The following is a 72,089-nucleotide window of genomic DNA, read 5'->3' on the forward strand; positions in this document are numbered from 1 at the left end:
CATTTTTACTATAACTTGAGTTGTGAATATCCTATGAGTCTCATTTTAGCGGTAATACCCACATTGTCAATACTATCAAGTTCAAAAAACATGGTGCCAGATTGCTGGGGGTACAATGAGGCTGGCAACCAACTTGATTTTCAAAATGGCTGCCATTTTTACCTTTTTTACTATAACTGGAGTTGTGAATATTCTGTGAGTCTCGTTTTAGTGGTAATATCCACATTGTCAATACCAACAAGTTCAAAAACATGGTGATAGATTGCTAGGAGAACAGTGACATTAACAAATCTGGAATTTCAAAATGGCTGCCATTTATGGTCTATTGATAACAATGACTCTGACTCTGAATGTCATATAAAGTTCTTCACCTGTCATGAGAAATGCTCACATATTTGTAAATTACTAATGAATTGAAAATGCATTTTACTTTCACTTTGCAACTTTCAGTCCACTTGTACACTTCTCTAATACTGATTGAACTTGCTTTGTAATACATCAAGGATTAAACAGTATTATGGTTATTAACCCCATACATACACATAGGGACGCATTCTTTTTCTCACATTCATTTGACTCAATAAGAACAGCCACAAAATTTGGTACAGTTAAAGTCTATTATTCCTTCGGCACTTGCAGCAATTATTGTCACATTTTGACTAAAAATTCCACACTTCAACAAATGGGTCACTGCAGGCAAAGTTGTCATCACTGGTAGGAATTTTCCATCAACAACATCCCAACTCTGGACTTGGAACAACATCATTGTCCAAATCATTGTCCATTGTCTCATGATGTCTGGTACAAGTGAAGCTTTCGATTTGGCGGCAGCCTCTTCAAGAGCCACCACCTAACATCTGCTACATTTGTTAAATCTGTGCGAGGCAAATTAAAACTTGTAACTAAATGCTTCAATGGCAGACAAGACTGCATCGGATGGTCTCTCTGCTACACCAAGCTGTGAAAGTGCATACACTACCATCATCTGAATCAAGTTCTTTCAGCGTCTGCCAAAACTGCAGCTTTGCCTTGCCAGCAAATCTCCAAGTATTGTCTGCCCCAATAGTGCGTGGAATCCAAAGAGAGAGATGCTGCCTTCCCGACACTCAAACCATTGTAGGCATTACCCTACGGTTTTCTGCAACTGTTACAAAAGATGTATCTTTACAAAGATTTGGATAGCATAAATGGCTAAGACTAGGACATCTGTATCTGGGGAATAAATCTAGATGGACATGGCTTCATATGCTGAGACATTAATATAATGAAGAATTAGCTTTCTTCTTAGGAACTTGAAAGACCTTCTACATCTCTAATAATAATGCACTTCATCATAGTCACCGACTCACCGTACTTTTGCCAGTGTCGTTCTAGAAAATGGCTTGCTAAGCATGCTAAGTCAGAGCTCGTTTTATTATTTTTAGTATATCTTGCCCTTCTTGTGATTAGAGATAAACTATACTGTCGATGACTGCAACACATTTGGCAGCAGAGGTATCAGCTTGTTTGGCATAATTGTTTTTATACTAGTTTGCCCACACAAGTTCTTCCTGGTTGCTCCTGAATTTGCTCGTTTGGGAACAGAAGCAGAGACAGTTGCTGGTATAACCACACAGATAAGACAGTTTAATACTGGTATAACCACACATATAAAGCAAAAACACACAATGAACACATAAAAGCAACGGCCAAGCTTCAGGAAGAGAATGTTGCTGACCTTGTTTGCAGATGAGTGTGACAAAGTGATCAACTTCGTTACAAAAGTCCAATAAGATGTCAAATGAACCACAGAGATCGAAAAAGAAACATTTGCCCAATTTCTTCAAGACAGAATCACAACAGGAAGTGTGAATTTGTAGGCTCCAATGAAATGCTTCAGCTCAAGATGTGGTCATCAGCTGGGATGAAAGTGAAAGTCAATATTGGCGATCAGTTGGTATAACTCGGAGAGAATTGGGCATTATTTGATCGCTTGCTGATTGTCTCGAGAGCACGAGATATTGACTTCAGAGAGCGGTTGACACCAATGAGTGTTCAGTTGTACCAAGATATTTGTTTGCAGCTGTTGGTTACTTTCTTCATGCTACATTCAAGACTAGCTTAATGTCATTAATCCTTGAAGGAGTACCAAATACAATACACTGCCTGAGGTAATGGATGGTGAGACTGCTGCAAAATCAAAATGTGTTGCAGTCATCGCATCGAGGGTATATGGCAGGCGTTGAAAGAACGGTACTGGCAAAAGTACACTGTATGATGAAGATCATTTGGTGTTCGATCGAATTGACATCGGTGAGTCTCTGAAAACACTGTCAACAAGTAGTACGACTAGCCAATACCAAGTTTAACAATACATCATTTGCCAAGACGTACATGCTGATATGCTTGCCCATGTGAAGCCCGGATGTGAAGACTATAGATGAACTACATGTATACATATATATATATAGGTAACAAAATCCTTTCTAAAGGCAAATGGCAAGTGTATTGTTATTACTTGGCGAGACCCAGCAAAAAGAAAAGGCAGACATAAAGCCAATTTTACATTGTATTAATACCACAGCAAATGGTGTCATGTCTCTCAAGGTTTATTCGACAGATATCCTCGTCCTAACCCAAAAGTCTGTAAAGATATATCTTTTGTGACAGTAGTTGCAGAAAACGTATATAATCCGTTTGCGCCCATCTACAATATGCCTTAGTGCTGGGAAGGGAGCGTCTCTTTCTGGATTCCACGCACTATCGGAGGCAGACATCACTGCTGCATATGCTCGCAAGTCAAAACTGCCAGCAGCATAATTTCAGCTGTAATTTTGGCAGGCATTGAAAGAACTTGACTCATAATAGTGTATGCATTTTCACAGCTAGGTGTAGGATAAAGACCATCTGATGCAGCAATGTCTGCTATTGAAGCATTTAGTTACAAGTTGTATTTGCCTCACACAAATGTAGCAGATGTTAGGTGGTGGCTCTTGTAGAAGAGACAGGCGCACTCAGAGGGTCTGCCGCCATCTAAATACCAGCTATCATGAGAACGCAAAACCAGACGATGATTTGGTACAATAATGTTGTTCCAAATCCAGAGTTACCATGACCCGCAGCATTATGGCTGGGATGATTTCTGGAAATTCTGCAGTAATGACCACATGACAACTATCGCTGCAAGTGTCGAAGAAATGGACTGAACTGTACCGAACTATATGGCTGTTCTATTGAGTCAGATGAATATGAGAATAAGAAAATATGTATCTATGAGATGATAAAGATGATAGTTGTAATGAACTATAATGTGTATAATAAGACTTAATAAGACTTACTTATAAAACAAGTTCAGTATTAAGGAAGTGTTCAAGCGGAGTAAATTACACAAATGACTGAAAGACATGCCCTTTCAGTTCAGTAATAATTTACAAGCATTTGAGCAATTCTCATGAAAGGTGAAGAACTAAATACAACATTCAGAGCCAGAGTCATTGTTGAAAATAGACCATAAATGGCCGCCATTTTGAAATTCCAAATGCCTGTTTATCTCATTGTACCCCTAGCAATATGGCACCATGTTTTTTGAACTTGTTGGTATTGACAATGTGGGTATTACCACTAAAATGAGACTCGTGGGATATTCACAACTCCAGTTATAGTAAAAAAAAGGTTAAAATGGCAGCCATTTTGAAAATCAAGATGGCTGCCAGTCTCATTGTACCCCAGCAACTGGCAGCATGTTTCTTGAACTTGCTGGTATTGACAATGTCGGTATTACAGCTAAAATGAGACTCACAGGATATTCACAACTCAAGTTTAGTAAAAAATGTTTAAATGGCAGCCATTTTGAAAATCAAGATGGCTGCCAGTTTTATTGTTCCCCTAGCAAGCTGGCACCACGTTTATTGGACTCCTAGGTATTGGAAATGTGGGTATTGCCACCAAAATTAGCCTCATAGGATATTCGCAACTCAGGTTATAGTAAAAATAAATATAAAAACGGCGGCCATTTTGGAAATCAAGATGGCCGCCCTCTGCCACACCTCAGATTTTTCCATCAAGACTTTTCTTGCTCTTTGGGACCTATGTAAGGTATCTAGATAGGTGGGATGTTTTAATCATTCAAATCCCACGGCTGAGTGACCACAGTCTCCCGGACTATTTGGCAAAACAGTATAATGTTTTTTTAACTAAAAATAGTTCAGCATTTTTCTGGAATCATGCATAACTCTCAGAATTCTATCCATGTCATCAGACCCCTAAATCGCCAAGATTTGAAAAATATAGACCCCAATATACTCAACTTGGACTACAGCAACCCTGTTCAAGTTGCACATACATACTGTAATTATTAAACCTTTTAATAACCCTAAGACTGACCCAGGTTTTTTGCTATCGGAAGTCACAGATGATCCGAAAAAGTCAAGAAGAAGAATTTTTGACTTGGCACCCCCGGGATTCGAACCTTTGACCCCCGCATGCCAACCACATGATCGTGGACCGGGAGCTACACGGGTTATTGCTGCCTGGCCAACAATTTCGTGAGCATTTGACACTTAGGGTGATTGCATCATCGCAGACCCTGGGATGCATGCATGCGCAGAATTTTTCATCATGGTATTCTGTGGTATTTTCGGGTGTAAGGGTTTAGGGAACGTATAGCAACATTTGCACAGTAATTTTGTGGGACTGGGTTAAGAGCACAACAGACATATCATATTGCATTCTGAATACCATGCAAATGTTGCTATTCGATCCCTTAATTTGATGGATGATTTCACCTAAAACCGTACATAATCAAAACTACATCATAATCATTTGTTTGAAATTACAACATAATCAAACCATTAATATAATTATATATTTTAGTTAATTACAACATTAAGTCCAATGGACTTATTCTATTTGCCATACTCCCGTACTGTGGAAGATTTAAGAAAAGTGTACCACAGAGGGAGTATGTTCAAACAGAAGCTGACAGAGTTGGCTTGCGTTGATTATCTTGAAACCCACACTCACCCAGCAGATGGGTATAAAACCTACATGTATATAGGGTCCACAACTTATAAGTTCCCCCCTAAATACTTTTTAAAATAAATCGACAAATATTTGACGAAATGCAAATATGTAAAAAGATATGTGTATCCTTATTTGTTTTACACATATGGACCAAATTATAGCGTCACACGTCATTGCGTTCAGTCACAATGGTTCATTATGTAAAAATGAAACTGTTTTAAACAGTGTTAAAAGTTGCATCTGAGTCCATAGGAGTCGACTTTCAAACAATACATTAGGCCAGGCCTATTCATGTGTTTGTTAAAGAAAACCTGACTGCTATATGACTCAGGTGCAACTTTTAAAACAGTCTCTTTTCTTACACAATTAACCATTGTGACTGAACGCAATGATGTGTGACGCTATAAATTGGTCCACAGGGGTAAAACAAATAGGGCTATACATATCTGTTTACATTTTTACATTTCGTAAAATATATTTCGACTTATTTTAAAAAGTATTAGGGGGAACTTATAAGTGGACCCTATACCTTCCACAACTAGAACAAGTATTTCAAATATTACAAAGTTACTCAATTATCTATTCTATTTGAAACTCATACTCCCAATTTCAAAATCTTCCAAAGGGGGAGTGTGCATTTCAAATGGAATACTATAAAGTAGCCCAATCTGGACCAGTCAACAAGTTAATGAAAAATAAAACTATACATCTCAAAAAAAGTAAGTAACCCCCCTTAAATAATGACCATTATTCAAAAACGGATGATTGTATTACAAATCTGTAAAATGCGTTGGAAGCAGAATTTATTTCTGCACATTTTGACACCTCATTTGCAGCAATTGACTAAATATTGACGTCACAGCGTACATTTAAATCAATGTAACCCAAGATTTCAAAGTTGCAGTAAATTACATTGATTTTGTATTCAGTGTAATGGAAGGCAATCTGTGTAATGATATCTGAGTGTTTTTGTATTGTAAAAATTGGTATGTAAGTGCAACTTTCAAATCTGGACCTCACTTCATTAAATTGACCGGTGTTTTATTGTTTTCTGGGCTATCGTATCAAATGAGGTGTCAAAATACGTAAAACAATAAGATATTGGTCACTGAAAACATGACATTTTTTAAAACAGCAGCAAATGCTGCACCTGCATTATTATTAGATTTCTGTAGTCTACAACTATACACAAAGGAAATAAACATCTCAAAAAAAGTAACTAACCCCCTTAAATAATGGCCATTATTCAAAAAGGGGCTATTGTATTACAAATTTGTAAAATGCGTTGGAAGCAGAATTTATTTCTGCTCATTTTGACACCTCATTTGATACGATAGCCCAGAAAACAATAAAACACCAGTCAATTTATAATGTAGTGAAGTCCAGATTTGTAAGTTTTTTGCACTTACATACAAATTTTTACAATACAAAAACACTCAGATCTACTCATTACAGAGATTTCCTTCCATTACACTGAATGCAAAATCAATAGAATTTACTGCAACTTTCAAATCTTGGGCTACATTGATTTAAATGTACGCCAGACGCAATATTTAGTCAATTGCTACAAATGAGGTGTCAAAATGTGCAGAAATAAATTCTGCTTCCAACGCATTTTACAGATTTGTAATACAATCACCTGTTTTTGAATAATGGTCATTATTTAAGGGGGGTTAGTTACTTTTTTTGAGATGTTTATATTTGCGCGTTGTTATTTTCATGGTAGCTGCTTGAAACATGAAAAGCGCAAAAAATTAATGTAACGTGAAAATTTCCATTTTTACAGTACGTAGCTCAATATCATGCAATGCATCATGGGTAGACCCAAGGGGGTGCTCAGTACAAATGACCATATAAGGGGATGTGGTGTATATGTGGTAACATTTGCAGGCCTCTGGTATAAGACTCTGGTAAAATAGCCTGTTTTCCATGTCAAAAATTGATCTTTTTTACAATTTTGTGGAAAAAAATACCAAAATTTCACCTACATGTAACTGGAGTCCAAAATTAAAAAAAAAATGGAATTGTGTTCAATAAAACACATTTCTTTTTCTGCACAAGGGCACTGTCCTATATATATATATATAGCATTGGTTGAATAATTCTGGAATATTCTTTACACTGTTATACTTTGCTGTACGTTTTACATAATAAAGTGCAACATTTACATAATAATTGGACACAAGAAGCAAGCTATATAATTGTATAACAAGAAAATAAAATACATAGATATAGTTTAGCATTCATTATAAGATTGTACAGATATTATTTACACAATAATAAAAGAAACATGTCCTGTGGCCTGTTGAGGCCTAAAATAGTTGGCACACTTGCTTAAATGTATGTTATACCAATAGTATGAAGGCAAATAGGTGAAATGTCTGTTAAGTACACTCTCCCCTAAAATTGGGGATATAAGGATTTTGGGTTACAACAAGACCACTTTGAGACAATCGAAATCAAGAAGAATAGGCAAACAAAATAAGTTATGAACCTAGGCTAATACCAGTGCCTCAGCCTGCAATGATCATACAGATTGAGCAGATCAGAACTGTTTGATTCACATGTCCAATTATAGTCAGTTGGGATTAGATCAGATTTGCATAAAGATCCGGTGCTCAGATCAGAATTCATCAAATATTACATTCACTGCCCAAACTTATGTTGATGATGACACAGGCAAGCAGCGCTTTTGTCACTAGCCCGTCGAGGCCTCTATAGTCGAGCCAAATCACATCCTCCATCATGTCATCAACAGAGATCAGAAACTGCCTGTCTTAACTCCAGACACCCCTTTGCTCCCAAGGAACTTACATCATCGATATCCCACCCACCCAACGAGACCACTGGATCAGAGAAGTGGCTTCCAATACCAAGTCTCCTATACTCATACATAACAAGTGATCCAACAGCAAGATGTCCTGGCTTTGACCTCCCCCATCAACCATGGGTGTGACTACGCCACATTTGCACATGGATTGGATGCTTCAAGGCTAACATGTGGAAATGGGGCCTGTCTGACAGCCCACCTTATGAGTGTGGAGCAGAACACCAGACAGCCAATCATATCATCTCTGAATGCACCCTCTACAGACTGCCAAATAGGGTAACTGCACTGAAGTTGATGCAGAAACAAGGGACTGGCTGTTCAGAAAGCATCCTGAGATCTAAATATCTCCTACTTATTAGGTTTCACACACAAGAAGATGACGCATCAATACAAGATATGACAAATGTCAAACTTGTTCACCTTCTCATCAAAATTGGACAAATAGGCCATTGTGCTATTCCAGCTGAAATCCATACTCCCCCTATGGAAGACATGAGCTTAATCTCCCACACAGGGGGTGTAGATTTTAAATGAATACATCCATTCAGGTAACCCCATTGTAATTCACACTCCCTGTGTGGAAGATTAAGGTCATGTTTTCCATAGGGGGTGTATGGATTTCAACTGGAATGGTCCATAATAGACAACTCATTCTATCAGGATCCAACTAAGAACTTGATTCAAAATGCAGTCACGTTGTAGCGTTCCGGGGTAGCGTTATCACTTGGTGTTTGTGACCGCAGACTTGCAAGGTGTTAAACACTAAATATATATGTTATAATATTTCATTGTCAAGTGTGTGCATTGTGTGGAATAGTTATGATGTACTGAGATGAGATCTCATTCTACAGTCATGGACAAAAGTTTGGAATATTTTTATTTTTTTGCATAGTTCTGTTTTTAAGTGCAGATTTCTTACCATCAATGACCCGTTAGCCATGCAAAATGGATCACGGGTATCTGGCAAGGTCTTAGGTACCATTCCATATCACACAATACGTAATATAGGACAATGGCTTCTTATGCCTGACCAATGAACCATCGGGCTTCCTTTTCGCAGTTATTTTAGCGATATGATTCATAAGGTTACATTGGCTTTTGCATTACCGTGTGAAGAAAGCAGCTTTACTTTGTTGCATCTGTCTGTTGTATACGATATTTCTGATCATGGGGTGCGAGTTGAGTGCAGACTTATACGCCCGCGTCATTGACTTACGTAATCATGGCTACAAACAGAAGGATATTGGTGTTGCCTTAGGAATTACATAAGGTGCAGTTTCTAAAATTTTGAAGAGACGTCGAGAGACCGGAACTACTACACCTAGACCAAGGTCAGGTCGGCCCCGAAAGACAACCGCCAGGGAAGACCGATCTCTCCTGAGACTTTTTTCGCAATGGCCGCATCGAAGCCTGGATCTCGGCTACAAACAGAATGGCTGAGGTCCATAAACGCGCCAATAGACTGGTTAGTGCAGGTTTTCGCGCAAGACGACCAATAAGAAAGCCAATACTTCTGAAAAGACATCGGCATGCGCGCTTACTTTGATCACAGAGACATAGGAATTTTACAGTAGGCCACTGGCGTAATGTGATCTTCACTGACGAGGCCCGGTTCCTCCTCTACAGACAAGGTGGCCGATTCAAGGTCTGAAGACAGGTTGGTCAGGCCCTACTTGAGGATTGTATCCTGCCTAGAGTCCAGGGAGATGGTGGTGGAATCACAGTATGGAGAGCCTTTCACAGTAGTTCGAAATCACACCTCTACATACTAGAAGGACACATGAGCCAGGACCAATACCTGCATGTTATACAGTTATGCTTCTGTTTGCAAGAAGAGACTACAGGAACAATTTCGTGATCCAAGATGACAGCACCACGACGGACAGAGCCCTCCATGCGAAGGAATTCCTTGAAAATGAGAATGTTGGACGCCTGGACTGGTCACCTTTGAGCCCGGATATGAACACTATAAAGAACTTATGGGCAGAAGTATCCCGCAGGTTAGGAAACATGGACAACCAACCAATCACCCTGCAGGAACTTAGGTACGCTCTCAATGCTTGCTGGCGAGATATTCCACAAGGAACCTTGGAAAACCTGATCGAAGGAATGTCACGTCGCGTACATGACCTTGAGCTGGCAAGAGGTCGACACACCAAATATTGAGCTGTGTTTTCTCAAGCAAGAGACTTATCTGAACAAGTCATAGTGAGAGTTTAAATTTTTGTTTAAACAATAAAGTTGGCTAGTGTCTTTAATTTCATTTTTTGATACTAAGAGACCGCCAAAAAGTGTTGCGATTGTGTGATCCTTCCATTGTAATGCGCTTCATCAGGTAATTCTTTGTTTAATTGACCAACTGTGTGATATAAACATCAACGGACATTTGTATCTTTCGATTAAATTCAACTAAGCACTATTTCAGAACAATAAACCTGTTCCTAATATGATTGAAAACTGCATTTGATACAAAAATAAAAATATTCCAAACTTTTGTCCATGACTGTATCATGATCCAACTAAGAACTTGATTCAAAATGCCGTCGACATAACATTACTGATTATTTATCTGTTGGTCTCTGCATTGGAAACATGATAATCCCATGACTTCATGACATGAAAATCATTATACACCACACAGACCTCTACCACAAATCCTGGGCCCCACCCCTTGTATTTTGAGGTGGTGGATATCATGCTTGCTTCAAAAACAAGTTTAATAATTCACCTGTCGGATGCAGTTTGACAACTGAACCTTTGTTTGTGCTGGCATACAGCTTTGTAGGCTTTCCAGTGACAACAGATTTACAGTACTGGACCTAATGCTAAACTCTTCCAGATATTGACTCAAAGTCACAGGGTTTCCATGCAATTCACCAGTCAGTTTAATGCCATCAAGTGACACTGTTGTCAGTGCAGGCATGCAGCTTAGTAGGCTTACAAGTGGCATTATATCTACAGTGCATAGCTTTGAGCCTGATGACATCACAAACTCTTTCAGTGACTGACTCAATATCACAGGGTTGTCATGCAATCCACCAGTCAGTTGAATAATGCCACAAAATGACACTGTTGTCAGTGCAGGCATGCAGCTTAGTAGGCGTACAAGTGGCATCATATCTACAGTGCATATCTCTGTGTCTATCTCGAGATCTGTACCTGATGTCATCCTAAACACATTCAGTGACTGACTCAATATCACAGGGTTGCCATGCAATTCACCAGTCAGTTGAATGCATCCAAGTGACACGGTTGTCAGTGCAGGCATGCAGCTTAGTAGGCTTACAAGTGACATCATATCTACAGTGCATATCTTTGAGTAATACATCACAAACATGTAAAGGGACTGACACGATACCACAGGGTTGTCATGCAATTTACCAGTCAGTTGAATGCCACCAAGTACCACTGTTGTCAGTGCAGGCATGCAGCTTAGTAGGCTTACAAGTGGCATTATATCTACAGTGCATATCTTTGATTGTGATAAACACAACATAAACTTTTTCAGTGACTGACTCAATACCACAGGGTTGCCATGCAATTCACCAGTCAGTTGAATTTTTACAAGTGACACTGTTGTCAGTGCAGGCATGCAACTTAGTAGGCTTATAAGTGACATGACATTGTATTCCACAACACCATCTAAGCTTAACATTTCCAACTCATTGAGTGTACATACATGTAAATGCACAGGTTGTTCATTTGTTAGTGTTTCCATTTTATGCCTCTCTATGTTAATCCTTGCTCTCTGCAGTGATGACATACCACCCAATACTTGCATCATGGTTTGTACACTTAGAAAATCAAGCAGGATATAAATTGATTTGATTTGTCCTAGCCATGTGTTTCTTGCATTTTGGCTAGTACAGCTAACAAAATGATGAATCGCTGCCATCATTTCTGCCCGAATTACCGTGGTATCTTTGCACATGTTTGATGATTGCAATTGACTGTGGTACTCCATATTTGCACCAAAAGATAACTCAGTTTCATAGATTAACATGACAGGTAGTTCCCATTCATATCTAGTATCGTATGGTTTCTTCAGGTATATCACGTGGGTAAGGATAGGTGCAGCAGCTTGCGCATTCAAACCACAAGTAAACCTTAACAGATATTCCATCTCATCAACATTTCCCCTGTTTATTTGTCCGAGAAAAGAATCAAACTCTTCTAGATTTGTATCATATAAGCCAGACAGATAAACAGCAGCACAATATTCTTGAAATGTTTTGTGAATAAAGCTTGCTGAGCAGTCATCTACTCGTTTGCCTTCTGTACGTACTAACAAACCTATTTCAATAGCCTTCTCCACAACATCAGCATCATTGAACATCTCTTCCTGTATCTGCATATGATTTGCAAATAATTCAACCAAGGCAGTTTTGCCTATTGTCTGAAGTACATGCTGCATTTCGCACCTAAGGCCTTCATCTTTATCATCAAATGGTTTGTTGAGGTACTTGGTCACTGCTTGTTTGTACAAACCTGTTAAGCTCTGGAAATTAATAGGCCTACCATGTGGCTCATGAGTATCTTCCCACAAAAGACACATCATGACAAGAAGTACTGGAAAAGAAGACAGGGCCTGAAGCAAAGGTGTTTCTTGCAACTTTTGGGTCAGTGATGGGGTCAAATGTGGATTAGATTTCTGAAAGAATCTGGCAATGTACAAAAATGCATTTTCCTTTGAAAATCCGGAGACTTGTACTTGGGTATATCCTTTATTTCTTCTACAAAAGTGATCTCTCAAATGGGGTCTGGTTGTGACAATCACGAACAAATTATTGAGGTGGGGGCTAGTGAGTGCATGATTTTTAAGTCTTTTTGGCATTTCATCAAATCCATCTAAAAGAACAAGGCATTTATTTTCCAAATAAACCAATGCCTGATCAATATCATCTGTTGATGCACCAGGTAAGAGCTGTCTTTTAATTGCCTCAGCAAGTGATTGGTTGCTTTGAAAATTGCGGATATCTAACACAAATACTAACTCAAACTCAAGTAACTCCCTTACAGTTAAAGCATCTCCTTCATTCTTGGCCCAATCATATGCTATTCTACTGATCAGTGTAGTTTTCCCTTTACCTGCTTCTCCAAATAACAATATATGATTCTCATCTGCTAAAGTAAACAATTCTTTATAAGATTCCAGTTTTCTTTTCTTTGTATTTTTGTCATCATTGCATGAGTAAAATGTGGGTAAATCTGACTCTACATCTGAACCTGGTAATAAACAGGAATCTGGAAGTGTGTTGTTACCTTTGTCTGATGTTTCCCCCCGTTCTTGTAAATATTCAAGTTCATCCATATTTGCAATGTCCTTGTTCCTCATTCCAAACCTTATTTCACTTTTCTCACAGAGATAGTGCTTCGTCAGTTGTCTCCATTTTTGTATCTTTCCTACAAACGTAATAAAATATAAAGACAAATTCAGCATTTATTGGTTTTGCTTTTTGTTTTGTGAAATATTTGACAAAGCAAGTTCATTAAAAAAATATTTTGAGGTGGATATCATGCTTGCTTCAAGTCCACACCACTTGTATTTTGAGGTGGATATCATGCTTGCTTCAAGTCCACACCACTTGTATTTTGAGGTGGATATCATGATTGCTTCAAGTCCACACCACTTGCATTTTGAGGTGGATATCATGCTTGCTTCAAGCCCCTACCCCTCAGCCCTCGAATTAAGGATCTGAAGGGGCACGGCAACTTTTTTAGGGCAAGTTGAAAATTGCCTTGGATTTTCACTGAAAAGGCAAGGCAGAACGGCAGTTTGTAATATTTCAAGAGGGCATCATGGCAACTGTTGAAAATTTGAGAAGGGCATCGAGGCAATTTCTCAAAAGTGAAGAAAACACACACAAACATAGATAGATGATTTTATAATGAAAGGGGCAGGGCTTGGGCACAGACGGCAACTTCATCAGAGGGCACGGCAAGTGACTGCCTTGGGCAAAGGACATATTTTTGAGGGCATTACGGCAGTGGGGATGGGCACCCATGGCAAAATGCCATGCATGGGTTCCGTGGGTTACTTCGAGGGCTGCTACCCCTTGTATTTCAAGGTGGATATCATGCTTGCTTCAAGCCCCCACCCCTTGTATTTTGAGGTGGATATCATGCTTGCTTCAAGCCCCCACCCCTTGTATTTCAAGGTGGATATCATGCTTGCTTCAAGCCCCCACCCCTTGTATTTTGAGGTGGATATCATGCTTGCTTCAAAAACAAGTTTAATAATTCACCTGTCAGTTGCAATTAGACAACTGACACTTTGTCTGTGTTGGCATACAACTTTGTAGGCTTTCCAGTGACTGTGGATTTACAGTGCTGTCAGTAATGCTAAACTCTTTCAGAAATTGACTTAAAATCACAGGGTTGCCATCCAATTCACCAGTCAGTTGAATGCCATCAAGTAACACGGTTGTCAGTGCAGGCATGCAGCTTAGTAGGCTTACAAGTGGCATTATAGCTATAGTACATACATTTGACTTTGATGACGCCTCATTGTCAAACACGTTCGGTAACTGACTAATCATGTAGCCTACTACGTACATATTTGCAGTGCATTTCTTTGAGCCTGATGACATCCCAAACTCATCCAGTGACTGACTCAATATCACAGGGTTGCCATGCAATCCACCAATCAGTTGAATTTTTGAAAGTGACACTTTTTTCAGTGCAGGCATACAGCTTAGTAGCCTTACAAGTGCCATCACATTGTATTCCACAACACCATATGAGCCCGCCAGAGTGAACTCATTGAGTGTACATACATGTAAAGGCTCAGGTTGTTCCTTTGTTGGTGTTTCCATTTTATGTCTCTCTATGTATATGCTTGCTCTCTGCAGTGACGACATACTACCCAGTACTTGCATCATGGTCTGTACACTTCGAAAATCACACCAGATTATAATTGATTTGAATTGTCCTAACCATGTATTTCTTGCATTTTGGCTAGTACAGTTACCAAAATGATGAATCGCTGCCATCATTTCTTCCCTGTATACCCACACTGCATCTTTGCACATGATGTTTGACGATTGTAATTGACGGTGGCATTCTATATTTGCACCAAAGGATAACTCAGTTTCATAGATTAACATGACAAGTAGTTCACATTCATTACTATATAATTGTGAACCAAATGATTTATTCTTCAGGCGTATCACAAGGGCAAGGATAGGTGCAGCAGCTTGTGCATTCAAACCACAACTAAACCTCAACAGATATTCCATTTCATCAACATTTCTCCCATTTATTTGTCCAAGAAAAGAATGAAACTCTTCTCGATTTGTATCATATAAGCCAGACAGGCAAACAGCAGCACAATATTCTTGAAATGTTTTGTGAATAAAGCTTACTGAGCAGTCATTTACTCGTTTGCCTTCTGTACGTACTAACAAACCTATTTCAATAGCCTTCTCCACAACATCAGCATCATTGAACATCTCTTCAGGTATCTGCATATTATTTACAAATAATTCAACCAGGGCAGTTTTGCCTATTGTCTGAAGCACATGCTGAATTTCACACCTAGAAAGGCCTTCATCTTTATCATCAAATGGTTTGTTGAGGTATTTGGTCACTGCTTGTTTGTACAAACCTGTTAAGCTCTGGAAATTAATAGACCTACCATGTGGCTCATGAGCATCTTCCCATAGAAGACACATCATGACAAGAAGTACTGGAAAAGACGACAGGGCCTGAAGCAAAGGTGTTTCTTGCACCTTTTGGATCAGCGATGGAGTCAAATGTGGCTTTTTTGATTTCTGAAAGAATCTGGTAATGTATAGCAACGCACTATCCTCTGAAAATCCAGAGACTTGAACTCGAGTATATCCTTTATTTCTTCTGCAAAAGTGATCTCTCAAATGTGGTCTGGTTGTGACAATCACAAACAATTTATTGAGGAGAGAGCTCTGTGTGAGTGTATGGTTTTTAAGTCTTTTTGGCATTTCATCAAAACCATCTAAAAGAACAAGGCATTTGTTTTCCAAATAAACCAATGCCTGATCAATATCATATGTTGATGCACCAGGTAAGAGCTGTCTTTCAATTGCCTCGGCAAGTGTTTGGTTGCTTTGAAAATTTCGGATATCTAACACAACTACTAACTCAAACTCAAGTAACTCCCTCCCAGCATTTTCTTCTTTCTTGGCCCAATCATATGCAATTCTACTGATCAGTGTGGTTTTCCCTTTACCCGCTTCTCCAAATAACAATATATGATGCTCATCTGGTAAAGTAAACAATTCTTTATAAGATTCAAGTTTTCTTTTCTTTGTATTTTTGTCATCATTGCATGAGTAAAATGTGGGTAAATCTGACTCTACATCTGAACCTGATAATAAATAGGAATCTAAAAGTGTGTTGTTACCTTCGTCTGTTGTATTACCCTGTTCTTGAAAATATTCAAGGCCTACAAATAGTTCATCCATGTTTGCAATGTCAATGTTCCTCATTCCAAACCTTATTTCACTTTTCTCACGGAGATAGTGCTTCTTCAGTTCTTGTCTCCATTTCTGTATCTTTCCTACAAATGTAATAAAATATGAAGATGAATTCAGCATTTATTGGTTTTGGTTTGTTTTCTTTTGTGAAATCCTTTACAAAGCAATATCTCATTAAAACAATGTTATCATACACATAGTTTAAGTCAGGGCTGTCAACTTTTTGGAATTGCTTGGCGTGAGATAGAACAAGATAGAGACACTGTTGAACAGAGGCGTACTGGGACGGAATTATTTTTTGCCGACTACAACGTGCATTACGACACATGCTTATTTGAGCCACAGCATTCAAGAATCTAAAAAAAGGGGGTTGGGGTAGGGACGACAAATTCTTTTTATGATGCGTGAGATTTTACTCATTTGACGGCTCTTTGCATGATATTTACTACCTAGGCGTGAGCTTATACTACCTTGGCGTGAGACTATGAGAAAGTGACTGAATGAATGACCGAAATCACAAGTTTGAGATCAAAGGGGAGACACTCCCTTCACACCATCCTTAAAGGAATTAATTCCAAGTTATGTATACTCACAAACTGATAAAATAAATTATAGAAGTTATTACCATGGGGTGATCTAATGGAAAACTAGTCTACACACACTATAGGCAAATCACATTGGGTTAATCAAATTGAAATCCATACACCCCCTATGGAAGATATGACCTTAATTTTTTACAAAGGGAGTATGTATTTCAAATGGGATTTCCTGAATGGGTGACTCCATTTGAAATATATGCCCCCTGTGTGGGATATTAAGGTCATGTCTTCCATAGGGGGTGTATGGATTTCAACTGGAATAGCCCATTTCTATTTCTAGAAAATAATTTGGATCCACATAAATTACTAGAGTGGGTTCTCCACTTGGATTTGGATAAGAATTTAGGATAGGATTTTGACTGCATCTATTTGAAATTAAACCTACCCGAAAGTCAACTCCCACAGTAAAGGATAGTACACATGTCCAGGGTACATGTAGACCTTGGCTGACCTTGTGGACTTCCTGGTCCAGCCAAATTGACCACATGGGAAGTAATGAGATTAACCCAGTGCAGCTCCCACAGTAAAGGATAGTACATGTGTATTGGGTACATGTAGACCTTGGCTGACCATATGGACTTCGTGGTCCAGCCAAATTGACCACATAGGAAGTAATGAGATTACCTCAGTGCAGCCATTGCAGCTTTGGGAGCTAGTATTATGTAATACTCATTACTCATAATTATCTCCATATATACGTCTAGCCCTTTTCTATTCACAGATTATCCATTGTATTCCTTTTGTTTGAGGTTCGTTGCCTCGACCATTACCTAGAGTAATGGAGGTAGCTAGCTGCCCAGAGACGTTATCAACACAATAGCTCAAGATAACGGTCTCGGGCAGCGAGCTAAACAAAAGGAATACCATGGGCATTCTAGAAACACTATGGAAAGGATCACAACATACATGTAGAATCTGAGTTGGTTACTGGTCTCAGATAGAATTTTGGAAAAAAATGCATTTACAGCTTGATTTAAATGCAAATGTTACATGGCAAGAGAAAATTATAGAGGGCTCCTGCAGTCCGTATAACAGTAATTCATATAACACCACTGGTGCTCAGTTAGATTTATGCAAATTAAATTTTAATTAGCATAACAAAGTAAATATTCATAAATAAAAAGTAACCGTTTCGTTGAATGTAAACTCAGTACATGTATATAAACTTGCCATTGGTTTTTAGAAGGGAATCTGCCTTTATCCTTGCCCAACCCAAAACGCTCAACGGTCCATGCAAATCAGCTGCTAGGCAAGAACCCCGGGATAGTACCCGACCAGGGGAGCTTGCAAACTAACCTCGGTACTCATTACAAGTCAAGAGGCTGGGGTGCAAAGCCTTACTGTGACCTACCCATAATGGGGAGCACCATTGGACACAACGTTACTAGGTCTTTCAAATATCTGCTTATACTCACATTTTTCTAAGATATAAATTTCATGGTGTTGAAACAGATTGTAGTCCAAACTCTATATAATTTGCATTATTCATTAATCATTTGAATAACAATGGTCACGGGTGAATAAACTCCAGCGGATTAAAGCAAGTGAATAACCTACCAAACCACTTCAAATACAATTGTCAATTGAGATCAATTATGTATTGATTTGATTAAATCTCTTGCATTTGTCATTAAATAGACTCATACGCAGGACACATGGGAAGAATATTACACTATCTCGAGGTGTTTTTATTTTGGGAAAAAACCCACAACTTTTACAAAATAATACATCAGTTTTTTCCATTTTGTTTTTTGGAAAATTAATACACTTTTACAACAAATTCATTTATTTTTGCTACGCCAGATATGTAAGATAAACGGTTCAAAACAGACCATCACCATAGATAATCGGTGTTGTCTTGTTGAGGTATGGTTCGCATGTTAGTCGCTCGTCTCGCCTTCCGAGCGACTAACATGCTCACCATACCTCAACAAGACACCGATTATCTATGGTAATGGTCTGTTTCTCACCCTTTATCTACTACATATTTGGCACTCTTCCTGGATGGTATGTCAATATCTTGTTCTCAGTTTTCATATAAACCCTGAATTAAACTTGATTGTAGTTCATTAAGGGGGTACTACACCCCTGGCCAATTTTGTGCCTATTTTTGCATTTTTCTCAAAAATTATAGCGCATTGGTGACAAGCAAGATATGTATATTCAGGAACTCAAGGCAAGTAGTTATTGATTTATTGATTAAATATATTGGGTTTCCCTCATTTTTGACTGTAATTCCACAACTGTTGTCTGTGCTGAAATAAAATTTCCAGTGCAGTAGTTGTAGCCCTTGCCCCTATAATATACTTATCTTACTTGTCATCAATGCTCTATAATTTTTGAGAAAAATGCAAAAATAGGCACAAAATTGGGCAGGGGTGTAGTATCCCCTTAAAGCATGCCAAAAAAAGCTACTGTTTTAGAACCAACAATCACTCAACTTTATATCCTGTTACATTACCTTGTATAATTACATCTGCATTCTCCTCTTGCACACCAAGCAATCTAGCAGACAACTGTTCCAATCCTGTAATGTCAGAATAAAAAAAGAAAAGAAATAGTGCCAATAATAGCAGATCAGTCATTAGGGGTGTAAATCCAGTGAGGCAGGGGAACATGCCCCCCCCCCACATATACACACTTTTTTGACCAAAACTTCTTTTTAGTCAGTTTTTGGCAAATTAGGCAAAAGTCTTGCCCCAAGCAAATTTATGCAAAACCTAGCAGAATTTGAAGACTGCCAATTATCACCCCTAAACCAAGCACCAAGTCACATCACTATGCCTTACCAGTTCAGAGAAATTGTATTTGCAACTCCAGATGGACAAACAGAAGGAGAGAAATTTATGCAAATTAGCTATCAAATTAGCATATTTTGTGACAAAAATCTACTAATAAGGGTAAATAATGTTTTAGATGGCTTTGTCAGCTGTAAAAATATATTCATATCTTACACATAAGGAAACATACATAACAATCATCCAAAATAAAATTTTTTTTAAAAAGTGAGTAAAAATGTCATTTTTGGACTAGTTTGTCACTTGCTGTTGTCTACCTTTGTTAAATTTGTTTACAGCTGCTCGGCAACTGTTGTTACATCAGTGTAGTCTCTATCGCACACTCCGCGCAAAATGTGAAGAACGAACGGTATCAAATTGCTGGCTGAGGAGTCTATGTGTAATGTTGTCCCAGTCCCAGTCAGCTTGGGGTCCTTCATAATTTTATTGACGAAAGAGCACAAGCCACCAGCCTGGTGGAACCAACCAAGACTAACCAACCAACTCGACCTATTGCCAACTCGGCCCAAAACACACAGCCCTATAATACTTCGCGACTGGCAATCCTGACAAATAATGAAGAGTGGCGTAGTCAGGACATTTGTGAGACGGGTGGGGGAGGGAGGGGGAGGCAAGGCAACTCTCAACAGTGATTGTCAAAAATGGTTTAAAAAGCACAAAAAAGGTTACAAATATTAATTTTCAGGGTGGTCAGCATGTTACGAGTCGTACTTGACTCAAGGCCAAAATCACCTTTTACCCGAACTCACACGAATGCACAACACAAATACACTGTTTGATTACGCTAACAAAATTTAAGTCTTTAATTGAAAGCATGTTATGATTGGTATAATATATATTTATGACAACAAATGCACATACACAATAATCAAATATAATCACTCTTTATCTATTTAGTACTTAGCCAGCATTCTTCTTCTTGGTGATCATAAAGTTCTAGCAATGTTCTGGACGACTGATGTAATATCCTTATATTCACTTGTCCTGCGAAAATCGGTGAAGTCCATTGTACACTTGCATTTATAAATCCTTGCGTATAAAATCCTCATACGAAAATGGTGCTACTTTCTCCCAAGTACTAAACTCCTTGCGCCGTACTCCAATACTAAACGCCTTGCGCAGTTCTCCAAATCTCTTTACTCCTTGCGCTGCTTTCTCCAAAATTGGTGCTATTTCCACCTTTCACACAATATCTTCAGGAAGCAGGACTGCGATGCAGTTGTCCCTACTTATTGACAGCTGTGTTGCTTCTTTAACCAGACTTCAGCAAATCGGCAGAAGAATATATTTTCCTTTCTTGGAAGAAGTACGTTCTTTGACGTATTCTAGATCTTCTCTGACAACACTGGCAGGCAGTAGTGCATTGACTACTTAAATTAATTCTGGTTCGCAATTTCCTTTCTTTGAAGGAATTGGACTGTAAGCATATTAGCTAGCCCAGATCAACACTACAAACTGTGAATAATAATGTGTTTACATTCTCTTATATATCAAGCCCTGGGAAATCCCAAGTATTACTGCACATGATGTGATCTTGGAAATTCCCAAAGCCTTAATTATAACATTAACCTTTCTCATTACATCACTTCCTTAGGGGCATTCCATGACATCACTTTACAACCTCAGGGGCCTTTCCACAACAAACTGAAAAGGGGAATTCCCAGCTATCCATTTAATTTGCTGAGAGGGGAATCCCTAAAATGTCACCACTCATGTAATTTTGTAAACAAAGATAAATAATCAAATTAAATTATTCAGGGCACATCACAAGCATCCCCACGTAGGGAAAGTGGGGCCTAAGACTTCTCGGGTGGGGAGTGGGGAGCTGGAGTTCTACCAACCAGAATTGCCCTGTGAATCTTCTTTTTAGCGTGCTATTCAGACAAAAACACTGTTGTGCCAATATATACTACACCAATAAAGTATCCTTACACTTGAATAAATAATCACAATTTCCAAACTGCACAATATTGGGGTAAATTTGTTTTTTTAATAGATACACTCTATAATGCTGCACATTATGACAGCTCATTGAATCAAATGTGACTTCAAGAAGCAAAGTTACAAGCATTTGATTAGACGAAGGTCCAGTTTTAAAAGTGACAAACTGGCCTATTTAAAACTCCACAGACTAGACATCTGATTTGAGAGTGGTGAATGGCTAATTTATGCGTTTGGCTTTGATTTAAAACAAAAGGAATAAAATAGAAAACTGAAACAAAAGAACTGACAAATAAAATGAAAGTTATGAAAAGTACAGAGAAGTAAAAACTGAAATAAAACTGCTTTAAATAACGCTTCATTGAAGAAACTGTGTTGTCTCTTTGTTTCGCTTAATATTGGGAATCTGTTTGCGCCTTGTATAGGCCAGTTGTCACTTTTAAAACTGGACCTTAGTCTATTCAATTGCTTGTAACTTTACTTCTTGAGGTCACATTGGATTCAATGTGGTGTCATAATGTGCAGGATTAAATTGTGCATCTATTAAAAAAACAAATTTACTCCAATATTGTTCAGTTTTGAAATTGTGATTACTTTTCCAAGTGTAAGGATACTTTATTGGCGCAGTATAGTTAAACTAAAACACTTATTTAGCTTTTTGTAGAAACACCTTAGAAAATTTATGTCCTGCGCATATTTATTTGTTTGATTTTTGCCTATTGACAACTGACCCTGATAGACGCACTATGGACTAAACAGTAAGGTCCCCATGTCCTTTTAGTACTAAAGGGTCTCGGGCTACTACATAGGCCTAATTACAGTGGCTGGGTCCTATTTTTTCCACAGGGCAGGGGGTGAATTTTTCATAAGAGGCTGTGAAATAATATCTGTCCCCAGTGAGGGAAATTCAAAATGGCCTGCCAAAAATGCCTCATCCCCCCCCTTCAGCCTGCCAGATATTGCTCTGCTTGCTAAAAATTGCTTGCCCCTCCTTCTTGGACTGTCAAAATATTTGCACCTCCCCTCCATGCAAATGCTAAATTTTTGGGAACCCAATTCGTAGACCTAAAACTTAAAAATGGTTTGGATAATGCGAGCGTAGGAAGCAGGAAATTTAGCATATTATGTTTCTGTACTACTTTATACTGTTTTCCTTAGAGCATTTCATTTAAAAGATTCCCCTGGAATGTCTTGCCCCCTTTTCTTTTAATTTGCCAAAAATGTCTTGGCATCATTTTCAACCTGCCAAAAATTGCTTCTCCCTCTTTTGCCCTACCACAATTACTTCAACCCCTGCCCCGAGAGATATTTATTTATTGCACAGCACCTATGGGGTCAGGATTTTTGGTGGAGTGCCAGATTCTCTGACCCACCATCAAATTATATAGCTCAAAATAATTGGAGCAGCACTGGCCAAATGAGAAGCAAATTTTGGAAGGGGGGGGGGGGTAAATATTTTTGGCAAATCAAAAGAGGGCACAACTTTTTTGCCACTAATTTATGGGCTCCTTTTAAACATGAAAAATATCCTACTTGTTACATTCGCATTTATCTAGACCATTTTGGGTTTGCAAATTAATCTCTGAAAACAAAGAAACTGGGTAATGGGAGTGTCATTTGATGAAATGAGGGGATGTATCATATGTGACCCGTTCTGACAAAACCAGGAACAAGTCGCATTTTTGACATTTCATGATTTGAATAAAAATGTAAGCACAGGACAATAAGCTTCAAAATGATACCAAAATTATATACATAGCAAAGCATCAATACTTTTCAAAATATGGATAAGGATTTGAAAGTCCACCCAGTCCCAAGGTCAAATACCATGAAATTAACTCTAAAATTTGCTCTTTTTTTTTATGGGAATGTCATCTTTAAAAGCCTATAACTCAAAAACATGCCTGGCGGCTTGTTCCGGGCTTTGTTGGAGCTGGTCACATATTGTAAAGGATTCTGGAAAGGATAAGATACCTTGTTTGGGTTTTGAGTTGAAAAATAGGACATTTGTTGGTAGGCGAAGAGGGTGGGGAGAATTTTTTTTTGCATACCGAGGGAGGGGGCCCTGGACCAAAACAAGTATATTTAAAGCACTGTACTTTAAATATGTGACCCCTCAGCACAACTGAGCCCGGATGTCGCCAGTGCCACTATATTGAGATATGCTCCATTGAACTTAACAATAAACAATAGGAAACAAAGGATTTATTGACTGTTTTATTGATTTTTCACTACTTAAATGTCAAGTACTATAGACATGATATACATCATTTTAAAGCTAATTTCAAGCAGAATATTTTGGTTGAATATCTCAAAAATGATGATTGGCGACTTCAGGGCTCAGTTGTGCTGAGGGGTCACATATGCTTTCTAAACAACATTCCAATGTGTGACATTTGGAACGATGATAAAGTACCTTTAAAGTACAAATAAAGCACAATGACCAGAAAAGTACATTTAAAGCATACTGAAAAAAGCACATTTAAAGTACTGTACTTTAATTGTACTTTATACCAAACAAGCATAGTTAAAGCACTGTACTTTAAATATGCTTTCTAAACAACATTCCAATGTCACCGCAATGTGTGACATTTGGAACGATGATAAAAGTACCTTTAAAGTACAAATAAAGCACAATGACCAGAAAAGTACATTTAAAGCATACTGAAAAAAGCACATTTAAAGTACTGTACTTTAATTGTACTTTATACCAAACAAGCATAGCTAAAGCACTGTACTTTAATTATACTTTATACCAAAACAAGTATATTCAGTGGCGACGCTGGGGGGGGGGGCAAGGGGGGGGGCAATATTTCTCTTGTCCTCCCAGTTTGCCTCCCCTTCCCACTAGGCAAAATCCCCCAAATCACATACATTTCCACTTTATGCTGCAATTTTGCGCAAAATGTGTTGCTAAAATGTGAGCCCTGACAGTTTTGTGTTTACAAGGTTCCATACCAACGGAACATTGTAGTAAGGTTATAATTATAAGCTTAAGCTTACCACATTTATGGAGCTTATCACAAGTATTGGTAACACAATTATGTTCACAAGTATACATTACCAGTAACTATCTCCTGTAATCAAGCCTGTATTTAGTCCATTAAAGTCCTAGCTTCATTTTATATAAATGAATAGTTTTATACATCCATTGCAATATACAACCTTAGCACAACTGCCACAAAATGGCCGTTGGTATTTTCAAATCTAGAAGAATGTAGTCATGTGACTTATACACTGCAAAATTCCTGGCGGCAGAGTGACTACATCGCACTGGAACTCTAAAGTCACTACCGCCGTCACTCCAGAATAACCTACCCTATGGTGGCCGACAGAGTCACTACAGGAGAGTGACTACATCGGAAACAAGGCAGTAGGGTACTATGCAGCAGTGTCATCACGTAGTGACTACAACTGCTAGCCTCCGATGTATTACCTGCTCGAAGCCGCCCCGGCGACTCATGATGTACACCACCGACTAGATTCCGACAGTGGTCCACATCTTGTAGTCACATCAAAGTGACTTCCGTATCCAGTGCCCCATGCGTCGCCTGCTCGGTGCCCAGTCGGCGAACTTCAAGGTGACTACGCTGCGAAAGGTCGTTGACCGAACCCTGTTATGAGTTCGAACACTCTGGGACGCCAGCGTATATCTACCAAATACTGCGCTGATGATGACAAATACGCGTATCATGCTTGTTTACTGCTTGTATGTACGCTCATGAATGGAATGAGTTGGTTTTATAATTAATTGATTGATGTAGCCTATGCTGTACAGTGCAGTGGGTCTGTGGTTCTACTGCCGTCTTTGTTTTTTTTATCGTGCTTTTGCATTTATTTATTGTTCTCTTTTATAACACTTTTTAAAAAGAATTAAAATTCTTTTCGTGCATGCCTGTTTAATAATCTCATCAACTGTGTGTGTTTTATTTGCAGTTCTTGTTCTTGGTTTATTTGTTTGTTTCATTTCAGACGTTTTTATTTTGTTTATTTGTTTGCTTGTTTTCCCACAAAACTTAGGCCTAGCCTATAGGCCTATCATTGCTTTGTTTACTTCAGTGGTTAGATGACATGTTTTGCTATCAAATTAGGCCTATTTTTTCATATTTTGCATGATAACGTATAGGCCTATTGAAACTTTTTTTATTTAAAACAAATTGTGTTTTTAAATGTTTTAAAAGAGATATTAATTTTCAGCCGAAGTTCGCTAAGTATGCCTATTATAGGCCTAGCATTTTCAATTTATACATTTTGATTTGCCAATACTTTACTTATTTTGAAGCAAGAATTTTTCTGTTATATTTAAAATTGATTATAGGCCTAGCATGCATTTTGTTTTACTTCTTGTCACTTTCTTGAAAGGTCTGCTGCAAATTTATACTTTTACTGCCGTAAGTTTATGCAAAACTTTGGCTTGTGCTATTTTGTTTTTCCGTTTTTCGAAATGGTGCTTTTATAGGCCTATTAGTTTGATTTGTTTTTCATGTTGATTTTTTACGTTATCAAATTATGCCTATAAATCGGTGTCACATCAATATAGGCCTATTGCAGTGTTTGTTTGAAATTGTGTCTTATTTTTTATCATGCAAATATTAATGCTTGTAATGAATTATTATTGTTATAATTATTTATTTATTTTACACATTTAATATTTTAATTCATCAATAGGCCTACATGCTTCTTATAATATTCCTACTTTTAACTTCTTTATTTGCAATTTTTGTCAAGTTGTTTTCTTTCAAGTGTTTCTTTGTTACTTCCATTCTTTGTTTATTGGTTTCTTCCTGTTTATTTATTTCCTATTTTTTTAATTATTTAGTTATTCAAATAACCACCAATTAACAAAAATGTATTTTATTCATCATATTAGTTTATTGAATTATACTTTGTTTACTGATCATGTTCATTTCTTTTACTAACAAATTTATTTTATTCATCTAATATTTCCCTTATTTTTAAAGTCCAGTTTGCAATTTCCCCCACCCTAATCCCCTAAAAAGAGTAAGAAATAAAGAATATTTAATATTTGAATAAATCAAGAGAATATAAAAATATGGCAATAAAAGCAAAACTGCAACCCAAAACGCAGTACTGTGCACCCAGGCCCAGTCGCAGTAGTCACACCGGTGTGACTCTCCTGCTGAAGTAATCAGCAAGAGCGAAGTCACTCTGTAGAAACCTAGGAGGCTGGCTACCCGGCTATTTCGGACCGGCGATATGGAAAACCGAGGTGTAGTTTCCGATGGAGTGACATTGATGTAACATCGGCGTCACACAGATGAGAATCTTGCAGTGTACATGTAAACATCACATGACCACATTAAAGTACATTTAAAGTACACTGAAAAGCACATTTTAAGTACTCTTACTGTCTTACATTGCTGACAATACCACCAGGAAAATCAGTCCAGGTAAAGCATACATAAAGTACTGATAAAGTATATTTAAAGTACACACTGATGTTCAAAATTTGGTTAAGTCCAAAATAAGCACAATTAAAGCATACTCACTGACACTGGGAAAAAACTATGTCCAAATAAAGTATAGTTAAAGCATAAAAATTTCACATATTTATCAAAATATTCATAAAGTATAATTAAAGTTCTATAAAGCACATTTAAAGTACCTTTAAAGTACAATGTTTTTCCAGGATATGAAAAATAAGCACATTTAAAGTACACTTTATATGTTCTTATTACCCATAAAGTATAGTTAAAGTACCCATAAAGTACAGATAAAGTACATTTCTAATGTGCTTTATTTGGTCCAGGGGGTGGAAGTATTGTTTGCCAGGCCATTTAAATTTGCCCAGAGGCCAGATTATGCGGCCAGATTATTATTTCACTTTGCATTCATAGGTATATATTATTTCATTTCTTTTCATGTTTTTTTTCTCATGCATGCATTTCTCTTATGCATTTTTTTCTTATTTAAGATTTGTCTTAGGCCTATTGGTTATTCTACATTTTTATTCATTTATTTATCCCCGCTAGATGAGTAAATGGGAGCGATCACTAAAACAGGAGGAATTACTGAAAAGGTAGAATCATTGAAAAGGTAAATTTTATTTTTCTAAACCTGTTCCTTCTTACATTTCCATTTAGCTTCTTTCTTTCTTTCTTTTCAGTTTCTTCTACATGGGTCTAGTTTGTTCCCATTAAAAAATTGCTATTTAGCTTGGGATTTTCCGTTTCCATGTTATTTATTTATTTAGGCCTAACCACATTCCCATTATTTTCTAAATCTGTCCTTTATTACATTTCCCTTTTAGCTTCTTTTTTATGCTGCTTAGCTTGTGATTTCCCGTTTCCATGTTATTTATTGAATTCTGTTTTCATTATTTTGGCTTCATTTTTCTTATATTTTCTGATTAGTTTTTAATTTTAGCTTTTTTTTTTTCTTTTTCCTGATTAGTTTCTTTCTTTCCTTCTTTATTTTGCTCCCGTTTCTTTTAGTAACCCATATAATACCCGTATCTTTTTTTGTCTTCCCTTTCTTTTCTTTTTTATTCATTTTATTCTTTCTTTCTTTTCAGTTTCTTCTACATAAATCTATTTTGTTCCAATAGATATATGCTGCTTAGCTTGTGATTTCCCGTTCCCATGTTATTTATTTATTGAACCCCGTTCCCATGCATTATTTTATAAATCTACCCTTACTTACATTGTCCTTTTAGCTTTAGGTTTTTTTTTTCTATTATTTTGTTCCCATTTTTCATATTTCCTGCTTATTAAGTTATAGCTTGTGATTTCCGTTTGTATTTAATTCTGTTCTCATTATTTTAGCTTCCTTTTTCATGAATTATTTATTTATTTATTTATTCTTTCATTTTTAGGTTCCTTCCTTCCTCCCGTATCCTTACGATTTTTATCATTTTGGTAAACCCAGTACCCCTTTTTGTCCTACTTTCTTTTCTTTTCTGGCACGGAAAGTTGGCCTGTGCACATGCGTCTTCCTTTTATTTATATAGATTTATTTATTTATTTACTCTAATCCACAACCCTGTACCCATAACCCATCCATAGTAGGCCTACCTTTTCAGTTTTGTACTACATGTACTTTCTTTTCTATTTCTCTGGCACGGAAAGTTGGCCTATGCATATGCGCCCCGTACACCAACGCGCTGCCAGTTAGTTACGGTACTCGCTACCACTGAGTTTTGACAATAAAAAAGCCCGGGAAAAAAAATCCCGGTTTTAACCATATTTGTTGACCGTTTCCAACCAAATAAAGTGCAATGCATTTCCCGTATATATTCCTCAATCTCCGGACGATTCAAAGGCCTAGAATAAATAATGAAATTGTACACTGACTGTCTGCACCCCGGGTCTCCACGCAGGCACTATCACCACTCTAGACTACCAGACCACTGTTTCCTACATGTACGTTACCTTACTGATGACGCAAAGACCTGATTCACGCGTCGTAGCCTTAATTTCTTGGCTGCCAACCTTGATGCAGTGGCGGAAAATGGGGCGCGTAGCTCTGCGTAGGGACGAAAAGCTCGTAAGATCATTATTAAATTATGCGGTGTTGTGCATCTAGATAGCCTGAATCATTTCTTGGCCACCTCGCATCAGTTGGCAGAAAACGGGGCAATGTTGCTCTGCGTATGGTTTTTTAATGGAAATATTATTACGCGGTTCACACTACTGTCCTTATTACCCACAATGCCACTGCGATCGATTTTGCATAGCAACACGACAGTTTTTTATGTTATTCTCTTAGTTACCACTGATTTTTGCAAAAACGAATGTCTGATGGAAAAATGGCAATATGTACCCGATCAATATACCACTATATAAATCAAAGCCGAAAGTCTAGGCAATTCGGAGAACACTCGCGCACAAGATGGGCAACCTTCCTTTTATTTATATAGATTAGGTCTATTATAGGCCTATTGTGTCATACATGTATATTTACATAGGCTTAGTTATTTAATTACATCTATTGTATGGATTTATTTTAATTTTTTTATACTAGAGCGAAAGAGAGAGGGGAGAAGAGGGAGAGACAGGAGGGGGGAGAGAGTGCAGGAGAACGAAAGAGAGGAAGGAAAAGACAGAAAATTGGACACAGTTGTTCGCCATTCACCCTTTGCAAAAAGTGCATTTTTGTTCCTCGTACTTTTCTAGAAACATGTCAGAAGACTTTTGCAAAGTGTACGCAGCAATAAGCCCAATCGCTATTCTAACTTCCGGTTTTTGAGAGCAGTTTTGGGACACTTTGACCTCTGACATATCGGGAAAATTTACGTAATTATTATTAATTTTCTTATTATTGTCACAATTTTGATCATTTAAAATACCAAATAATTAATTTTAAAACATATATATTTTTTATATTTGTTTTAAATATTGTAAAACATTTTAGATTATATTTTGAACGTACAAAAACCCAATATTTCTGAAAGGTCAAAGGACAAAGTGTCCTAAAACTGCAAAAACTGTCCCACAATGCATTACAAACTTCCAATGCCGATTGGGCTTATTAGAACACATGTTTGACTGGCCTATGTACACGCAACACACAACACACATTTTGAGGATAGATACTCATTTTGAGATGACCGTGCGATCGGCAAATAGCGGATCAAATTGGTAATTAGGCCGAATTGGTACTGAAGCAAGTTGACCTCAGTGTTGTGACCTTTTCCTTTTTTTTAAAAATTTTTTGTAGACACCTGCCTTTATTATAGATATCTTATCATTTACCGTTTTGATAAACTCCTTGCTTGGGTTTGGTAGCATTTGAGCAAAATAACTTATTTTTAGCAAAGCCAATGATTTCACAACTACAACCCACCCCACACAATAAAATTTCCTTTTTTGCAACTTGATAACAGTCTTTTTTATATTTTTATGTTTCTGTTCAAGTTGGAGAAAGTGTTAAAAATGAGTAGGCATACTTTTATTTACCTATCCACAGCAATAGTAGGGTAACCCTATGATTATATACCCCATTTAGTACCATACCTTTAAATACACAACCCAAAATTTTCAAGATTACATTTCTAGCAGGGAGGGAGGGGGTCGGCGGAGAAACAAAACCAGGTACCTTTATAGGACGTCATCGATCTTTTGGTTTGTTCCCTAACAAGGTAGTTGCCAGTGGCGTAGATTTCTTTTTGACATTGGGGGGGGATGGGGTTGGAAAAAATTTCTTGAAATAAAGAGAATTCGGCACCTTTTGGGGACAAAATAGGTTCATGGAACAAATGCGTGCGAAGCGGGCGAAAAATTTGCCATTTTGAAGCTAAACTGATGAAATATTGTGCAAAAGTGGAATAAATCTGTGCACAGTGCAAAAAAATTTGGGCTTTGGGGGCTAAAATGGCCAAATATGAGGTGAATTTGATCAGAAACCCATATTTGTGACCCGTTCTGACAAAACCAGGAACAAGTCTCATTTTTGATATTTCATGATTTGAATAAAAATGTAAGAATGGGACAATAAGCTTCAAAATTATACCAAAATTATATACATAACATCAATACTTTTCAAGATATAGATTATTTTGCAAATGATACATTGATATTTTTGTTGAACAGCTATTCGAGTAATGGCTCATTAGTTTCCTGCTTTACACAGGATTGAATAGGGATTATCATAGTTCAACTGTCAATTAATTATTGATTAAATATAAGCCTTTTTTTAGTAAGTACTTCCAAGGATTTGAAAGTCCACTCAGTCCCAAGATCAAATACCATGAAATAAAGAATAGAGGTTATCCGTGTTCTATAAGCTGCATATCCTATTAACGACTGCTATACCTTGTTTAAGACTTTCAAAAGAAGTAATGCATGTGCAACCATGACCGTTTCAAAATAGCCCGCCAAAGTCATGCAGGTAACTCCGAGGTCATGCATTGAACTGGTTTGAATGAGGAATACTACGGAACCAGCGCCTTTTGTTAGAAGACACACATGAATAAAGGTGGATAACCTCTATTCCAAAATTTGATTTTTTTTTTTTTATGGGAATGTCATCTTTAAAGGCCTATAACTCAAAAACGACTTGTTCCGGGTTTTGTTAGAGCTGGTCACATATAGGTTTGTATTGACCACCCCCCTTGGCAAAATATTGGGGGGATTTATTTATCCCCCCATCCTCCCCGGGATCTACGCCTATGGTAGTTGCTAAAGGACTGTTTACATTATAAATTCTTCTGCCCAAGAGAGAAGTGGAGCAGCAACCTGCCGAGATTATATCTGGACTGCTGGATAAGAACCGGTAAATTAATTACTTGCATTTGTTGTAGGATATTAAGGATCATGGATTTTATGTTGATTGGCGAAGTTGATAAAGCATATAGTGCGTAGACTAGGGTTAGAAACAGCTATGCATGGATTTGTCTTCTACTTCATGATGATGATGATGATGATGATGATGATGATGATGATGATGATGATGATGATGATGATGATGATAAAAATGATGATCTTGGTTTGAAGTACTACTTCAAGCTCATCTCTTTATCCTATAATAATAATGTTCGTGTAAAGAAAGTTTAATTATATCTCACCATGGGGTAATTCTTCAGTTCCTACGGCATCATAGCTTTGTAAATGAGATCTAGATCGTGGCACTGATCCACCTACAAAAACAGAAAGGATCAAATCATCTATATAATAATGCATTGTCTATCTGTCTGTCTGTCTATGTGTCTGTCCGCCTATTTTCTCGGAGACTAGGGGTCGCACGTGGGTGCATCTTGACCCGAGATAGAACAAGTTTGTATTGGTTAGTGGATCAAGGTCACCCAATGTCATCTGAGGTCAAATTAGTACAAACTGTCGTATGGGCATGAAACTTGGTGGGTACAGTCACCATCAGCCAGGTAATCACGCCCAGCCGAGAACCGCCAAATGCGGGTAACCGCCTAGTAGTAATGGTCAGTTAAGAAAATTATGAGTAAAATACTGGACTGTTAGAGTCAAAATTCAAAGATCAGTCCATCGTATGCCAATGTCCATAAATGGGTTTGCCCTTTTAAATCTCCGCATACTGCATACTCTTTTAAATATACAAGGGTCATTCAAAAAGTTCTACCTCCATCATCACATCTCTGTTATCTTATGCACCAGAATATTGAAATTGCCCATGGTTATACTCTTAAATCTTTGCTACAAAATAAAAGTTGGTTGATGAAAATGTGATTTTTAGTTGTTTAAGATATGTTGGTTGAAGCAAATACAGATTTAATACATCGGAAACGGTTCAAGACTGAACCCAAATGTTTAGTTAGCATCATATTGTAGCTTTGGATAATGTCCATAAAAGTGTTTTCAAGATATGGTTGTCCAACTGCTTACTCAGGATAAATAATTTGGTCCTATTTGAGCTCCCTGACATGCCCTGGGACTTCAAAACAAAATCAAACATGTTTTACATGAGAAGAAAACATCAAAGGGTTCAACAGACACACAAACTAAGTGTTAGTGAAATTTGCCAGATTTCGACTATAACCATGTTTAGGGGTAATTTGTAATTACGTCCTATTTTAAGCAATGGATGCATCTTGACGCAGAAATAAGATGAACAGTTTGTTAATAACTTTATATATACTTACAAAATACAAAAAACTATGCATAAGACTTATTTGATTTTAACTTATGAACCTGTCAATTAATATGACTTGAACCAACCTACAACAATCAAAGTCAATAACCTATGGAAAGGGTCGATACGAAGGCTATTCTGAACAGTGAACATTACATGTATCGATTTTGTTGTGCAAAAGACAAGATACTCAGTAAAACTGTACTATTTGCAAGCATCAGATAATGATTAAATTATTTGAACAAAAATAAAGCAATTAAATCATTTTCAGAAATAAATCTGTAATGAATTCCACATCGATGTTGGCAACCCACTGAATCAAAATTAGCCTTTCTTTTCAGACCGTTTTCACGTAACATAACATAGATGTGATGATGGAGGTAGAACTTTTTGAATGACCCTCGTATATAACAATTTGGTTCATTGCTTGGTACCACTCAGTCAGTTTTTAGGTTCTACGCAACTTCCTTTTTAATTACCATTATTTACAGTTTTGTTTAAGTTTGTAACATCAATCAATCTTTCTTTCACTATCAATAAACTATTATGTAATGAATATAAATAAAATGTTGTTTATGGTCATACCACTTACCAGATGAATTTTTTCTTTGCTTGTGACACCATTTTATAAAAGCAATAATTCCACTTATCAAGGCAATAACCGTGCCAAGTATGGCAAAGCTGCCAACAACTACACCAAAAATTTCAACTGGACTCAATCCAGTTTCTGGAGTGGAGGTCCTGCTAGGAGCTTCACTGCTAGTGGTGTTGAAGAAGTCTATATACATGAAACAATCATAGAACAATCAACTAAATAAATGATTATTGAATAATAATAATAATAATCTAATAATAATAATGATATTTCAAATACATAATTGCACAAAAGCAAATATAAATATTTAAACTATTTTTAGACTGTAAGTTAAAATTTTGTATAAAATGGAATAATGAAAACACTCGATAAAATAATATCCACAAACACTACACGCCAACCCCGATCAATCATAGCCCCCTGCCAACACCCAACATCATATTGATAGGCATTATTGATATTAAATGTTCGATCTATATTGAACATTGCTCATTATACATAACAGCAAACATTCGAAAATAACAGTAAAAAGACAAAATCAAGTTGAGTGGGTCAAATCCAGGGCCGGATTTACCAATGGGCCAGATGGGCTCGGGCCCCCAAACTTGCCCTGCACATCCGAAAAACACCCATGTTTTTGGCCAAAATAAGGTAAAATTGCAAAATCCTACTAGCCTTTTGTATGTAGCAATTTTTATGTTCATTTTTGGTTAAAATAGGCTGGAATATTTTTCGCGCATATTATTATAATAAAATCTGAACATTATTATGCTTGTCATCATTTAAATTCAATTTAATGCTTCCGTCGCCACTGTCGGTAGTACAATGCATACGTAAACCACAACTTGGCCACTTGATTTGCTTGAGTGCACAATCTACACATGCCTTCCTCACAGTGACTTTGGGGCCTCCAAATTTTGGCCTGGCCCAGGGCCCCAAAAAGGTAAATTCGGCCATGGCCGAGTCATTATAACGCATCCAGAAGTGATAAACACCATCAAGCCTAGACTGAAAACATAAATTGGTCAGTATGACTAACTTAGTAACTTTGCGTTAGTTCAGATGGTGTCCACTTTGACTAACTTAATGTTAGTCAAGCAGGCATGACTAACATGTGTGACTAGCTTTGCCTAGTCATGCAAGCAGTACTAATTTGCTTAACTAACATCAACATTAGTCAAGCAGGCTTGACTAACCAGCTTGACTATATGTAGCTTGGACGTTATTCTGATTATTACTTAACTACTACACAACTACGCATATAGTCTGTAGACGTACATACAAGGCAGTCATTTCAATGTTCAAAGCGGTTGCACAATTTAGTATTGCTTAACTTGAAGCTAGTCAGGCTGTCTTGACTAACCTAAAGTTAGTCATGCCGGCTTGACCAACCAGATCCGGCTTGACTAACCTAAAGCTAGTCAAGCTGTCTTGACTAACCTAAAGCTAGTCATGCCAACTTGACCAACCAGATCCGGCTTGACTAACCTAAAGCTAGTCATGCCGGCTTAACCAACCAGATCCGGCTTGACTAACCTAAAGCTAGTCAAGCCCGCTTCACTAGTCTGTCCGTTACAACTTTACTCAATGTTAAGATCCCTTAACCAAGGACAGACTATAAGAAACATAGTTTAACATTATAAGTGCAATTATTTGAAACAATTTGGATAAAATCATTCAAGAACCTGTGACTAAATTACAGATTCTCTGAAATAATGCTAAGAGTGTACAACTGTCAATAAACAAGACATATATACTTACTAGACATAGTTATGTATCCTGGACACTTTAACTCTCCTGAAATAAATGAGGAAACATATCGGCGTGTTAGTTCTGTTTGAACCCTTAGCATATTTTCAACAACAACAACAAAAAAGGGGAGGGGCAGTAATAAAAAAAATGAATCGCTTTCCTCGTCCAGATTTTACAGCGAAATGCCACTCTATTGGCAATTGTGGTGTAGGCCGAGGGGATACTCCCTTCTCCAATCATACAGTGTCATCGCCCCGATATCTCCATGGCAGAAATCGCCATGATAGTAGATCGAATCCACTTGTTCTTCAACAGCCACGCATGACCATTGTGTTCCGACCTGCTTAATAGTTTTTGAGATGCATAATGGGCCGAGGGACATCCGACAAAGGCTATTGACAATAGCCTGGTGACTGACCTCTGTAGATGTCAGTAAGCCTGGTATGTCATCTGGTATAGACTGCCTCCACCAGTGGTCTACACTGCACCAGTACTATGTTATGTTCCATAAACCAAGTGTTTACGAATGAGGGCAGCTGTAATTTTTTTGTTCTGCACACATAAAATCTGAATTTTTGTCAGTTTTTGATTTCAAAAACGCACGGTTGTTTGTCAATACACACGCTAAAAACTATCATGTTCATTCAACACATATATTCAAGTGCAAGCCTAATACAATTGGCTTCTTACCCTGCAGTTTTAAGAGGGCAGGGCTTATCTCACCTGTGAGTTTATTCTGACGCCACTCGTCTCAGCAGTCAGCACTCCACTCGCAAATTTGCCATTCAATATAGATCGTGAGGTCTATGACAGAGATTTCTGTGAGTAAGAATTTTAACCTGTAAAAGGAGGCAAACACGGAGCTAATTAACTTGAATGCAGCCTGCATGTGGTTTGATCGGAGTGTGGCCCACCTGCGCTGAAAGAATGGTACAGACTACAGAGGAAGCAGTGGTACCTGTGGTGATGTTATATTGAGCATGCAGTGGAAGTTGCATGCATCCTGGGTGTAGGAAGGGGGCAAAGAGAGGGCACACGTACACCAGGCGTCTTGAGGGAGGCACAGCCTTGGGCCAGTGCAGGATTACAGGTTGTCAGTTATGATTTGACCTTTTTAAGTTAAAACCTTGATGTAATGACAAAGTATATTCTGTGGTGTCAAAATATATATACCACAACAACTGCACTAAAATGCTCAATATTATCACTTTAAGGGCACTTTACCGCTTTTGCATGTAGAGATGAGCCAGGAGGATTCACAAGGTATTTCAAGTACTGTAATAAAAAATATTTTGGAGTAAAAACTGTAGTGTAATGAAAAATGTGATCCATCAAAAACAAACTTTTAATTTCAATTGTATATTTAACCTGAGTATGTCAAAAATGGTCTAGAAACATGTACCAAGGTAATTTTCTTAATTTAAATGTTTGCCCTGTATACCTCACGCAGCCAAACGAGTGATTCAGGACTCACCATGCACATGGATATATGCATGCATGCACCGTACAAATACCGGAAGAGCTATCCCCGCAGTGTTTATAAACTGATGTAACTTTTCATCCAGCCCGCCGCGAAGTGTATATTTTGACCGTGTACAGTTTCGAATCGAGCTCGTCAGTGACATAGCGTCCAGCAGAGACAGGGTGCTCTTCAAGATTTTCACGGGGAATCATCACATCAAACTTCACAGGCTATATGGCCTGATATGGTTTAAGATTTTTCAAAATCATCATGGCAAGTTAGCACTGTTCTCAAAATCATCTTGGCAACATCGGAATATTTTTTCCACAAAAACAGCATTGATATACTTACATGTGTCCTCTAGCTCCTTCTGGCTTATGCCATAAATAGTGAAGCTTTGTGTCACCTGAATAACCAAACTGAAGATACTGACATCCTAGTGCCTGTTATCTGGGAAAAAATGATATACAATTGGTTTTAAAATCCAGCATTTGGTATGGATGAGGGCGAGGCATGTGTCACTAACCAAGGGTAGGAGTTATCAAATATTGGAGCATGATCTGATCAAATTCAATTTGACTTTATAGTCGATATATGGCCATGTGTCATAAGTTGGAATCCTAAATAGGGTGGTGCTGTGACACTTTTTTCATCATCATCAGTCGGCTGCGGAGCTTTCTCAAGCTTTCTCAAACTATTGCGATCCTGGGCAAGCGAAACAATTTTGCTTGGCTGCAGCATCCCTTCAGTATCTCCCAGGACATGTAAATAACATGTTAATGCCCACCCAATAAATTATTTTGCCAACCCAGTAAATTAAACTTGCCCATTGCCCAAAAGTGCCCACCCAGTAAATAATTTTGCCCACAATAAATTGGGCAGCATTTAATAAATTATCATAAAACTAGTACCATGGTACATCTCTTGAAATCAACTTGGATGTTGAAAGTGATGTTGAATAATGAAAGTGATACATCTTTTCTTAACATCTGCCAATTAAGTTATTCATTTACCATGTTCGACTGTTCGTAGTAGGAATGAATATTATGTACACATTGGTATAAGAAGCTAACAATTAGTATTATTTTGAGCAATATCCACACAATTAAAACAAACCCAGAAAAATTTCATTGAGCCCATAAATTTGGATTCTTGAACGAGTCATGTTTTTTAATAGACTTGAAACATTATTTGAAACTTAATGCAGATATAAGATATACATTGCTCATTTCAAGTCTTTGAGCATGCACAAAATACATGTACCGTATTCATTCCAATAAGCGCCCAGGGCGCTTAACAAAGTCATTTTGGGTGGGCGCTTATTTTTTACCTGGTTTACCTAATTTTTTTCGTAAGGGGCGTTTATTAGAGACAAATTGACGTAGGTTATAAAAGGGTCCTGAGACGTTCTAGTAGCTTTTCTGATGCAGAAAATGTATTGCAAGTTTACACAGGACTTGTAGTCCTCCAGCTATTTCACTGTATCGACGTCTATCTGTCACTTCAACATTAATAGTAAATTGAAAATACCCTGGGTGGGTGCTTATTGGGGCATGGGCGCTTATTGGAATGAATACGGTAGGTACTTGTAATATAATTATGAAAATAACTTCCTGCAATCAATCTAAACTTTAAATGTTGAAAGAATACATGTAGTTAATTTTTGTTCAATACTGTTTATTTTTTTTACACCATTCAACTGTGATTCTACATCTAAATTGGTCTTATTTTGTGCAATCAACATTGGGGCTTATGTTATTTACTTTGTTAAGAATTGGCAAAATAAACATTTTATTATAGTTGGGGAATAGGTCAACATAATAAGCCAAATCGGCATTAGAAGTTTGCAATGCATTGTGGGACAGTTTTTGCATTTTTAGGACACTTTGTCCTTTGACCTATCAGAAATATTGGTTTTGTGCATACAAATATAATTTTAAAAAGTTTTACTAGAATAAAAACAAATCAAAAAAATATATTTGTTGTATAAATTAATTATTTAAATATTTTTAATGATAACATTTTTACAATAATAGATAAATAAATACTAATTAGAGAAATTTCCCCGATATGTCAGAGGTCAAAGTGTCCTAAAAGTGCTCTCAAAAACCGGAAGTCACAATGGCGATTGGGCTTATTCAGGGTTGGCTATATTGCCATAGTAAATTCATTTACCGGGGGGGGGGGTATCAGGGAATACAACAAAGTCCCAAAATAGACTGAAGATAATTACGTGCAGAAATGTTGACTTTATTTAATGAAGGAATTCAGGCAAAAGAAGGAAAAGTGGAATCTCTAATAATACCAGAATGCTTGTCAAATACTGATTTGGCAATACTTTATATTTTAGAAATACAGTTTTGTTTATGTTTTAACAGCTAGATTTTCATAATTTTTTGTCAAATAATTTCAACACATTTGTGACCATCCACCACAAATTGGTAGTAAAGTCGGCTCTATTTCATTTTCTGTTTATTGCAGATTGTGAAAGAATGCACTTTCAGCTTTAAAATGACACCTCAACCAGCTTCATCAGACATCTGGAAGTGAAGTTATGGTTCATCACAGGTCAAATTCTAATATATTTTACATAGAAATCCATTACTGTTTTTGATTGTATCTCAAAATGGAAAATGCCAACTTTACGACCAGTTTGTGGTGGATGGGCACATTTTAGAAAAAGCCACTCATCCGAATTAAATTTATATTTGTGCATTATCATTCCATCTAATTTTACTGCTTTTTGCATATTGGAGTAATGGTGAGAGATAATTAGGGCTCATATTGAAATACCCTACCACGCTTTCACACAGAAAGAAGGCAGGATTCCCTTCGCTAAGCGCGCGCTCAGGAAAGCTCGGTCATAAAACGGATGCATTATGCATCAGTGATACACCCTGCCTTTTGAAGTGGTCCATGACGAATGGGAAGAAAACAAACTGACTATGGCTCAAGCGCGCTCCTAATTTAAGTGGCTAATTGCAGTGTTATAATCACACAGGATTTTAACAAAAGAAGGCTAGCACAGGAAAGCTGCAGGATGGCGCACACCTTCCTGTGTAAGGGAATTTCAATATGAGCCCTATAGTATAAGATTTTTTAGTAATGTCCAAAGTGAAAGAAATTATAATATGTGGGTTTTCTTGAAAGTTGCTACATGAATATTCTAATATCGGAAATAAGATGCATTTAGGAGAGGGTATAGTAAAGTAAAGCATAAAGCAGACCACACTGGTGCGCACACAATTGTTTGGCTTATAAGGCGGAAAAAATAAAACTCATGACACTGTGTATTAATATATAGAAAGGCGTGCACGCAGTTGGGCACAATGCTTACACTAGTTGTGTGTTAATTGCAGTAATGCGTGACAGACACATGCGTATGTGAATTTACGCGAGTGTGAGTTGGGACTTTATTGATGAAGCACACAGTAACAAAACATGAATAATTTTCACTTTATATTTAAAGCCTCACAAACTTGAGATCCTTCCCCTTGACCCCACTTGGAGAGTAATAAAGCAGAAGCCAGGATTTGCTGTTTCTGTTTTTTAATCAGATTTGTTTTTATTTAAATCAGATTTTTTTAAATTTTTTAAAAAATCAATTGTTTAAATATTTTTTCAAATCCAAGAACTGCTATACGTACACCATGATAAAGTCAAAAGAGACCAGTGGAATGCTAGACATATGCGATATCCTATCAGGTATTTACTTAAAATCAAAACGTGTTTTTACATACATGTAGATGTCAAAATTTCAAAGAAAATATTTGGAAAAACCATGGGGAAAAAAAGCTGTTGAGTTCTGCACCTTGAATTTTTAGCATTTTAGAGATAAAATGACATCATTGAGGTGTTTTAATTGTATCCAAAAGTTGTAGAAAAAAAGTAAACATTTGGTTTAACTTTAAGAAAGCTTACAGTGGAAAGAAGAATCACAGTACACAGTGATATTTGCCCACTACATTCAAAGTAATGCACCATATTGCCTAAGCTCCAAAACTGCAGCACCCATATTTATCAAACAGTCAAATATATTGGAAAATCACTCATGAACTTTCATGTTCATTTTTGTTTTCAGGTTAAAATTAAAAATTATTCAAATGTTTATACTTGGACCATAGTGCTGCATAATGGTGAATCATAGCACAAACAGTTGTTAAATTTTTGTGAAAAGTGTGAAATTTGGCTCAGGAGGAGGGCCAAAAATATTTTGTCCATAGAGGTCATCAAACTTTCGGAAAAAACTCAAAGTTGTTCAAATTGAACTTGCATGACATAAGATATGCTCATCATGATCATAAATGCTCAGGGCTGCCGGCTGCTACAGTCTGTCCACATAGAAGTACAAACCAAATCTTTCTCATCGGGGGTCGATGCTTCGCATTACATGCACAGACGCACTGTGTGTTAAAAAACACGATGCGTAAAGAGCGTGGGGCGCTCGGCAAGTACAAATCGCGCAGCAATCGGTGCACCAAAGAAGCATTTACGCATGCATTGCACTGAAATAATTATTCTCATACCTTCAATTTCCGAGGTCTATCCCTTTGTACTTCAAGTTCTATGTCTGTATGCATGTATGTGGTAGGTATGCCAGGTGAATTTAAATTTGCCATCAAACTGCATCATTTTATATATCAAATTAAAGCCCTTGAGTAAAGAAAGCCAAAACTGAAAACTTTTTTGTCATAGCACTTTCCGTGGCAAAGTTACATCTTTTCAAAGATCGACTGTCTTTAAAAAAGATTCTGATAGCAAAATTCCCCAAAACAGCATTACGGGGTGTTTCTAGATCTTAGTCTCATGATGATAGCAGCTTTTTTTAATGGAACTGCTATCAAAATCCCTCTAAAATTCCATGTGTGAGTGTCTCATCACCATAAAAAATCATATATTTGGGTCAAGTGAAGTATAGAAAACATATTTTTTCTACATTCTACAGGATTTTATGGGTAGACAACCCACCGTATGTACAGTTGTATCGCGCCCATCTTGTCCTCTTGAACCTAGAGGGTTGAGTGCAGACATCAGAACCGGGGATGATCCCCCTTCTCTTTTCGAATAGCTCTGACACTTTAACGTGCACAGGGATGAATCCTCCTGTACACGGGACCAACGGCTTTACGTGACTTCCTAATCACGGAAATCGCACATACACTACCTATATCTGCACGTGCTAGGCAGTGTATGGGGGCGAGAAGAAATTCTTCAATTAAATTCTGAAATTAAATTACTGAACCTAATTGAAGGATTCCCTACCATATAGGAACTTTTTGGGAGGGAAGAGAATTTTCACCTAAGGCAAGCCCAAGGCTCGAACCCTCGTCGATCGTATCTCCCGGCCGGCAGCGCAATGCCTTAACCGCTCGGCCATCTCGCCCTCTATTATGTAGGTTTCCTTGACCGACCTGTTCTTGAAAAAAATTGTAAATATGTATTGTTTGGTCCCCGGTCTAGGCGAATTTCGCTGACTAGCAAATGTGTTATCTAAGGTTTGCCTGGCATGCCTACATTAGGGGTGGTGCAATATGTGTACCCCCGGGGTGGTGAATTCTCAAAATGGTCTGCCAAAAATCGCTTGCCCCCCCTTTGGCATGCCAAAAATCTTCCCCTTTTGACGTGCCAAAAACCTTTGCCCCCCTTTTGGCGTGCCAAAAATCTTTGCCCCCTTACACATGGAAGATTTTGGGGAACCCGAATTTAAAACCTTAAATTGTCTTAGGCCCTTCACAATTAATTCTTAGTTTCCTGTTTCATGGTTGAAAACCAGGGATGAGGCGACTTTTAATTATTAATTATCTTTTATTTTCTTTATTTTAAAATAAGTGGTCGCAACCTATACCAAGCCATTTTGACAAGGAGCATGCATTTAATTATTTTACTACTATGTTTGATTTTATATAAGTAATGGTACAATTAGGTTCTATGTTTATTCATCATTATAGATGATATGATCAAAGTCAGAAAGTAGCAAATGGTAGTCATTAAAAGTTATTTTTAAAGTGAAAATCCAAAATATAAATAAAATAATTAAATATTTTGCAATTCTCTACTTTGGACGCGGGCGGGAAACAGGAAACTAAGAATCAATTGTAATTGGCCTTATCATATAATGCGAGCCCAGCGAGCAGGAAATTTTGCATATTTGAACGTGTTCCTAACGTTTTCCTACGCCTTTTTAGGGCGTAATATAAAATGGTATCCAAAATATCTGTGCCAAAACTTGCTTGTCCTCCCTTTCGACCTGCCAAAAATCGCTTGAACCCCCCTTTGACCTGCCAAAAATGCTTGCCCCCTTTTGGCCTGCCAAAAATCTTTGCCCCCCCTATAATTCACCACCCTGGGGTACACATAATTATTATGACGTGGACAGACTGTAGGTAAGTAAGCTTAAGTTTTGACCGGGTTGAGCTTCATATTATTATTGAATCAGCTTGAAATTCAAGCAGAAAATATATTAAAATCGTACATTATTATTTTCCCTGGTAATTTCTTAATAAAAGCTTACCTTTGTGAAGATAGCAATTGTTTTCACAACCCCTGGAAATACATGTACGCACAAAGGACGTTGGAAAATGGCTGATGGGGAATTCCCATAGTCAAAAGCAAAGGGCTGACATTCCTTTTCTTCAACCGCGAAACATTCCTTATTTTTTAAATGCGAATGTCGTCACTCCAGATGTCACCTGTGAGTAAAATAAATTATGATGTCATCTTTTCGAAATAAACGTGCACTGATTGGTTTATAATTAAGCAAAAAAAAAATTGTTGTGTTGTTGCCCCGGTTGTTTCCATCCAGCGCCCGACACCAAATTCTGAAAAATTAAGGTCGCTTTTTTTTTTTTTTTTTTGAATAATTTTTTTTACATAATTTAGGCCTATATGTTAAAAAAAAAAATCAATATTTTTCAAACAAGGGAATATGTTCAAACATTACAAACTATTATTAATATTAGGGGTGGTGCAATAATTATGTGTAGGCCCCTACCCCTTCCCCCTGAGGTGCAGGCCAAAGGGGGGAGGGGGCAAGCATTTTTATCAGGTCAAAGGTGGGAGAGTGAAGTGATTTTGGCAGGTCGAAGGGGGGAAAACAATCAGGAACAAGTTCAAATATATGATAAGACAATTTAGGGGCTGTGCAACTGGGGGAAGGTAAAATTGAGGGGCAAAGAAAATTTTGGCAAGTCGGAATGGTGGGGGGGGGGGGGACCCCGGGGAACAATTTTTGGCACACATTCATGGGCGCCTTTTTATTTTTATGCTCTAAAAAGGCACATAACTGATAGGCCTATTTTAGATATCTAAATATTAATCTGATAATTTGGACAATTCAGATAAAATTATGTGAGTATACTTTGTGGTAGGAATATATTAAGATATTTTTTCAATTATACTAAATATCTGATAATAATTATTGAGATATTATCAAAAATATGCACTGAAATTATGAAAATGTGTCTTTTTTCACTATAGCGCAAGGCAATTATTGAAATATCCTCCAGAAAACCGTGATCCAAATAATTATCTGAAATATTCTTATTTCTGAAATATCATACTCCATAATGACCTTGATTAATAATATTTTAATTATCTGAAATATCCAAATATCGGAAATCGCAATAGGAACATCAGGCCCGTACGCAGAGGGGTGCAATGCACCCCCACCCCCCAAATTTGGAAAAGTATACAAAAAGTCCCAAAATTTCAGAATTTGCGAGCGTAACAAGCAAAACAATCATGTTTTTTACGCTTTTTTGGACAAAAAAGATCCACATTTTGGGCAGAAAGTCCATTTTTCACAAAATCGCCCCCCTCTTGGAATAAAAGTCCACTTTTTCAAAATCAGCACCCCCCAATGAAATCCTGCGTACGGGCCTGAGGAACATATATTGACCATAATAGCCTCAATAAATATCTGAAACCAAAATTCAAGATATTGCCAATTGGGATAGTCCCAGTAACTGAGAATGTACGACATTTACATTTACATCGGGTATAATTATCTGCTATGTCCAGCTCATTTAAACATCCAAATGATTATGTCTGTGTTCGATCTTCCTAGTTACTAGAACTACAATTGGGATAACTACAATCCCTCACCTAAATCTCCAGCACCCACACCTCATATGACAACTGGGATCATCAAAGCTAAAGCGGTGGGGTGTCAATCCAAATAAAAAGTCCACTTTTTCTGTAAAAACATTGAACTTTGTCACTTTTTGAATAAACATATCACAAAAGGTCAACTTACAGGGCCTGGGATCATAAATACTGATTAATGCCATTTTCAGATACAGGGGAATGGCATAGGTTTTGCCGAAGTTCCTGCTTGGTGGTAAAAAAACCCTTAAAAGTCCCTGATTACTTATTACAGGTAAACACATTGACACCCCTAACCCCACCCCACACATACCCCTACATAAATAAAACAAGCAATTGCAAACAATATACAAAAATAGAGTTTTTATTAATTCAAAGCAACATTTTCTACAAAGTAAGTACCAGTGTAAGTGTAAGCAAAAATAAGATTTTTTATTTTATTATTTCACAGCAACATTTTCTTCATATCACATCATTTGATTAACATTTACAAGCTTATTTATCTTTACACAACATAACTTTAAAACACTAGGGTCCAATTTCTCGAAGCTTGGCTAGTGGTTAAGCTAACTAAGCCAGCAGGCTTCCCTTGCAAGTGAATCCATTTTATTGATTTATACAGGACTAATTGGGCTTAAGCCTGCTGGCTTAGAAAGCCGGACTACTAGCCATGCTTCAAGAAACTGGCCCCGGGTATCTATGTGGGAACTTGACAAGCACATTTGATACAGGTCAATCTAACCAGAGACTTATTACCTGAAGTCTCAGACACATTAAGGCAAAAAATATAGTATGCCTGTAAGCTGCAGCTGAAAAAGTTAATTTTTCCCATTTTTTTGCAAAATATCATGTTTTAAAATCATTTTGTTGGAATATTCCGAAGATATTTTATTATGCTTATAAGAATGTCAAATTTTGGAAGTTTCAAAAATCTTTCGACTGAAAAAAAAACCACATTCCGTATCGGATTTCAAAATCTTCAAGTTTTTAGACATACTATTTATTTATTTTGGCCTAAGGCACAATGTTTTACATGTCATATCATTGTCTGCATCACATACTCATGCTGTCATATCTCAAAAGGCTGCCTCAGAGCTCTGAGGCTGCCTTGTGTGATATTTTTATTATGTCATCTAAGGCGAAAATAATTTTTTTTTTTTTAACCTTCAGTTTTTAAAAAATCCCCTCAAATATTAAATAATGCTTCTTCAATTAGGGACATTTGTCAATTTTGACTTCTGGGTACCTGTTAGACATCAATTAAAGACTAGTCTTTCAATAAAATATTAATTTTAAGTGAAAAACATTGAGAAAAAATTGCACCCCTGATTTTTCAGGATTTAGGGTCGAGGCGGTTGAGGGCAACACAACAATTTGTTTTTGGCCTAATTGTGATGAGATACACTGTGATTAACTTTATATATAAATTTTGAGGTACTATATGTATCATAATAATTACAATCTTATATGTCCATTCATAAAGAAAGAAGCATGCTGAAATATAAAATAATATTATGAACAAATGATGATAAAAATCACACAAGGCAGCCTTCTGAGATATGAGAGTATGTGACGCAGATGATGACATCATGATAACATTATATTTGCAAGAACCATTGTTCAGAAATCTGTCAACATCTAAAAAAATACATCGGTGGCAGCACCAGGAATTATTTTCGGGGGGGGGGGGGGCATGGGGGAAAAGTGATAGGGGAAATCATTTTCACCCAAAATATGACCAATTTTCACTCAAATTAGTCAATATTTCTGTGATTTGTTCCCTGTCAGGGGGGAGGGGCAAAGAACAAATTGGATAGGGGCGGCAAATGCCCCCCATTGTTGCCGTCACTGCATTTTATCAATGTATTTCTATAGGTAGCAAATCATTCATTATATTAAATTAAGCACTCACCTATTTAATTTGCCAACTGTGAGTTGTAACTGCACTAGATGAGTTCTAAGATGGTTATTACCTAGCTCAATCCAAATCCTTTAGTTGGAACTAACTAGCAATTAAAATAAATACAAATTTTTATTCCATTTTTGGAAATAAGGGCCAAAAACATGCATTTTTATGGTGTATTTTGCATACTGTGACAATCAAGCCAGAAGACTTGCACAAAGTCTAATACCAGTCTATGCACTCTAATTTTTAGCAAACACATTTTCTGTTTTAATTTATAACAAACCATTTTAAAATAAAAATATTAAAACACTTGGCCAAGATTTTGCCAGGTAGTTAAAACTAAAGGATTAGGATTGGGCTGGGTTTTTTTTGTTTTGTTTTTTTTGTTGCAAAACAGGATGTTTTTTAAACCAAAAATAGTTCTGCATTTTTCTGGAATCAGGAGTAACTCTCAAATTTCATCCATGTCAGATGCCAAAATTGTTAAGATATGAAAAAAAATATAGACTCCCAATATACTCAACTTGGACTACAGGAATCCTTTTAAGTTGCACATACATGTAATTATTAAAACTTTAATTTGATGGATGATATCACCTAAACATATATTAATCAAACTACCATAATCATACATTTACCACCGGTTTACCAACCTGTTCTGTCATGTGACTCGTCACGTGACATCGCCATCTCGTCATGTGACAACCCAGATCAATAAAACCAATTCTATCAGTGTGAAAAAGACACAGAGTTGTCGTGTCGAAAGCTAACATACGTGAACAATTTTGTTGTGTGTGTCAGTTATAAACTCTTACCAATATCATACATTTAGTTAACATAATAAATCAAACCATCATAATCATACATTTAGTTAATTACAACATTAAAGTCCAATGGACTATTTTATTTGAAATTTGCCATACCCCTGCAGAAGATTTAAGAAAAGTGCATGTACCACAGAGGGAGTTTGTTTACAAACAGTGGCTATAATAGTCTGTCCACATAGAAGTACAAAGTAAATAGCAGTGTTGTAGGTCTCGAGACCAGGTCTCGGTCTCGAGACCATCTCGAGACCTTTTTTGTAGTGTCTCGGTCTCGGATGTCAAGGTCTCGGTCTCGGAACTCAAAAGTCTCGGTCTCGGACCTCAAAGTCTCGGTCTCGAGCGTTTTTGTTCGAGACCTGTCGAGACCTGAAGAAAAAGATATGATTTTCTGTTTTTGTTCATTATTTATTCCTTACCCTAAATTTCAATGAATGTTGAAGAAATTGTTAAGAATAAAGATACAGAAATCATTTTATAAGGTTATAAAAAGTTATAAATGAATCATAAGTGAGCTTGTTCGGATGTGAGCTTCCAATTTCAGTTCATGATTAAACATAGGTGGGCAGGTGGTGGAAGTGAGGATCCCACTTAACTTTTGCAAGGGGAACATTCTCCACAAAAGCAAAATAGATGAACAAATAGTTGCCCTGTGCAGTGTGCATCTTCTTTTCAGCACGAAAAACAAGTGTGTTTTTGGCCCAAATATGGTAAAATTGCTCAATTTTGCGCGCTTCGCGCACTGTTGTTTCCAGCCCTTCACACACTAGCCTAATTTTGCCTCCACTATCGCCAACATTTTTGAAATTTTCCCAAAATTTGGAGAAAACATTGCAAACATTAAGACAAGTGTTAACTGCAGGTCCAAATTTCTTGAACAGTTGGTACAATGATGGGTTCCTTTTCCAATTCTCAGCGGCACACCCCTACCCAAACCAAACTTGAGTATCCCAGGGGATTAAACCAAGGTCTCGGTCTCGGTCTTGGTCTCGGAACTTAGAGGTCTCGGTCTCGGAAGGGGTGGTCTTGGTCTCGGAAGGTTTGGTCTCGGTCTTGGTCTCGATCTCGGACGGGCAGGTCTTGGTCTCGGTCTCGGACATACAGGTCTTGACTACAACACTGGTAAATAGACCTCGGAAACTGGAGGTATGAGAATAATTATTCCAGTGCAATGCTTCTTTGGCGCGCCAGCTGCTGAGCGATTTGTGCACCACGCTCTTCACGCGTTGCGTCGCGCTCGCGTGTTACACAAAGCATCGACCCCCGATGCCACAGATTTGGTTTGTACTTCTAAGTGGACAGATTGTAAGGTTATTATTTTGAAACTCATGCTCAGGCCCGAATGCAGGATTTTATTTGGGGGTGCTGATTTTGAAAAAGTGGACTTTTTTCAAGGGGGGGGCAATTTTGTGAAAAGTGGTCAAGATTTTGACTTTTTTTGTCCAAAAAAGCGTAAAAAACCTTTTGGGGCTTTTTGTATACTTTTCCAGATTTGGGGGAGGGGAGGGGGTGCATCGCACCCTGCTGCGTACAGGCCTGCTCATGCTCCCTCGGTAGATGGATATAATACCTATATCTTCCACCAACTGGAACAAGCATTTCAAATATTACAAAGTTACCCAATTATCTATTCTATTTGAAACCCATACTCCCAAATTCAAATTCTTCCACAGGGGGAGTGTGAATTTCAAATGGAATACTATAAGTAGCCCAATCTGGACCAGTCAACAAGTTAATGAAAAATAAAACTATATTGATACAGGTATTTGGCCAAAAAAAAAAAAGTTTTGTCTAAAAGCTCACAAGTGGTTTGAAAACAAATGCGAAATGCAATTTTTTTTTTTAATTCCCGACTTGGTATTTTTATGCTATTTTGAGAAAAAAAGTCTGATTTCGCCCAATTTTTCTGGAAAAACTATAAAAAAAAATTTGTTTTTAAATTAAAAAAATTTCTGCATTTCTTTTTTCTCAAATCGCGCGATTTTACAAATGCGCGCGCGAGCTTTGAGACAAACCTTTTTTTTTGCCTTTTATCTTGTACATTTTTATCTTAAAAACAATAAGATATTGGCCACTGAAAACATGACATTTTTTTACAACAGCAGCAAATGCTGCACCTGCATGATTATTAGATTTCTGTAGTCTACAACTACACACAAAGGAAATAAACATCTCAAAAAAAGTAACTAACCCCCTTAAATAATGGCCATTATTCAAAAAGGGGCTATTGTATTACAAATTTGTAAAATGCGGTGGAAGCAGAATTTTGTTTCTGCGCATTTCACACCTCATTTGATACCATAGCCCAGAAAACAGTAAAACACCGGTCAATTTAATGTAGTGAGGTCCAGATTTGAAAGTTGCACTTACATACAAATTTTTACAATACAAAAACACTCAGATATCATTACAGAGATTTCCTTCCATTACATTGAATGCAAAATCAATAGAATTTACTGCAACTTTCAAATCTTGGGCTACATTCATTTAAAGGGGCATTTCGTGATCCACAGCCTCATCCCCCCCACTTTTCTCAAAAAAAGTTGAGCTTTTTATATCACTGGAAACCTCTGGCTACATAATGTTTATGTACAAAATATTTCTTGCAGATTAATTCGTTTAACAAATTAAGATATCGTGAAATTTGAATTTCGTTCTGGTGCACCAGAACGAAATTACAACGCATTGTGTATGGAGCAGTGTAATACACATAATCATGCATAACTCGCGAACGCAAAAATCGGAAGCAACTGAAATTTTGGGAATAGGTTTTTTTTGTGGATATCTAATGAAAAATAACATAAATAGAGGATGCTAGGATCACGAAATACTCCTTTAAATGTATGCTGTGACGTCAATATTTAGTCAATTGCTACAAATGAGGTGTCAAAATGTGCAGAAATAAATTCTGCTTCAAATGCATTTTACACATTTGTAATACAATCATCCGTTTTTGAATAATGGTCATTATTTAAGGGGGGTTAGTTACTTTTTTGAGATGTTTATATTTGCGTGTTGTTATTTTCATGGTAGCTGTTTGAAACATGAAAAGCAGCGTGAAATTTTCCATTTTTACAGTAGCTCAATATCATGCAATGCATCATGGGTAGACCCAAGGGGTTACTCAGTACAAATGACCATATAATAGATGTGCTGTAAAAATGGGTCACATTTGCAGGCCTCTGGTATAAGACTCTGGTAAAATAGCCCCCTTTTTCCATGTCAAAAATGTATCTTTTTTTACAATTTTGTGGAAAAAATACCAAAATTTCACCTAAATGTAAATCGAGTCTAAATTTAAAAAAAAAATGGAATTGTGTTCAATTTAGCCCCAAAAAAACTGGGCCTAGGGCATAAATCATGGGTAGAATTTTCTTGTAAATTGGTATCTTGGAGGCACACACTTCCCAAAATAAATTTGAGCACCCCCTGGGGAGACTTGATATTCTGTGCTGTGAAGATATCTTATAACCTTCCCACAATGCATTTCTTCCATGCAGTGGCGGCGCTACAGGGGGGAAGGGGGCATTTTCCCCCCAAATGTTTTTCTTGCTCCCCCAGTTTGCCCCCCCCCCCCACGTTTGAGGCAAAACCCCCAAAATCACATAAATTTCCACTTTTTGCGGCAATTTTGCACACAATTTGCCAAGTTTGGCCCCCTGAAATTCACTTTGCCCCCCAAAAAACCCCCGAAAAAATGTGGCACCGCCACTGCTTCCATGTCAATTTTCTGTACTAGCTGAATTGCCATAGTGCAACATGGTCGATAGTTACAAAAAGTACCTCAATATAAAGAGAATTTATCCAGATCTCGCAAAATATGTTTATTTCTTGACTATCGATCCATGTTTAGCCAGTTTATTCTCAACATGATACCAAAATGGAACCTGTACATGTAACTATAGGAGTGTCATTCGATGTAATGAGATGATGCATCATGTTGTAAAGGATTCTGGGATGGGTAAGATATATTCTCTGCTAATATCTTCGGGCACAAAGTAACTGCTAACACTTGTCTCATACATTATACTCATAGGCTGTTTGTTTTTAACTATTAATTCATCGGTAGCATAAAACATAGTGGCGTAGAGTGATTTTCAAATTTTTCCGTTTCACATAGTGGCGTATATGGTTAGAGTTAGCTATTATCCTATGATAGTTATACCTTGTTAACAGTTAAAGATACAGTTTAATAGTTTGGATTTTAAACTTCAATTACAAATGGAATCGGGCCACTGAGAGATAACAGTGGAGGAGTATCGACTCCGTTACTAGTAGCATATCCTTCAAAAACGTTCTGATCGGAAACATATTTTGTCCTTCACGTACGCCACTATGTGTTGCGACCAACGAATTCATACTTGAAATAAGTAAGCCTGTGATTTTGGGGTAAGTTTGTGCCCGGGTACCCTACATGTAATTTACGGGCGGGCGGGTACCAGGGGTACAAGTATCACCAGGGATCGAGTCAAAGTGGAGTTTTTCAAATGGTCTCCAAACAGTTGTGTGTAGGTAACAATGTTATTTATTGAAAATATATATATTTGTACCTGCAAAATATTCAATGTACACAAGTTAAACAAAAACTTTCTTTCACATTGAACTCTGGCCTCTTGTAATTGGATTTTGTGGCTACTATACAGGGTGTATCAAAATGATTGGTACCCACTAATATCCAGTGAGCATGGGCAAGACTGCCAAATCAAAATGCAGCATAACATCGACCTCATTTATACAGTTATGTAACAAAAGGTCATAAAACTATAAATTGTAATCATTTCACGAAGATCTAATGTTGAATTTGGCAAAAATAGCTAGACGTTTAGACCACAAAGTTGATGGGTACCAATCATTTTGATACAGCCTGTAGAGCAAAGGGGCCAAGTTTATCAACTCACTATGGTGTCATTCAACTTTGTAGCTAAACTTTTCATGCAAACTGGATGCAACGTTCCCGGAACCACCGCTAGGTGGCAGCACACGACAAAAGCTTTGATGGAACAACTTAATTACTTTCATATGGAAAAACCAGGTAATGCTCTGAGATGCCCGAGATATCTATGATGTAGCCACAATTTTGACATTGTAGCGCATGGAATGCCTTAGAATGGTTTCAAAAGGGTTGGAAGCGCTGATAAATATACGAAACAGCATAGATCTGGGCCAAAAAAGTGCATTTAATCGACAGATCTAATAGACCCATGATGTCTGTGTGACGTCACGGGTCAATACATGTACAGGTAGTCGGGTATAGCCCCCTTCATATGGCCAGACGCCACCAACGGCATCTATATCTAGTTCCGAAAAACTCTGGGTCATGGCAAGGCTTTTAAATACGTTACATAATGTCATTCGGGTATACGAGCATCTGGTTTTGTCCCCAGGTAGCACAATTTTCGAGCGAGACTCGATTTCCCAGTATGGGGCCGGTCGAGTGCAGATCCGTCGGAACACGCTTTTCAATACGGAATAAACGCTAACCTCATCATGACATCATCCAAGCAGCAAAGTTCATTTCCCATTGAAAAGGCATTATCCAACGGATCTGCAGTCGACCATTCTGGTATAACTAACATGCTTAAAAATAAGTAACTAAGTTCACATTCACAATAAAGTTTTTGGTAAGAGTTGGAAACAGAATCAAATCTAATTGGTACTTTCGGACCAATCTATCGATCAGCTTATTAAAATGCTCTTAAAATAGGAGGCTCATTTAATAAAGCACATTTCTTTTTCTGCACAAAGAGCACTGTCCTATATAGCATTGGTTGAATAATTCTGGAATATTCTTTACACTGTTATACTTTGCTGTACATTTTCCAGAATAAAGTGCAACATTTACATAATAATTGGACACAGGAACCAAGATATATATATTAACATAGATATAGATTATGTATATGAAATACTTTGTTGTTACATTATAATAGTACTGAAGTTTAGCATGCACCATATAACTAAAGACTGTACAGATATTATTTACACAATAATAAAAGAAACATGTCCTGTGACCTGTTGGGGCCTAAAATCAGCCAAAAAATAGTTGGCACACTTGCTCAAATGTATGTCATACCAAATAGTATGAAGACAAATGGGTGAAATGACTGTTAATGGAAGTGTCCGGCAATCACAACATTATGTCTTATATGTTAGAAAAATAATTATCAAGCACAAATGACATGGTTTTATTTAAAACAAACTCATATTAACGAATAAAAACAACAATCTCTCAACACACGATATTCGAAATTCCCGCGCTGAAATGTTCTAGAGCAATGACGTCATGGTTATTTGTGCTATTTGTCATTGCTCTAGACAATTTCGGCGCGGGAATTTTGAATATCGCGTGTTGAGAGATGGCTGTTTTTAATCGTTTTTATGGTTAATATGAATTTGTTTTAAATACAACCATGTGATTCGTGCTTGATAATTATTTTTCTAACATATTTATAGACATAATGTTGTGATTGTCGGACACTTCCTTTAAATACACTCTCCCCTCAAGAACTTGCAATTGGGGATATAAGAATTTTGGGTTACAACAAGACCACTTTGAGACAATTGAAATCCAGTAGAAATGGAAAACATAGCAAGTTATAAATCTGGGCTAATACCAGTGCATCAGCAGTGATCATAGGGATCAACAGGTAAAAACTAGTTGATTCCCAGGGTCCAATTAATCAGTTGGGATCAGTATGTGTCAATCTAGAGATGATCAGAATTCATCAAATATTACATTCAATGCAGTGGCTTGTCCAGGGGGGGCTTTGGGTGCTGAAGCCCCCGCACTTTGTTAAAAACCATGTAAAATCAGCTGTTTTTTGGCAATTTTAGCCATTAAGCCCCCTGCATAACTCTGCAAGCTCCCTCTGAGCCCCCCTTAGGAAAAGATCCTGGACACGCCGGTACAATGCCCAAACTTATGAACTTTGAATGATGACACAGGCAAGCAGCGACTTTGTCACTCTAGCCCGTATATAGTCCCATAGGGGAAAACCACATCCTCCATCATGTCATCCAGCAGCGACTTTGTCACTCTACCCTGCCAAGCACTGTATAGAGTCAAACCCCATCCTATATCATGTCATCAACAGAGATCAGAAACTGCCTTGTCTTCAATACAGACACCCCTTTGCTCCCTGTGGGAAGGAATGTACATCTGCCCCACACACCCACCCACCAAGACCAAGGCCCACTGCATGGTCAACTATAAGATGTGGTGAGGGATGGCTTTCAATATCAAGTTTCAAATACACACATACATAACTACTGACTCAGCAGCAAGATGTCCCAGTTTAACCTCCCCATCATCCATGGATAAAACTAAACCACCTTTGCACAGGGGTTGGATGCTTCAAGGCTAACATGTGGAAATGGGGCCTGTCTGACAGCCCAGCTTGTGAGTGTGGAAAAGAACACCAGACAGCAGACCATATCATATCTGAATGCCCCCTCTATGGACTACCAAATGGAGCAACTGGTTTCACTGAAGTTGATGCAGAAACAAGGGACTGGCTGTTCAGAAAGCATCCTGAGATCTAAATATCTCCTACTTATTAGGTTTCACACACAAGAAGATGACAAATGACAAACTTGTGCACCTTCTCATCATAAAATTGGGCAAATAATGGGCATTCTATCATGATCCAACTAAGAACTTGATTCAAAATGCAGTCACGATGTAGCGTTATCACTTGGCGTTTGTGACCGCAGACTTGCAAGGTGTTAAACACTAAATTAAAGTTTAACACAGTGCAACAAGTTAAGCTCAATTTACCCTTGCTGAGAAATGGGCCAATCCATGTTATTGTTTACCGGGTCAGATGTCAATCATTGTCATGCAGATAAATTTGTATTGTTTGGCTCGACCCGGGAACCAATGGGAATTGCCGCCTTCTCGGGTTTCGGGCGTGATTAGGTGGTGAATTATTCACTGTTGGTTTTGTAAGTTGGACACGACAACAACAGAAATCTTTGGTTACCGATTCTTAGAAATCAACAGCAACTTCATAAGACATAAACAACTGACTGATTGATGATAAAAAATCAAGCTTTGGGAAGCAATTAAAATGTGCACGTTTACTGCATCAATAACAAGGACACGCTAATTTTTCTACCTTGTTTCTGCTTACTGCACAACAATATAATCATGATTCAGGTTCCGAATTTAATGCTGCGCTATGTATAATTGGTGGCGAGTTCGGCGCTGGCTTACGTGATACAAAAATGTAACTAGAGCGGTTCTCGGCTTTCGCGGTTCTCGGCATTCGCGGTTCTCGGTAGTGTGGGTTGGTCCGTATGTACATGTGACGTTTCTGTTCAGAACCTTGTGTGACCCCCCCTCCAAGACACATCATCCGCCACCGCTGGTTATAACAAGGGCCTTGTAAATGCAACTGGTGAGACAGAGCCTCCCATGACGTTTGTGTTTTCAGTCTGATTTCAGTTCCCTAACAGGTACAAAGTTTACGCATTATCATTAGGCCTACCAAGTATTGTATGTCCTATAATCTCTTATGTATGACATGGATCTTTACCATGATTGTGCAAGCCAAAAAATATCATTTCAATACCCCAAACATGCGTTAAAAAAGACCATGTTTTACACATGCAACCTCAAGTTTAGACATATAATTTAATTTGGCCTAAACCCTCATGCCCGGGACAAATCATGCCGCCACCATTGGTTATGACAAGGGCCTTTTAGGGTGCACACCAGTAAATAACCCCCACTGACTTTCTGTACAGACAGGGGCAGGGAAAACAACTCAGTTCTTCAAAACTTCCCCTTTCTGCAAGCAGAAGGTCAGATGACGACATCCATTGTAAAAATTAATGTATATGGATTTCAGGATTTTTTTTCCAGAAATATTGTAAAAAGTTCAACCTATAACCCATACAGCTAACGCCACCTCACAAACAGCTTGGTGTTTCTGAAATGTAACACATTTTGAAAGTCGTCATAAAAAGTCGGATCCTGCTAAATTTACACAGACAATCTAATTTACAGGCCTAAATGAGGATTAAATATGAATCAGGGCCTAATAGTTGCCTTTTAAGCCTTTTCTAATGTATTACATTAAGTCATATTGCACATTTCCTCGTTTCAAATACTGTTTTTTTTCCTTGCAGGGTGTAGCTAGACTTCTCCGTACTCCACTTGCCAATTGTGCTTCTGGCTATTGCATTTAAGCTTAAAACTCTGATTATTATTTGTGCACAATTGATAGATTTTCACATCTAATCTTTTCAGTCACCGTACTCCCTCTGTTTGTTAGCTTCCCAAGTGGACTACTGACTTTGGATTGCGGATAACTTTTTAACACGGGATTCTATGGAGAGTTAGGCCAATTTCTGGCCTAACTAAAATTGGTCATGATGTAATGTATCATTAAATGAATCTGGCTTGTGATTGGTCCCCCAGATATCGTTATTGATTGAACAAATTCATCAGGATCGGTAGAGTAAACTAGTAAACCAGAGTTCGTAGTATCTGATCCAAGAAAATGCACTTACTGTATGCGTTTCAACAACCACTGTTGTCTTTGTCAACACTTGATGAGGAGTGACTGCAATCTACTGACAACCAACGCTAGAGGATATGTAAAATCAGGCGGTTTTTGGCGATTTTAGCCATTAAGCCCCCCCACCGCATAAATCGGAAAGCCCCTCTGAGCCCCCCTCCTGGAGACGCCATTGCAAAATCAATGGAGAGAAACTATACTACCTTGTTTCTTAATCAAATGTAACGGGGTACATCAGGCAACTATGAGAGCCAAAAAGGCCTCAAATTGAGCAAAGAAAGACATTAATTTTCACGTGCATTTCAACCAAGGCGCTTCATTAGTGGTGTTAAGCCTTAATGTCATATTATCATGACCGTTTTATTTTGTTTTGTGTTAAGGGCTGGGGTATGAACGTTTGGACAGTATATTGTGGGACATTAGAGCACATCAGACATATCGAATTGCATTCTGAATACTAAGAATGTCCTGATATCAAATAATTTTGATTTTTTGAAATTCGCAATGTAATACACATTTTATGACAAATCATTAAAAATTGATATTTTTGATATATAACAGTCCTCGAAGTAAATTTTATAAATTTAATGATACATTCTTTAAGTATATGTAGCTGGGAGGAAAGGCCGACGATCAATTGAAAATTTTGACCTTTCGTATTGAAGATATGGATTTTTTTCCCAAAACAAAACAAAAAAATAGGTCTTTTGGGAAATAAAATCCATTTATAAAATTTACTTCGAGGACTGTTATATATCAAAAATTTGAAAAATATAAAATTTTAATAATTTGTCATAAAATTTGCATTATATCGTGAATTTCAAAAAATGAAAATTATTTGATATGAGAAAGACATTCTTCGTATTCAGAATGCAATTCGATATGTCTGATGTGCTCTCATTTCCCACAAAAAAATACTGTCGAAACGCTCATTCCAGATCCCTTAAGTATATGTCATATTACATGTTTCACATTTGTACGATTTTAAATAATTCTTTATCATGTTTATAGGACATGCTCTGTTATATTTTATATCCTCTTTTCATTCTTGAAAAGATAGATCATGCTTTTTATTTCACCCATTGGGTATTTCTTTATTAATTTGTGTTTATATGGCGATTTCAAGTGGGATAATAACTCCTGGATGACGTAAGCATAATGTTGATATACTACGGGGTCAAAAAATGACCCAAACGGGGTCATTTTTGACCCCAGCATAGTTATCAACTAAACACCATACCACTAACGGGGTCATTTTGACCCCATTGGTCGGGGTCATTGCAATGACTACGTATTTGGGTCAAATAGTAGGCCTAACCCCATTGGGGTCAAAATATTACCACATTTCGGGGTCAAATGAAATGACCCCTTCAAAAGGGTTGCCTTATTGGGTTACTTAATGACCTCATTTCGGGGTCAAATGAAATGACCCATTTGAAAGGGTTGTTTTATAGGGTTACTCAATAACCACATTTAGGGGTTGTTTGGATTTTTTAGTAGGCCTATGGTCATGCTGGTCCCACCAGGACATAAGTGTGTTTCTGCACAGAGAAAGCATTACATAAACAGCAAACTGCAAAATGCGTCTGTGTATCACACTCACACACAGTCAGTCATCGCCTATGACAGTTCACGTATTAAGCTTACATGATATAAGCTTATAACAACTGCAGCCAAGACACCAGCCACGACAGCATGAAATTGGAATGAATCTGCGTGCATAGACAAGGGTCTATGCATCCTTGCAGTCTCACTTTTCAACTAACTTTTCATATTCCATCATGCAGACAAGCACACACGACAATCCGCTGAGCTGCACAATCAGAACAAATATGGCGCTGATGTGACCACGTGAGCCGATGCACCGTGTGTGCAAATAGTTCCGAAATGCAAGTCATTATAAAGTTGACAAATTGGGTAACTTCGGTCAAAAAATTAGTTTTATTTATTAATCAACAAACATTAATTGCAGCTCATGTTTAAACTCATTTATGAATTGAGATTTTCAAAGCGGAAGATTGAAACTGATATCAATGCTAGCGACGGTATCGGCAAAATGACCACTAAGTTTTTGACCACGTTAAATCGTGGCTAAAATGACCTCGTGAATGTGGTCAAATTAAAACAGTACAACCCCCTTGAAGGGTCAAAACAACCCCAAACGTGGTCAATTCAAAATGACCACGGAAAATATAACCCCGTAGTTTTTAGTGTGTAGATTTAAATATCATTATAAATAGGCACTTAATAATAATGATATTGAAATAAATTGATAAATAGATAAATTAATAGATAAATAAATAAAAGATATATAAGCCTAGATAAATAATAAATAAATGATAAACTAGGAGTAAATTGCAAACATTAAATATCTTAGAGCAAATGAGCATTTAATAAGTTTTTGCGACAAATATTTTGCCCCTTCTTGTACGTTTTATCATTATTTTATCTTTTACTAATTCTTTTTGGGACATGCTCGCTTATTTATTTTTATGTGTTCCTCTTATCATTTGTGAAGTATTTCTTTATTTTTGTTTTAGTACAAGTGATCACTGAGTATGTTTAACTGTGGAAATATCGGTAGATAAGGTGTTTTTTTTTTCACTTTTTGAGTATTATTTATAAGTGTATCAATATACATTTCACATGTCATGATTTTTCATTGTTTTATTTTAAAGCAATTCTTTATTGGGGTGCATGCTCTCATATATTAGGTGGTGTTTTTTTTTTTGTTCCTCTTGTCATTCTTGATAGATGGCTGTTTATTTATGTCGCGTGTTAAGTATTTTTTTAATTTTTGGTCGAAGTGTATAATTATCATCAGACTCATGTCACATTTTTATGTATGATTTTGCATTATTTAATTTCAAATTATATAATTTTTTAAACGTACTAACGTAGTTCTTTATTTTTGTTTCTGTGAATATCATCCGAAAAGTAGGCCTTCTGCACATTATGATTTTGCCTTGCTTTATTTAACTCTTTACTGGGGTGCATGCTCTCTGCTGGTTTTTTTCATGTTTCTCTTATTATTGACAAGATGGCACCTGCTGTACGCTGTTTATTTATTTCGCCCTAAATTATTTCTTTACTTGTGTTTTTAGATTTTGAAGTTTATATCATGATAGCACACGCTATGTTTTTATACCAACAGCGTTTTCTTTTTGAAAACAGTTCTTGTTTCAAATCCTGGTCCGCAATGTCAACATTCAGTTCGTTCATAAAATATGGCTATTTATTTATGTCGCGTGTTAAGTAGTTCTTTATTTTTTGCTCGAAGTGTATCAATATCATGAGACACCTGTCACATTTTTATGTATGATTGTTCATTATCTAATCTTAAAATATATAATTCTTTAAACTTATTTCTTTTTTTTTCTGTTTCAGTGAATATCATCCGAAAAGTAGGCCTCTGCACATTATAATTTTCCTTGTTTTATTTAAACTCTTTATTGAGGTACATGCTCCTCTTATCGTTATTGACAAGTCGTCACATGCTGTACGCTGTTGATTTATTTCGCCCTCATTTTCTTTACTTTTGTTTTTAGATCTTTAGTTCTTTATTTTTGTTTCTCTGAATATCATCCGAAAAGTAGGCCTTCTGCACATTATGATTTTTCCTTGCTTTATTTAACTCTTGACTGGGGTGCATGCTCTCTGCTGGTTTTTTTCATGTTCCTCTTATCATTATTGACAAGATAGCACCTGCTGTACGCTGTTTATTTATATAAATTATTTCTTTACTTTTGTTTTTAGATTTTGAAGTTGATATCATGATATCACACGCTATGTTTTATACCAACCGCATTGTCTGTTTAAAGACAGTTCTTGTTTTAAATCCTGAATACAATGTCAACATTCAGTTCGTTCACCTCACAATGCGGTGCGATGTTATATAACTGTATATATTGCAGGGTTGCCAAACCCGCGATGTAATAGGCCTAGGTCAATAGGATGAGTTTTAAAGATTTTCCTCGCGACAATTTCCTGTCCTATAGACACCAATTGATGGTTAAGAATAATATTGCATGACTTCTCAACATTGGCTTACGCGACTTCTGGTAGTTTTTTATCTCATAGAAACCAACGGTTGATAAAAAAAAAAAATATTAGTCGACTTTTCAATGATTTGACCATGGCCGGGACCAGCGGTTTGCCCTCATTTGTTTGGCAACCGTGGTCTGTGTTAAGTGAATATATTTCGGTAAGAAAACAATTATCATAGACCATGTAGACAGAACGGACAATAGTCATAGGCGCTCTCCTCCATTTTGAGAAATATACTTTTGCACACCCACTACATTTATAATTGGGCGACTTTTCAATGATTTGACCCAGCGGTTTGCCCTCATTTGTTTGGCAACCGTGGTCTGTGTTAAGTGAATATATTTCGGTAAGAAAACAATTATCATAGACCATGTAGACAGAACGGACAATAGTCATAGGCGCTCTCCTCCATTTTGAGAAATATACTTTTACACACACACTACATTTATAATTGGGCTCATTTGTTTGCCCTCATTTGTTTGGCAACCGTGGTCTGTGTTAAGTGAATATATTTCGGTAAGAAAACAATTATCATAGACCATGTAGACAGAACGGACAATAGTCATAGGCGCTCTCCTCCATTTTGAGAAATATACTTGTACACACACACTACATTTATAATTAAAATGATCAGCCTTAAAGTTTTACCTTTTAGTGGGTTAAGCCAAACCTCAGTGGATGAAATATAAATCAACACTTCTGGCACTGATTGGTTTCAGTAGTTGTTATATGGAATCTGAGCTGTCTGTAGCTACAAAATTGTCTGCAAATCGGCTTTTGCCGGGCCTCTCTTTTTCGGCGTTTTTCTCATTAAATTAGGGTCCCGTTCAAATAAAAAATAAACTGGTGTCTAGATGTAATCACAGTTAACACACCAGGAAAATTGTAGAATATACAACAACCTAGTTACACCTGTAGACTGCGAACAAACATGCACCTGGCCAGACCTGGCCGTATCACTTAGTGTTCTCCCTACGGATACCCTTAAGGGTCACACAATTATCGGCAAAACCGCGGAGGTCACTCCAGTCATCTATGCAGTGCTAAAACTTGGATGTAAAAAAAAAATATGGATACATGTAGTAATCAACATTTTGTGCACGTTTTGTGAGCTAGCCAAAGTCAGTATTCTCAAAGATCCCTATATCTTTGGTATTCTATACAATCGTCGTGGAAAATTATGGTAGACGGATCCCATTGAACGGTGCAACATGCACGCAAAGCAGTCATCTTCAAGACTTCATTTGTGGTTGAGTAATTTCTGATTAGACGGAGAATATATCCGGGTGAGAATAAATTTATTTAATTTATGTATAATGCGGGAGTCAAAATTGTATTTAAAGGCATCTAAATAATATTTAATGGTGTTCTCTTGCACACGAAAAGTGCTCCAAAACTTTGCAATTCCTGTGGCTTTACGCATTTAATAATAATGTTTGTTTACCAAGTGTGGTTCTATGAATAATTCATATGAGGTGTAATTATTATCGTTGTTATGGCCAAAACGGGGCAGGGTTTTTCAACGAACAAGTAGCTCATTATCCAAATAAGGCAAGGAGTAATAAAAGGCGCGCTCATTATGACGTCAGGGTCCTTGAGAATTTGACCTGGTCGAATCAATCGATATCCTGATTGGCAAACAATGACTTCCCATTGCAAATCAATGACGATTTTTTCCGGTGTCATCGTATACATTTGAGCCATAGTTTTTACCCGGCGAATTTGGACAAATATTTCCAAAGTTACATTGTCGAATCAGTTTGGCAGCTCGGAATTCGGGATGGCAAAATTTAAGCATATTAAACTATCGATTTTGATTGCGTCGGTTCATTTAAGTAGGTTTTTTTTCAGCAATCGGGTATGTTTTTAGGGTAAAGTTGACAGTCGTATTTTAATTTGGTGCCAAATTCAGTTCAAGCAGTGCCAAGAAATATTGTCAGTTTTCTTGAAATTAATGTGGTTATCAATCAAGGGATCCCTTTTATAGTTAAAACTCAAAAAATGTTGGGATCATTTGGCTTACGACTTTACGTATTAAAAGTTGGAAAGTCATAAGTAGAGAATTTACAGATGGTCAATTTTATGTTCATACTTGTAAATAACAAAATCAATAAAAATAGAATAACAATAGGGAAGATGTAAGACGATGATAATGTCGGTCAACCAGGGGCGGACTGGCCACTGTGGCGTTGTGGCGATCGCCACATGGGCCGCTTGGTTCTGGGCCGCTCGGGCCGGTTGCTCAAAAAGAAGAGAAAAGAAGAAAAAAAAAAAAAAAAAAAAGAAAGGAAAGGAAAGGAAGAGAGGAGAAAAAAGAAGAGGAGAAAGAAAGGGAAAAGGGGACTGGGGTAGTAGCTTAAGACATAGGCCGGCCCTAGGGCCTGAAACCTGAGGGCCTGAGGCATAGGCCCGAGGGGCTATGCATACTGAGGCCTAAGGTATAGGCCTAGGTCCTTGGACTTAAGGCATAGGCCCTAACACTAAGCAATATGCCGGGCCGTCCCCTAGTTCACCATCAGCATCGCCTATAAAGTGGCCTTTTGAATCAATTCTCTAGACCGTATCCAGCATAAGGCCAATAAAACATAGATAGGCTAATCATGCTGATTCAAGAGCAGCAACTGGCCTACTCTGGATGCGATACAGTAAAATGTAAATGAAGAGAGGCCATGACACGTGACGCGGCCTTCCATCCAACTACAAAATACAATTTATACAAATAGGCCTATTCGCCTAAGCCTACAGCAAAATATTGGGCCGGCTGGCGATGGAATATTGGTATTTCAATGTGGCTGCGGAATGAGGCTAGGGCCGATTTGGGCATTTGAAGGAGACAGACATAGGATAAAGAAAGGAAAAGAGAAAAGAGAAGAGACCAAAGAGGAGAGGTCATTGAAGGGTCGGGGGATAAGGGATGAGTAGGCCTATAGGACCTACACAGTGTACCCACTGCTTGTCTACTTTTGGTGATAGGGCCTATAGGTCTGTAGAAATAGGGCTGATAGCCTAGGCCTATACATTTAAGTCACTCGACTTTGGAAGTGAGGGATGTGTGGACACCAGTTGAGTTCAAAACTATGGGCTTTTGGTGAGAGCTTCGACGCCATAACAAGGGGGTAATTCAGTGAAGGAGGCCTCAAAAAAAGGGGTCTTTCAGTGATACTGTGACAAAATTTGGGTAAAAATATAAAAGTTGACAAATTGTTGATAATTGTTTTCCAGAAAGTCATCAAAATATGACAATATGACATGACAGTTCCGCAATGATATGTAATGTGACTTGTATACATGTATGTGCAGATTAGTTAAAACATAAAACATGCTCACTTAATTAAAGGAAAAATTGAATATAACTGTTGGTTTTATCTTGATTATTGCAAGTGATTGACAATGCAATAAAGAATATCTCAAGTATGTACAAATGGAATTTGGCTTGAGAAATTGTTGTCAAATACGGGCTTCCTGACCCCCTAAAATAGCTAAAACCCTGGACCCCCACCAGGGGCCCTAACGCGGGCCCCTGGACCCCTAGCGTTTGTCGCTCCGCTCGCTTCACGCTTTTCTTTTCACAGGGCCGGTCTTAATCAATTCGCCACGGCCGCCTAAAACAAACAGTCCGCCCCGATTACGTGATTGGGTTGGGAAATCCCTAATAATGATAATAGTTTTAAGTAGCAAAAGATACGGTGTGCAGATGATAATATTTAACGCCACTTGTAGCAAAATAGTTCACAAAGGCAATTTATTTTAGCCATAAAAAATCTGGGAAAATCCTTGTGCAATTTCCCGTCTCCCTCGTTCGTCAAAATGGGGTAAAGACAGCCCGTCTCCCCCTGGCGAATTTGGAGTATTGGGCGTTTGTGGTAAAATTTTAGACAATTTCTAGTTGTGATTTCACCTTTTTATGTTAATGCAAGCATATTTTGGGTGATAGTTGTTAGTATAACATTAGCAGGCCAGGTTTTTGTGGCTTATTGAAAGGAATGGTATCATGAGTATATTTACCCCGGGATATTTATTAACCTTCATAATGGACGATTATGTCTAAGCTTACTCTGCATAAAAGTATATAATTTACATGACAGAGTCGGTAATGCATTAGTTTTGTTTGTTTGGTTGAATTTGGTTTGATTGTGGCATAATGCCTTATTTATAAGGTAACCTAGTTTCATCCATAAAGTGGTCATATAGTGTAGGTCTAATTTTAGTCACGGGTTGTAGTTTTGTGACAAAATGTATCGATAAACAAGGCTAGCCCCGGTATGTCCCTAGACTAGAATTGTTATTGAATACTTGGATTTTGGATTTGGATTGGAAATTTGATTGGACTGGAATTGTAATGTTCTTTTCTTTGGATTTGGATTGAAGTTGGATTTAAAATTGGATGTGGATTGAAAATTGAGAAAAAATAAATAAATAAAATAAATAAATAAATAAATAAAAATTAAAAAAACAAAAAAACAAAACATGCAATGCTCTTTTCTTAGGATTGAATTTGGATTTAAAATTGGATTTTGGATTTGGATTGGAAATTTGATTGAACTGGAATTGCAATGTTCTTTTCGTTGGATTTGGATTGAAATTGGATGTGGATTGAAAATTGGAAAAAAAAAATAAAATAAATGAATTTAAAAAAAAAATTAAAAAATTAAAAAAATAAATAAATAAATAAATAAATAAATAAAAAAATAAAATAAAATAAATAACATTGCAATGCTCTTTTCTTTGGATTGAATTTGGATTTAAAATTGAATTTTGGATTGGAAATTTGATTGCACTGGAATTATAATATTCTTTTCTTTGGATTTGGATTGAATTTGGTAAATCCAAATTCAATCCAAAGAAACTGAACTTACGCACGAGCAATACAAGGGAGAGCATGCATCTTTTACACAAATTGTACTGTCAGAAGTCTATTGAACCAAATAAGTTCTGAATTTCGGAGCCCAGCTAACGAAAAAGTTAACACTTTAGGGCTTCTCTTGGTGTATATAATAGCATCGTTTGATCAACCACAGTTGAACTTTGCATGGGAAATATTAATTTGAGCATTCCTTCGATGTCGAGTAATGGAGATTTGGAAGATGGGTTGTGCATGATTTAGCAACGACCGGCGCTTTGGTAAGGCAACTCAGGAACAAAGGGTCGCATGAACGTCGAGAGTGCTGAAATAGAATAAAATAAAGCAAGACATCAGGCAGAATGCTGTTAGCCACATTGGTCCAATATTTCCGACGCAAAATGGAATTAAACAACCCAATCACTGGGTTCCGTATGTGCGGTTGTGCGTAAGTGTACTGGCCAGTGCAATGGGTGTCCTACTCGGATCACAAGGTCTATTTTCACTACACAACAGAATAACCCGATTTCTGCCTGAGATAGACGAAAAGATTTTTCAATTGGTAACTAAAAGTACGTATGAAAGAAAGTTAACCATTGCGATGTTGAAATCAACATCTTCATATATTTGAAGAAAGAAGAATTACTTAAAGAGTCGTAAATTCATCCAACTTTGCATTGGTAGTGGACAACATATACAAAAATTTTATACAATTTTGCAGAGTTGGACGAAAACTTTAGGGGACAACATGGGAAAGTTCCATTGGACAAATGAATCTCATGGGACTTGGAATATCACTAATATCTGGATTTCTAAAAATTGAATGGCATTGTAAGTAAAATCGTACAAGAACCAATTTATACAGTTGTGAGCCCTCTGATATTATATTGATGTGCTTTGCGTTACGTAATAGTATGACTATACGAGGGTAGAAGTGGTTGAGTACATCACGTCAGGTGCGGTTTATATCTCAACAACACATATATTCTGTTGCACATTTGAAATTAATAACATTTAGTCAATCGTGCTGGTATTTGTTTGATTAAATCTGTGTTAAAGGGAAGTAAGAATCAACTCCAGGTTGGCATGGGGTAGCTAGACTCTGGGGCCAAGTACTATGCCCTCATTTTTTCTAGTTTTTTGTGAGGTTAACAGCCGACTAGTTATCGCGTTGATTTCTTTCAATATCCTATTGTGAATATACAATGTATCTCGCAGCATATAGAGCCAGCATATATTAATTAGTAGTGTTATTGTGGAGAATTATATGGATTACAGTCAATATCCAGCAAAGAAATTATAGTGCTGTTTTATGCTAATCAGCAATTAGTGGCACAGAGCCAAACTGTGATTTATATTTCAATGTGCCAACAATAAAATCCTTCATTGAGGTTCCATTTAGTTATCAGTAGCATCAAACATAGGCAGATATATCACCATGTAGTTTCTGGTTTTCAAACAGTCGCTCTCAAATGCGCTAGTCAACTTTTAAATATGTGCCTCATTCCATTGTGTATCCTCCAGGAGCGTTAGAGGAGGTTTAGGTAATGATATCTGTGCGGCAAAGTGAACAAACAAGTTTAAGGGGGGGGGGGGGGTAACCAAGTTCCTTATAAAATAAGTCCCTTGTGTGGGGTTTTGAATTATCTTTTCTGTATTTATTTATTATGATATATGTATATGCCATAGAATGCTAACATTAAGACTTGATCCTTTGAACTTCAGGTAGATCACCTGTTGAAGAGTCTCAGGAATTCCACTTGGGAGCGTGGGATCTGTATGCACCAGTACCGTAATTTATTGTTGAGTTTCCAGCCATGATATTTGATGAATGATCCACGGGTTCGGGGTCAAACGCTCAGAATTTAGCCTCGGGTGGTGGCCACCCGGTTGCAAGTTTGGATCACATTTGGTTTAGCCATGATTTTTGATTTAATGATCCACGGGTTCTGGGTCAAACGCTCAGAATTTAGCCTCGGGTGGCGGCCACCCGGGTGCAAGTTTGGATCACATTTGGTTTTGCTAAAACGAGATTTTCTGCGCCTTTGGTCGTTGTTTCACTAGAGTCTTGGGTTGGGTATAATTCGCTCGATTAGAGAATCTCCTATTATATATTTGGCTATAGTATGGCTGAGAATTTGTTTGTTTGTTTGTTTGTTTATTTGTTGTAGGTACTGGTGCGGGTCTTAAACAAAAGTCAATAAATGGTTGTCGTGTCTGATTGCCAACATGCATGCAAATTTTGCGTCCGAGTGTTTTTCAATTTGTCTGTCTTAGGGTAAATATATGTTATTTCATTGTCAAGTGTGTGCATTGTGTGGAATAGTTAATGATGTACTGAGATGAGATCTCATTCTATCATGATCCAACTAAGAACTTGATTCAAAATGCCGTCGACATAACATTACTGATTATTTATCTGTTGGTCTCTGCATTGGAAACATGATAATCCCATGACTTCATGACATGAAAATCATTATACACCACACAGACCTCTACCACAAATCCTGGGCCCCACCCCTTGTATTTTGAGGTGGTGGATATCATGCTTGCTTCAAAAACAAGTTTAACTAGAGCCGCTGTGGCTCTCGAGCCACATATATCGTAGGTTTTTTCTGTGATGGCTGTTGTAACTCTGGATGGGGGCGGGGATGAGGTGGGGTTGGGGCTTGGTTGTTAGGATGTTGGTGGTTAGTTGTACCTAATGCCCTACCAAAGGCTGATATCCTTCCCAAAACCTTTCCTATTGCACCACCCACTGCAAATTAGGTGTGTATAGACGGTAGCCTACTTACAAGCAAGCCGGCAATTAAATTATGCTGCAAGCGAGTGTGTGTCCACACGGGACTTGCATGGTCTATGAGCCAACTCAAAAGTAAGAGTGACCTTCACTGGTAAATTATGCCATGATTATGCACAATCAGAATAGAATTGGGTCATCAAGGTCATGCTTACATGCGAGTTTACAAGCAAGTCTTGTTCACACTGGCCTTACATTCAATGTACTTCGCTACCCGGGGCGCTTCAATATGAAATGGATATAGGTGTAGGGCTGGCACTTTACAGTAAGGGGCATTCGGTGAGAGCAAAATATAAAAAATATGGGGTCATTGGCTGAGAACATGACCTCTGGAACCTTTGGGTGAGAGCCGAAACAGTGTCAAAAAAACCTCAAAAATCAAATTTTTAGTTCAAAAAGGCTTCAAATTTCTTTGTTTTGTCAAATAATAGGTAACAAAATCAGTGATAAATGAAAATTGCTGTTCAAATTGAAAAATAAGGGTCTTTGGGTGACAGATCAAATGGAAAAATAAGGGGCCTTCGGGTGACAGAACATGTCTTCGTAAAAAATATGGGGTTTTTGGGTGAGAGCGACGCTGAAAAAGGGGTCTTACCAGCCCTACATACGCGTGACCTTCAAAGTGGGAGTGCCCCCGGGCTCGCTACATGTAAGATATCTTACTTGTAAAATCGTCACTTGTAACTTGCATGTAGCTACATGCGAGTGCGTTTAGACGGGCACTACATGCAAGTTTACATTTGAATGTAGTTACAAGCGACTTTACAAGCGATCGTCTGAACAAGCATATAGATGGGCAGTCGAGTGCCACAATAGCTTTGTTATTATATGGTTTACTTGGGGGCCAGAAACCAATCACTCCAGTGATGACCTATTAACTTGTTGCTTGTTTATAAATACCATTTTTTTTGGCTATATGCCCAAACTTGAGATATTTTCCCCAATATTCAGAACTTATGACTCTTATGAGTTCGTTCTGTCAATAAGAACTAGCGATCTTGATTGTACTTATCATTTTCCCCCATTTCATTCTGATCAATAGGCCTACTGCTGAAAATTCTGATCAATTGACAATTTTTAGAATGATTCCCTCAATTCATACTACATGTTCCATTGGCATTCATCAGTTCAAACTTGGTTCAGAAGCTTACCTTTTCCACCAACACAACTCAAAATACACATCACGAATAGCAAAAATTACAAACACAAATCACCCAACAAATCTGTCCAAATCCATCAAAATATTATCCAGTCCGGATGTGAAGACATATTAACATTGTTGCAATACCTCTTTATCTCAAACAAAGGTTCATATATAAGTTGTTACATCAACTTACATCATAAAACTGGTTTCAAAAAGACTTTTGACTGTTTGATACAATCAAGATAATTGCACTATGATCATTTTGTTCAGATATCTCCCCTTTCGCACTGAAACAATACCATAATATGTTTTGACAGAGAGAGTCACTGACCTGGTCAAGTTCATACCACAGTCCCTATAATCTGTGGGTATGTACAGTGACACCATCTCCGTAAAGGCTATCGTTCACCAGCATAATGACAATCATTGCTCAAATTTGCACATTCAAAGGTCATTCAATTATTGTACAGAAATATTGGGCAAAAGAACTGGTGCGATGGGGATTGATGTTAGTGTTACTACTGAATATTAAACAGACTCTCCCAATGGTCACCCATTCTTACAGGGCCTTCTCCTCTAAGGTTTACTATCTCCCGGGTACTATCTATACCCTGATGAGGCAAGCAAATGATGGTTAGTGACATGTTCCTCAAGTACTAGTAATATCTGTCTTTAAAGCTCTTAAACAAACGTTTTGTAATGAGTCAATGGGGTAAGCCTACAGTACCACACGCTTACCACAACTGGGCACTTTACTCAAGGTATAAATACCCAGTTTACTCGAGTTAAATACCCCTCTCGCAATACAGCTAGTGTGAAAGTACCTTCAAGATACTTACAACTGAACACCCCTTAGCTAGTGTGAACACCACTCCCTTCATTACAAAACAGCCACACCAATCCTGCCACTAATATAACAGCTCCTTTAAAACAAACGTCCCATATTACGCACAATTAAGAATAACACAAACAGCACCCACTCACCTTACAGCAGCTACATCACACAAGTCATCTACAAAACTTTCTGAGTTCAAAGTAACTAAATTATTTGGTTACAACCTCCTACAACCTTGAACTTGGTTCAAGTGCATTCAATCAATATCACATTACTTACTTGCTGCACTTACAACTCCTAAAATCACTACTGGTATTTCACTTCTAGTAAACACCTTTTACTACTCCCAAGGGATCATTGTGCATTCACAACCTCATCAATCCATATGTTAATACACTCTCCATTAATCTCCATCAACTGAAAACAAACGATTTGGCCAAGTTCAACTAAACAAACTTTAACAATTCCCACTGCAAATTCCAATTAATATTAACCTTTGAAACTCCACAAAAACCAGTCCAAACATCCATTAACACCACATTCGTTAAATCATCAACTCTTCCCAAAACACATTTTTCTACCCTGTCACGCTCCACTACACAAATCGCAATAGAAAAAAACAATTCAATATCCATTAATTACTACACCACAATTTATCGAAACCTAATACCATGTACCCAAGCACTCACACTATTTCACTGAAAATGAAGCAAGCTCGTGGCCATATACAAATTCAAGAATCGTAGGAGGATAGCCTCCTATGATATAATAATTCACCTGTCGCCGGATGCCGGCAGTTTGACAACTGAACCTTTGTTTGTGCTGGCATACAGCTTTGTAGGCTTTCCAGTGTCAGCGGATTTACAGTGCTGAACTTAATGCTAAACTCTTTCAGAAATGGACTCAAGGTCACAGGGTTTCCATGCAATACACCAGTCAGTTTAATGCCCTCAAGTGACACTGTTGTCAGTGCAGGCATGCAGCTTAGTAGGTTTACAAGTAGCATCATATCTACAGTGTATATCTCTGAGCCTGATGACATCATAAACTCTTTCAGTGACTGACTCAATATCACA

The 72,089-nt window shown here is 37.4% G+C and overlaps 1 protein-coding gene across 1 annotated transcript; it reads right to left on the reverse strand.

Annotated features, from left to right (window-relative positions):
- Positions 1-14,079: 14,079 nt before the first annotated feature.
- LOC140170492 (uncharacterized) lies at positions 14,080-43,582 on the reverse strand. Its single transcript, XM_072193850.1, has 8 exons — positions 43,505-43,582; positions 37,345-37,443; positions 36,255-36,370; positions 35,541-35,576; positions 33,777-33,962; positions 32,148-32,219; positions 19,345-19,410; positions 14,080-16,367 (listed from the first exon to the last, which is right to left on the reverse strand). The coding sequence occupies exons 4-8, from the start codon at positions 35,545-35,547 to the stop codon at positions 14,080-14,082; spliced, it is 2,619 nt and encodes an 872-aa protein (XP_072049951.1). The 5' UTR covers positions 35,548-35,576; positions 36,255-36,370; positions 37,345-37,443; positions 43,505-43,582.
- Between the last annotated feature and the right edge of the window lie 28,507 nt (positions 43,583-72,089).

Source organism: Amphiura filiformis, chromosome 14 (assembly GCF_039555335.1).
Source record: "Amphiura filiformis chromosome 14, Afil_fr2py, whole genome shotgun sequence".
Taxonomy (NCBI): Eukaryota; Metazoa; Echinodermata; class Ophiuroidea; order Amphilepidida; family Amphiuridae; genus Amphiura; species Amphiura filiformis.

Bases quoted from the DNA above. Each gene is read 5' to 3' on its own strand.
- LOC140170492 (XM_072193850.1), bottom strand. The intron at 32,220-33,776 runs GTAAGTGGTATG...CTGTTTTTGTAG, and splicing joins GCAAAGAAAAAATTCATCTG to GTGGATCAGTGCCACGATCT. The intron at 19,411-32,147 runs GTGAGATATAAT...CTGACATTACAG, and splicing joins AACTGAAGAATTACCCCATG to GATTGGAACAGTTGTCTGCT.